The following is a 72,089-nucleotide window of genomic DNA, read 5'->3' on the forward strand; positions in this document are numbered from 1 at the left end:
TGTCTTCATTATCCCTTCATTAAACGCCAAGCTCCTTCATTATCGGCTCTGGGTAATCCAGAGGACATTCTGTGGCTAAAGAAGTCTGCAGAAAGAAGTCACCAGCAAGCGTAGGTGTTGGGTTTCAAGGCTGCGGGCGGTAGTTAGGGATTGATTGCTGGTACATTTGCTGATAATTTGGGTCTCAAGGCTACGGATGGCGGTCAGTGATTGGCTGCTGCTAAGGTTGCTGATAAGGTGGATCCTGGCCTTGCCAGTAGCCGTTTGCCTGAGTGGGAACTCAATACAAACTAATCTATATATAAATTCAGTGATAGTAATGCATATACATGAGCAGATTTAAGGCTTGACCACAGCACTATACTAGTTGCTTGGGAAAGTACAATACAGCAATGAACAGTGACAATTTTGGCCACTGGCATAGGGGTAGGGTTAAGTTTAAGATTAGGGCCAGGGTTAGGTTTGGGGTTAGGTTTAGGGCTAGGATTAAGGTGTTGATTAAGGTTAGCACTAGAACTAGAGTTAGGTATAGGGTTAGGGTTAGGTTAGGGTTAGCATTTGAGGTGGCTTAGGGTTATAGAAAGGGTTAGTTTTAAGGTTAGTGGTAGGCTCTGAGCCTAGGCCTAGGCCTAGGATTAGGGTCAGGTTTAGGCCATGGGCTAGGAGTAGGATTACGGTTAGGTTTAGGTATAGGGTTAGGCTTATTGTTAGGGCTATGTTTAAGGTTAGGTTTAGGCTTAGGTTTAGGGTTAGGGTCAGTGGTAGACTTAAACCTAGGCTTAGGGCCAGGTTTAGGATTAAGGTTAGGGTTAGGGTTAAGGTTAGGTCTATTGCTCTGGTAAATGTTAGAGATAGGGATACAATTAGGGTTAGGGTTGGGTTAGGGTTAGGGCTAAGGCTACGGTTAGGGATAGAGATATGGCTAGGAGTATTATAGATTTAGAGTAAGGAAAAGGGTTAGTGTTAGAGTAAAGTTTAAGGATATAGCTCAGGTAAGTGTTGGGGTTAGGGCTGAGCTAAGGTTTAGGGTTAGGGCTCTGGGTATTCATTCGTTCATTCATTCAATCGTATTTATAGAGTGCTTACTGTGTGCAGAGCACTGTACTAAGCACTTGGGAAGTACAAATCGGCAAAATATTGGCACAGTGTTCTAGACTGTGAGCCCACTGTTGGGTAGGGACCGTCTCTATATGTTGCCAACTTGTACTTCCCAAGCGCTTAGTACAGTGCTCTGCACACAGTAAGCGCTCAATAAATACGACTGAATGAATGAATGAATGAACATATAGAGATGGTTCATATGCAACTACGGGCTCACAGTCTAGAAGAGGGAGACAAACAACAAAACAAATCAAGTAGACAAGTGTCAATGCTATCAGAACAAATAGAATTACAGCTATATACACATCATTAATAAAATAAACATAGTACGTATGTACAAATAAAATAAATAGAGTAATAAATGTGTAGAAATATATACAAGTGTTGTGGGGAGGGGGAGGGGAGGGGGCAGGGGGAGAGGGGGCGATGGGGAGGGGAGAAGGAGGAGGGGAGGAAAAACGGGGGGCTCAGTCTGGGAAGGCCTCCTTGAGGAGGTGAGCCCTCAGTAGGGCTTTGAAGAGAGGAAGAGAGCTAGTTTGGCAGATGTGCAGAGGCCAGAGGAAGAACGAGGGCCAGGGATCGACAGAGGGACAGATGAGAAAGAGGCACAGTGAGAAGGATAGCGGCAGAGGAGTGGAGTGTGCGGTCTGGGCTGGAGAATGAGAGAAGGGAGTTGAGGTAGGAGGGGGAGAAGTGATGGAGAGCTTTGAAGCCGAGAGTGAGGAGTTTCTGCTTGATTCGAAGTTTGACAGGGAACCACTGGAGATTTTTGAGGAGAGGAGTGACATGTCCAGAGCCTTCCTGTACAAAGATAATCCGGGCAGCAGAGTGAAATATAGACTGAAGCGGGGAGAGACAGGAGGGTGGGAGATCAGAAAGGAGGCTGATGCAGTCATCCAGTCGGGATAGGATGAGAGACTGAACCAACAAGGTAGTGGTTTGGATGGAGAGGAAAGGGAGGATCTTGGCGATGTTTTGGAGGTGAGACCGGCAGGTTTTGGTGATGGAGTGGATGTGTGGGGTGAATGAGAGAGCGGAGTTAAGGATGACACCAAGGTCTGGGCATGTGAGACGGGAAGGATGGTAGTGCCGTCTACAGTGATGGGAAAGTCAGGGAGAGGACAGGGTTTGGGAGGGAAGATACAGAGCTCAGTCTTTGACATATTTAGTTTTAGATGGCGGGCAGACATCCAGATGGAGATGTTCTGAAGGCAGGAGGAGAGACGAGCCTGGAGGGAGGGAGAGAGAGCAGGGGTGGAGATGTAGGTTTTCGTATCATCAGTGTAGAGATGACAGTTGAAGCCGTGGGAGTGAATGAGTTCACAAAGGGAGTGAGTATAGATAGAGAACAGAAGGGGACCAAGTACTATCCGTTGAGGAACTCCTAAAGTAAGGGGATGGGAGGGGGGAGGAGGAGCCCGCGAATGAGACTGAGAATGAATGGCCGGAGAGATAAGAGGAGAACCAGGAGAGGATGGAGTCTGTGAAGCCAAGGTTGGATAGCGTGTTGATGAGAAGGGGGTGGTCCACAGTGTCGAAGGCAACTGAGAGGTCGATTTGGATTAGGATAGAGATAGCCATTGGATTTGGCAAGAAGGAGGTCACCAAGACCTTTGAGAGGGCAGTTTCGGTGGAGTGTAAGGGACAGAAGCCAGATTGCAGGCGGTCTAGGAGAGAGTTGGAGTTGTGGAACTCGATGCAGCGAGTGTAGACGACTCGTTCTAGGAGTTTGGAAAGGAAGGGTAGGAGGGAGATAGGGCGATAACTAGAAGAGGAAGTGGGGTCAAGAGAGGGCTCTTTTTGGATGGGGGAGACGTGGGCATGTTTGAAGGCAGAGGGGAAGGAACCAGTGGAGAGTGAGAGGTTGAAGATGGTTGTTAAAGAGGGGGGGAGGGAAGGGGCGAGAGTTTTCAAAATATGAGAGGTAATGGGGTCCGAGGCACAGGTGAATGCGGTGGCACTTAAGAGGAGGGAGGAGATCTCATCTGAAGATACTGCTGGGAAGGATGGGAGAGTAGCAGAGAGGGTTGAGAGCTGGGGGGATGGAATGGAGAGAAGTGACTTTGGGGAGCTCAGACCTGATGGTGTGAATTTTACTAAAGAAGTAGTAGGCCAGATCGTTTGTGGTGAAGGATGGAGGAGGGGGAGGAACAGGGGGCCTGAGGAAGGAGGAACAGCTGGCGGGGCTGATGGGCATGCTTGTCAATAAGGGAATAAAAACAGTTTTGCCTGGCAGAGAAGAAGGCAGAGTTAAGGCAGGAAAGGATAAACTTAAAGTGAAAAAGTTAGACTTGTTGTTTAGACTTTCGCCAGCAGCGTTCATCAGCTAGCACGTAACAGCGAAGGAGGTGGACAGTGGCAGTTATCCAAGGCTGCGAGTCAGTGGTACGAGAGCGGCGAAGGGAAAGTAGAGCGAGCGAGTTGAGTTGAGTAGAGAAGGTGGAGTTGAGAGCAGTAATCTGGTCGTCACGAGTGGGTTGAGAGGATAGGGAGGTGAAGTGGGGTGTGTTGCCCTGAGAGAAATGGATGGGGTCGAGAGAGCAGAGGTCTCTGTGGGGTATTAATACAGATTTACAGGGGGGAGGAGTGTAAGAGAGGAGGCAGGTGAGAAGGTATGATCAGAGAGTGGCATTTCAGAGTTGGTGAGGGTGGAAATAGTGCATCTGAAGGAGATGATTAGGTCGAGTGTGTGACCAGGTTGGTGAGTGGACGAGGTGGGTTGGAGCAGGAGGTTAGCAGCGTCAAGGAGAGATGGGGGGACGGCAGAGGAGTCACCGGGGACATCCATGTGGATGTTGAAGTCTAACATCCTAACCACAAACCTAGCCCTAGCCCTAACCCTTGCCCTATCACTGACCCTAATTTTAACCCTAATGCTAACCCTAACCCTATCACCTTAACCTTAAACCTAGCCCTAAGCCTAGCCTTAGACTTACCCCTAAACCTAACCCTATTCCTAGTCTTAAATGCTACCCCATCTGATACTCTATCCCTAACCTGAACTCTAACCTTAACCTTAGACAGAGGCCTAGTGATGGATTGACTATATGAGCTGAATGAGAAACCGTGTGGCATCTACAAAATGATGGGAAAGTCAGGGGGAGGATAAGGTTTGAGTGGAAAGATGATGTCTGTTTGAAGTGATGATGGGATAACCAAGTATAGATGTCTTGAAGGCAGGAGGAAATGTGAGACTGCAGAGAGGGAGAGAGATCAGAGCTGGAGATGTAGATTTGGGAATCATCCACATTGATGTGGAGGTTGAAGCCATGGGAGCTAACGAGTTCTCCAAGGAAATGGGTATAGATGAAAAACAGAAGAAGACCCAAAACGGCCCTTGAGGGACCCGCCCCCACCCCGCCACAACGATTAGGGGGTGGGAGGCAGAGAAGGCGCTCATGAAAGAGATTGAGAATGAGCAGCTAGAGAGCTAGGAGGAGAAACAGAAGAGGAAAGTGTCAGTGAAGCTGAGGTTGGATAATGTTTACAGAAGGCGAAGGTCTCCAGTGTTGAAAGTAGCTGAGAGGTCTAGGAGGATTAGGATGGAGTAAAAGTCAATGGATTTGGAAATAAGTACCTCACTGGTGACCTTTAAGAGGGCAATTTCTGTGGAGTGAAGGGAATGGAAGCTAAATTTGAGGGGGTTCAAGGAGAGAGAATTGGAGTAAAAGACCTTGAGATAGCAGATTTAAATCACTTTCTCAAGGGTTTTGAAGACAAATAGAAGAAAGAGTTGGAGCGATAATTGGATGGAGACGTGGGGTCAAGAGACTTTTTTTAGGATAGGTGAGACATGGGTACTTTTGAAGGCAGTGGCAAAGAAGCCACTGGAGAGTGAATAGTTGAGGTTGGCAGTTAGAGAGGGACAAGGGAGGGGGCAGGTGTTTTGAAAAGGTGTGAAGGGATTGAGTTGTATGCACAGGTGGAAGGGGTCGATTTTGAAAGAAGGCAGGAGACCTCATTTTGAAATGCTGACAGAAAAGATGGGAGAGTTGAAGAAGGGTCAGTAATGAGGAAGGACTGGGGAGGGGCAGGGAAGTTTTAGGGAGATCATGCCTGAAGGTTTCAGTTACCTCAATAAAGTAGGTGGCCAGGTCTTTGGGGGAGACAGGGAGCTGAGGGTTTGAAGAGGGAGTTAAACATCTGGAATAACTGGTGAGGGCAATGGGCATGGGTGTCAATAAGGATGAAGAAGCAATTTTGCCATTCATTCATTCTATCGCATTTATTGAGCTCTTACTGTGTGCAGAGCACTGTACTAAGCGCTTGGGAAGTACAAGTTGGCAACATATAGAGACGGTCCTTACCCAACAATGGGCTCACAGTCTAGACGGGGGAGACAGACAACAAAACCAAACATGTGGACAGATGTCAGAATCATAAGAATAAATGAATTATAGCTATGTGCACATCATGAACAAAATAAATAGAATAGTAAATATGTACAAGTAAAACAAAGTAGAGTGATAAATCTGTACAAACATATATACAGCTGCAGTGGGGAAGGAAGGAGGTAGGGCGGGGGGGGGGGGTGAGGAGGAAGAGAGGAAAAAGGGGGCTCAGTTTGGGAAGGCCTCCTGGAGGTGGTGAGCTCTCAGTAGGGCTCTGAGCTAGCTTGGAGGATGTGGGGGAAGAGGCCATTCCAGGCCAGCGGGAGGACGTGGGACGGGGGTCGACGGAGGGGCAGGCGAGAACGAGGTATATTCAGTAGGATAGCGGCAGAGGAGTAAAGGGTGCGGGGTGGGCTGTAGAAGGAGAGAAGGGAGGTGAGGTATCAGCGGGCGCGGTGATGGAAAGCCTTGAAGCCAAGAGTGACGAGTTTTTGTTTGATGCGTAGGTTGACAGGAAGCCACTGGAGATTTTTGAGGAGGGGAGTAACATGCCCAGAGCGTTTCTGCACAAAGATGATCCTGGCAGCAGCGTGAAGCATAGATTATAGTGGGGAGAGAGGATGGGAGATAGAGGAAGCTGATGCAGTAATCCAGTCAGAACAGGATGAGAGATTGAACCAGCAGGGTAGCGGTTTGGATGGAGAGGGAGGGGCTGATCTTGGCGATGTTGTGGAGGTGAGACCGGCAGTGTTTGGTGACGGATTGGATCTGAGGGGTGAACGAGAGAGCAGAGTCGAGGATGACACCAAGGTTGAGGGCTTGTGAGACGGGAAGGTTGGTAGTGCCGTCAATAGTGATGGGAAAGTCAGGGAGAGGGCAGGGTTTGGAAGGGAAGATAAGGAGTTCAGTCTTGTACATATTGAGTTTTAGATGTCGGGCAGACATCCAGATGGAGATGTTCTGAAGGCAGGAGCAGACCCGAGCGTGAAGGGAGAGAGAGAGAGCAGGGGCAGAAATGTACATTTGGGTATCATCAGCGTAGAGATGATAGTTGAAGCCGTGGGAGTGAATGAGGTCACCAAGGGAGTGAGTGTAGATAGGGAACAGAAAGGGACCAAGAACTGATCCTTGAGGAACCCCTACCGTAAGGGGATGGGAGAGGGAGGAGGAGCCCGCATAGGAAAGTGAGAATGAACGGCTGGAGAGATAAGAGGAGAACCAGGAGAGGACGGAGTCTGTGAAGCCAAGGAAGGATAGCGTGTTGAGGAGAAGGGGGTGGTCCACAGTTTCGAAGGCAGCTGAGAGGTCGAGGAGGATTAGAACAGAGTAGGAGCCGTTGGATTTGGCAAGACGAGATCATTGGTGACCTTTGAGAGGGCAGTTTCGGTGGAATGTAGGGGACGGAGGCCAGAATGGAGGGGGTCGAGGAGAAAGCAGACGTTGAGGAATTCAAGGCAGCGGGTGTAGACGACTCGTTCAAGGAGTTTGGAAAAGAATGGTAGGAGGGAGATAGGGTGATAACTAGACAGGGAGGTGGGGTCAAACAAGGGTTTTTTTCAGGAGGAGGAGACGTGGGCATGTTTGAAGGCAGAGGGGAAGGAACCAGTGGAGAGTGAGCAGTTGAAGATGGACGTTAAGGAGGGTAGGAGGGAAGTGGCGAGAGATTTTATAAGATGAGAGGGAATAGGGTCAGAAGCACAGGTGGCTGGAGTAGTACCTGAGAGGAGAGAGGAGATCTCATCTGAAGATACTGTTGGGGAGGATGAGGGAGTAGCGGAGAGGGTTGAGAGCAGGGGCGTTGGAGAAGGGGGAGGAGTGACTTTGGGGAGCTCAGACCTGATGGTATTAATTTTACTAATGAAGAAGGTGGCCAAATCGTTGGGAGTGAGGGATGGAGGAGGGGGAGGAACAGGGGGCCTGAGAAGGGAGTTAAATGACCGGAAGTGCTGATGGGGATGATGGGCATGGGTGTCAATAAGGGAGGAGAAATAGTTTTGCCTGGCAGAGGAGAGGGCAGACATAGGGCAGGGAAGAATAAACCTGAAGTGAACAAGGTTGTCTTGGTGTTTAGACTTTCGCCAGCAGCGTTTCAGCAGCTAGAGCATAAGAGCGAAAGAGGCGGACAGTGGCAGTGATTCAGGACTGTGGGTTAGTGGTACGAGAGCGGCGAAGGGAAAGGGGAGCGAGCTAGATGAGCTGAGTAGAGAAGGTAGAGTTGAGAGCATTAATCTGATCATCAAGATTGGGTAGAGAGGAAAGGGTGACGAGGTGGGGTGTGAGGCGCTCAGAAAGATGGATGGGGTTGAGCAAGTGGAGGTCTCTGTGAGGTAGTAATATAGATTCACGGGGGGAGGAATGTGAGTGAGGAGGCAGGTGAGAAGGTTATGATCAGAGAGGGGGATTTCAGAGTTGGTGAGGGTGGAGATAGTGCAGCGGTGGGAGATGATGAGGTCGAGGGTGTGACCAGGTTGGTGAGTGGCCGAGGTGAGGTGGAGCAGGAGATTAGCAGTGTGTAGGAGAGATAGAATGTGGGAGGCAGAGGAGTCAACAGGGACATCCATGTGGATGTTGAAGTCTCTGAGTATCAGAGTGGGCATGGAAAAGTAGAGAAGGAAGGTGCGAAAGGGGTCAAAATCGCAGAGGAAAGGGCAGAGTTAAAGCAGAGTGAAAGCAGAGTTAAAGACAATTGTGAAGTGGGTGAGGTCAGTCGAATATCTAGATTTCCACCAGCTGTGCTGTGCATCCTGTGCACAAGAACGGAGGAGGTCGATTATAGTAGTTATCCAGAACTGTGGGTTAGTGTTACAAGATAGATCGACGAAGGTATAGGGAAACTATTGAATTGAGTTGAGTAAAGAGGGTGGCATTGAGAGCATCATTTTCATCATCAAGGCAAGGTGGAAGGTAAAATGTAGCCTAGCTCGACACCTACTCCTAAACCTAATCTTAGCCCTAATGCTAGCTCTATCCATAACTGCAAACCTAACCTTAAACCTAGCCTTAGGTCTAGCCCTGACCTTAACCCAGCCTAAGTCCTTACCCTAACCCCAAGGTCTTATACTACCCTGAGCAATTAACCCTATCCTTGACCCTAAAGTTAACATTAACCATAGCACTAAGCCTAGCTCTAACCCTAAACCTAAACCTAGCCTGTACCCTAAACCTAATCATAGGCCTTACCTTAACCCTAGTCCTAAACATAACCCTAAACCTTCGGATTAACCCTAGTCCTAGTTCTAGCCTTAACCCTAAACACGACTCTTACCTAAACTTTAGTCATAACTCTAGCTGTAGCCAGAGCCCTAATCATAACCCTAAACCTAACACTAACACTAACCATAATACTACCTCTAACCCAACTCTAACAGTAAGCCAAACCCCAAACCTAATCCTAACCTTAACTCTAACCGTAACCCTAAAGCTATCCCTAAAACTAGCCCCAGATCTACCCCTATCTCTAACCATAACTGTATCACTAATCTTTACAGGAGTCCTAGCCCTACCACTAATCCTAACTATGAACCTATACCTAACCGTAACCCTAATCCCTAGCTAAACTCTAGCCTTATCCCTAACACAAGCCTTAAATATTTCCTTAACCTCAAACCTAACCCTAGCCTTAACCTTAGCCCTAACCTTAACCCTAAAACTTTCCGGAGCCATAAACTCTAGTTGTAACTGTGACCATAACCCTACCCCAATCCCTAAACCTAGCCCTAACAATAACCTTAATCCTAACCCTAAAGTAACCCCAAACCTAACCCTAACCCTAAGGACAGAGGGAGGGAGAAACGAAGGAAGGAAGGACAGGAAGGAAGAAAGGAGGGAAGGAAGGAAGGAAGGAAGGAAGGAAGGAAGGAAGGAAGGAAGGAAGGAAGGAAGGAAGGAAGGAAGGAAGGAAGGAAGGAAGGAAGGAAGGAAGGAAGGAAGGAGGGAAGGAAGGAAGGAAGGAGGGAAGGAAGGAAGGAAGGAAGGAGGGAAGGAAGGAGGGAAGGAAGGAAGGAGGGAGGGAAAGGAGGAAGGAGGGAAGGAGGGAAGGAGTGAAGAAGGGAAGGAAGGAAGGAAGGAAGGAAGGAAGGAAGGAAGGAAGGAAGGAAGGAAGGAAGGAAGGAAGGAGGGAAGGAAGGAGGGAAGGAAGGAAGGAAGGAAGGAAGGAAGGAGGGAAGGAAGGAAGGAAGGAAGGAAGGAAAGAAAGAACGAAGGAAGGAGGGAAGGAAGGAGGGAAGGAAGGAAGGAGGGAAGGAAGGAAGGAAGGAAGGAAGGAAGGAAGGAAGGAAGGAAGGAAGGAAATGAGTAAATTACAGAAAGATGTCATACAGGGTCAGCGACACACTCACAAGGTCACCTTGTCGAGGGCTGGTCAGAGCTCTATCTACTAGATCAAGCTGCTTTCCTTTCCCATCGCACTAGATCATATCACTTTACTTCTTGTTCCAAAAGCGTGTTTCTCTGGGGCGGGGGGTGCTTGACTTAGTCGGTCGGTCGGTCAATCGTGTTGATTGAATGCAATCTGCGTGTAGACCTCTGTCCTAAACTCTTGGGGCAGGACAACACAATAATATAACAGACACATTCCTTGGCCACATGGAGAATTCAGTGTCCAGGGAGTGAGAGACACCTATAGGAACAATTGGATTACTGGTATAGAAGGAAGTGCAAGGGGGCTGGGGTTGGTGGGAAGGGGCTCAGAGGACCTCAGCGTGGCCGCAGCTCCATGCAACGCGGCCATTTGCCAAGCTGAATATCAGCTTCAGGCAGCTTCTGCGCGCCTCCCTCGCATCGGCTGTGAGCCCTTTCGAGAGGCACGAGGGGACTGGTATTTTAATAGGCAGAGACGAAAGCTGTCCAAAGCGAGTGAAAGACTTTGGGCTTGGAGCCACTACTGAAACCCCTATTACAAGGTCTGGATGTCTAGGTGGTTACCTGGGCTGGGCTACATGGGAACCCGACGGTGCAAGGTGGGGAAACTTCAGGGCTTGGTCTTGTGGGAGCATCTTGGGAAGGGCCAAGGGTAGCTGCTTGGAACAGCTCAGAACGGGATTATGCCACTGAAAAGATGATGTAAAACCCCTCCCTTGTAAGAGGCCCGCCCTCCGTTGGTGGGGCCTCTCAGTGTTCTGAGCCATTGGTTGTGTGGTAAACTCTCCCAGGAAGGAATGGGATTAAAGATGCTTGATTTGGAGCAAGTTTGGAGTCTCGGTGTTCTCTTCGCTACACCTCATTTGGAGCTCCATCCAATGGGCGTGGGCCCTGCTGAGGGGAACCTTGGGGTATTAGTTCTTATGAGAAGCAGTGTGGTTCAGTGGAAAGGGCAAGGACTTGGGAGTCAGAGGTAATGGGTTCATATCGCCGGTCCGCCACTTGTCAGCTGTGTGACTTTGGGCAAGTCACTTAACTTCTCTGGGCATCAGTTCCCTCATCTGTAAAATAGCGCTCAAGACTGTGAGCCCCACGTGGGACAACTTGATCAACTTGTATCCGCCCCAGCGCTTAGAGCAGTGCTTTGCACATAGTAAGCGCTTAACAAATGCCATCATTATTATTACTATTATTCTTTAGGCGGAGGTGACCACTCTTCAATCAATCGTATTTATTGAGTTCTAATTTATTGGGGTTTATTGATTGTCTTAAGAACCAGTGTCAGAGTACGATTCTCAGAAGTCTTTGTGCCCCGGACTGCCTCGCCTCCCTCCTTCCCTCCCTCCCCTGACAACACGACCTGATTGGCTGGGTCCCGGTGCCTGGGCTGGTCCCAGTTTACCTGCACTATCGAAGTGATGTTGGTTCAGCCATCATTCATGGAAAATCGTGGGTGTGGGGACTGTCGGCACGGAGCAGAGGCAGGCTGTGTCACACATTGGGGCTCTCATCCTGTGGAAGAGAGTTCATTCTCAGGTTTCTAAGCATGGCAGCTGAGGCACACAGGTTCCAAAGTGTCTTTACCAAAGTGTCACACAGCGCAAAAGTACCGCCACCGGAACTTGGTTCCAGGTCTGCCATATCCCAGCCCTGCGCCCTTTCCAATTTGGTTCGCTGCTTCTCGAGGCGGGTGCGAGGTTGTTTCGACAGCGACGGAGCTCTGGGAATCCAGAGAAGCCGGCCGGGTCCAGATGAAGCCGGGAAGCTGCCCCCTTGTGGCAACTCTGGAGTATTACATCAGCCCTCAACCGATGTTTCATTCCTTTGGTACTTCGTCATCCTCTGTTACGTCCTTCTACTGGGAAAGTATATTATTTGTCCCTCCTCCCGTCTACATTGTCCAGTTCCTTGGTCCAGGGACAGTGTGTACTAGGGCCCTCCGACACCTCCAACTACACAGGTCCAAAACCGCCCTCCTTCTCTTCCAATTCGAACCCTGTCCCAGAACCTACTTCTTTATTGGTCTCTTTTTTTTTTCCTTCTACTGATATTTCTTTATAAATCCTGGCTATATACCAGGTACTATCCTCGCAGCTGAAGTAAATTCAAGTTATTCTGGTTGGACGCACTCCTGTCCCACATGGGACTTACAGTCTTCCCCATCTCGTTTTACGGATGAGGTAAGTGAGACCCCGAAAATTAGTTCATTTATTCCTTCCTTCATTCATTCAATAGAATTGATTGAGCGCTTACTGTATTCCGAGATCTTTCTTCAGGGCTGGCGAGAGTACCCTATAACAATAAACAGACACTATCCCTACCCACGGTGAGCTCACAGTCTAATAGGAGAGACAGACCTTAATATACACAAATAAATAAAGAAGGAAAGAAAAAAATGAAACAATCAGTCATTTACAGAGAGGCAACTTGCCCACAGGGTGACATATTCAAGACTGGGACTTAGAGATCTCGCCACCAGATCCAGCTGCTTTCCTTTCACATCACTGTAAATCATACGACTTTCCTTCCTGCCTTACATTTCTGAATTTTGGTGTTGTGTTTGACTCAGTCAATCGATCGATCGATCGAGGAATCATGTTGATTGATTGCGTTCTGTGCGTCAAGCACTGTACTCAGATTTGGCGGGACTACAACCCAACAAAGAGACACATTCACTGGACACAATGAGCTTTCAGTCTCCAGTGGGAATTGGGGAGTGGGGGACGACAGACACCAATAGTAAATAATTCTTTGCGGCTATAGACGGAAGGGCAGAGGGGCTGGGGGTTGCGGGGCAAAGATCAGCGCGGCCGCAGTGCTGCACAAAGCCGCCCTTTTCCAGGCTGAATATCGGCTACCCGAGCCTACTGCGAGCACCCCAACGGCTACAACACAGGGCCTGGGGCACGACGGAAATTGTGATTCGGTAGGCGTTGGTGATCGCTATCCAGGGAGACCATCTGAGTACGACTGCCAGAAGACTTTGGGCCACGAGCCTCCAAAGAACCCTCCTGAAAGGGTATGATTGACTAGGTCAGTGCCTGGTCTTGGCTCCAGGGGATCCGATGGGCAGCGCCGGGTACTAATGAGGGTTCGCTCCTGTGGGAGCTTCTTGGGGAGGGCCAAGGGCAACTGCATGGACTGGGGGGAACGGGCCTGTGCCAATTAATTGATTAATGTTGCCAACTTGTACTTCCCAAGCGCTTAGTACAGTGCTCTGCACACAGTAAGCGCTCAATAAATACGCTTGATGATGAATTAATTGATGTATAAAAACCCCTCCCGATTTAAAGGACCGCCCTTCAGTACATGGGGCTGCTCAGTGCGTTGGCGGTTGGTTGTTTGGTAAATTCTCCAGTGAGTGAATGGGAGGAAAGGAGCCAGATTTGGACCGAGTTTGGGGTTTCTGTGATCTCTGCGTTACACCTCACAGGGAGTGGTAGAAAACACTTAGGAAATACCATAATTACCATCAATCTCAATTGGAAAACATTCTAAACAACCGCTGCCGGCGCCTTCCTGCTGGTCCATAGCCTCGGGCCCCGACCCAGGACACGATGGGACTGGTAGTTCGTGAGGTGGAGGTGAACGCCAGTTAAGAGCCAGCATCCAGCATCAGACTACGACTCCCAGAAGGCATTGTTGCCCGATGCGCCACCCCACGCACCCTCCCAATGCGAAAGGCGGGATTGGCAAGGTGGCTGCCTGGGCTGGCTTCTGCCGCCTCCACTTTCTCACAATGCTGCTGGTTCAGCGATTACACTTGGCCACTCGCTGGTATGGGGGCCGTACGACCAGAGTAGAAGCAGCCTGCCTCCCACACTGGGGGTTCCCAGCCTACGGAAGAGGGTTAACAGATGGTTCATCCTCAGGGTTACAGGTGTGGCAGCTGAGGCACACGGATTACAAAGTGCCTTGGCTAAGGTCCCACAGCACAGAAGCGTCAAAACCCGGACTTGGTTCCAGGTCTGCCACGTCCCAACTCGCCTCGCTGCTTCTCAAGGGGGATGCGAGGTTATTTGGAAGGCAGAGGGGCTCTGGGAATCCAGAGGAGCCGGCCGGGGCCAGATGAAGCCGGGCAGCTACTCTCTTGTGGCAACTTTGGAGTATTATATCGGCGCTCGACTGATACTCCAGGTCTGGAGTGAGTTTCGGGTTTCTGTGTTTTCTACACTACACCTCACGGGCAGGGGCAGCAAGTACTTAACAAATCCCCTAGTTACTATCATTCTCCATCGGAAAACAGATTTAGCAACTGGCGTCTGCGTCTTCCGCTCTCCGGCCAATGGCTGCGGTCCCAGACGGAATGAGCCTTGGCGGTAGTAGTTCTTTAGGCGGAGGTGACCACCCTTAAGAGAGAGTGTCAGACTATGACTCCCAGAAGTCTTTATGTCCTGAGCCGCCACGCCACCCTCCCTCCTTTGGCCACATGGCCTGATTGGCTGGGTGCGGGTCCCTGGGCTGGCTCCAGTTTACTTGCATTATCGAAGTGGTGTTTGTTCAGCTATCATTCATGGACAATCGCGGGTGTGGGGACTGTCGGCATAGATCATTGGCAGCCTGCGTCACACATTGGAGATCGTAGCATGTGGGAGAGAGAGAACACTTAGTTCATTCTCAGGCTCACAGTTGTGGCAGCTGAGCCACACAGATTCCAAAGTGTCTTGACCAAAGTGTCATACAGCGCAAAAGTATCACCACTGGAACCTGGTCCCAGGTCTGCCACATCCCAGCCCTGTGCCCTTTCCAAATTGCTTCGCTGCTTCTTAAGGGTGATGCGAGGTTGTTTCGATAGTGACGGGGCTCTGGGAGTCCAGAAGAGCCGGCCGGGGCCAGATGAAGCCGGGCAGTTTCCCTCTTGTGGCAACTTTGGACTATTACATCAGCCCTCAACCGAAGCTTCAGTCCTTTTGTACTTATCCTCTATGACGTCCTTCTACTGGGAAAGTATAATTTTTGTCCCTCCTCCCGTCTACATTGTCCAGTTCCTTGGGCCAGGGATCATACGTACTAGGGCTCTCTGACAGCGCCAACTACACAGGTCCAAACCGTCCTCCTACTCGTCCAATTCGAAACCCGTCCCAACACCTGCTTTTTCATTGGTCTCTGCTTTTTCTTCTGATATTTTTTCTTAAGCTCTGGCTAGGTACCAGGTACCGTCCTCGGAGCTGGGGTAAATTCAAGCTATTCTGGTTGGGCACAATCCTGTCCTACATGGGACTCAAAGACTTCACCTTCCCGTTTTACAGATGAGTTCAGTGAGACCCCGAGAATACATTCATTCATTCCTTCCTTCCTTCATCCGTTCAATAACATTCATTAAGAGCTTACTGTATGCAAATCACTCTCCTCAGAGCTTGGGAGAGTGCACTATAACAATAAACAGGCACAATCCCTGCCCAAAGTGAGCTCACAGTCTAGAGGGGGAGACAGAAGTTAATATACTTCAGAAATAAAGAAGGAAAGAAAAATATTTAATCAGTCAGTCATTTACAAAGAGGGGACTTGCTCACAGGGTGACATAGTCAAGAACCAGAATTAGATCTCTCGCTACCAGATCCAGCTGCTTTCCTTTCACATAACTGTAAATCGTACGACTTTTCTTCCTGTCTAACAAGTCTGTATTTTGGTGTTGTGTTTAACTCAATCAATTGATCGATTGATCGAGGAATCGTGTTGATTGAGTGCATTCTGTGTATTGAGCACTGTACTCTGCTTTTGTGGGAGTACAACCAATCAGAGACACATTTCGGGCCACAACGAAATTTCAGTCTCCGAGGGAGACAGACAATAAAAGCAATCAATTCATTGTGGCTAACGACAGAATGGCTGGGGGCTTGTGGTTGTAAGGGGAGGCTCAGCGCGGCTGCTGCGCTGCACAAAGCAGCCCTTTTCCAGACTGAATATCGGCTACCCGATCCCCTACATCTGCCCAAGAAGGAAGATGGGTTCTAAAAATTCCCACCACCATTCGATACACTTCCTAAGGATTTATTTGAAAGGGCGGAGTGTTCTGCTGCCAGGTTAAAAGGGTTCAGGTCTCAAAGGGGACATAAGCCCTTACTCCGGCTGCTATGATATTTCCGTTTGCTCTTGGAATCTGCTGGTAGTTCGCACGAACGGGGGCTAGAAGCGGTACCGGAGGCAAATAAGCAGGTGGGGTAGGACCTGAGGTACCTATCAGGTCCTCTGAGTGGGACTGCGGATCCAGGGCTGGAAGCAACACAGCCTTTTCTCCTGCAGGTGACGATGTTGCTGCTTCAGTCTGAGAGGACTGATCCTTACTCATTTTAGCCTAAGAATACCAATAGCACATTTCATCGGACCGGGAACATGATAAAACCTCCCGGAGTTTGCGAAGAGTTTGAGGATCAAAAGACCCCCCCACAGGCCAGAAATAATAACCCTGTTGGTTCCGGAAGTTAATCTAGGCCTTGTGACATCCTACAAGTTGTCTTTTAGACATTCCTTTAGTTATGGGAAGTTGACCCTCGTCCCATGATTGGAGAATTTTAGTAAAACACGAGTCGGTTTTAGAGTGACTCGAGCCCATGGTTCCAGCAACCGGAACCCTCTTTCTGCTTAACCCGGAAGGAACCCCTAGGACGTCTCCTAAGCCCCTCAGAACGTCTTCAGAGGTCGACAACCCGCTTATCCCTTAACCCAAGGGGCGCACCTCCCTCCCGCAGCCAATTAGGGAGGGGAAATCCGCTAACCCAGAACCTCACCGGGCGCTATAAATGAACAACTCAAAAGGAGAGAAGGGGAGACCAGGACCCTAAAAGCGTATCCTTACTTACAGAGTTCGTCGACAAGGAGTGTCTACGATTCTCACCAACGGAGGTAGTTTCTATCCAGATCACAGCACTCGAGTCCCTTTGTGGTCGCCAAAAGAAGTTACTGTTATCGACAAATAGGGTACAAAATAGGTTAACCGGTGTAAATCGTCCACAGGGTTCGAGAACCCAAGGTGGTGACGCAGATAGGAAAAATGACTCGGAGACATGAGTACAGATAGAGCAGGAAAGGAGGAAGGTTTACTACTTTCCCGTTCACCTACCGAGAGAGGTACGAGTGGCAAGCAGCCCCGATCCCATTGCCACTGTGTCTTTTATTGAGTTACAGCAACGCGGGGGTGAGCAATGGGAACTTCAGGGAGTCAATTAGGACCGATACGATGTTATAAATTATCATTAGTCTCTGTTCTCACTGTCCTGTACAGGATGTTGTTATCTGCCCTCCGAGCTTGGATAGATAGATGTTACTTGTTACTGGCCTTGAAGACATCCTGTTGCTGAGCCTTGCAGAAAGTACAAAAAGGAGTTGCTCTCGGCCTGCACAAAATGAAGTCAGTCATGCCAAGTCTGCTGGAGGACAACAGTACCCCCTACCGAAGGTGAACGCTCAATAGAAGGCTACCCAAATCAGGAAAAGGGAAGGAAAGACCACCCTTCTCTATCTCCAAGCAATGGTACTGCAAGCCCCCCCGCGGGGCCGAGGATAGTGGCGGCAGCAAAGGGAAGCCCTAGAGGTGAAACTAAAGGAAAATGACATGAAATGCCTCTTATTGCAGACAGCGGCTGAGGTAAAAATGCAGCAGGCAACCTTTTAGAGTGGAAATTGGTACCCCGGGTAGCTAAGGAGTTAGAAGGGTGGAGGAAACTCCCCACTACTGAACAGGAATTTAAGCGGGTAATGTAATCGGGGCTGAGTGGGGAAAATTCCTCTGAGGAGGGGGAGGAAGATCCCGATCCCATACCAGAACTGAAACCACCCCCTTCTCTGCGGGATTGGGAGGTGTCCCCAGGGAACCCCAAGAGGCAGCCCAAGCCCCTCTACCCTTTTATCAAGGAAGAGAATCCTCAGGGAAAGGTCACCACCCAGAATACAAGCTTCACAGCCACTGAGCTCAGGCAGCTCTCTCTCTCTCTCGAGAGAGAGAGAGAGAGAGAGAAAGAGAGAGAGAGAGAGAGTTTTCCCGGGACCCTAGGGAACGGTGATAGGCTGGCTGGCCAGGGCATGGAAGGGATCAGCCGCCCAGGTGGACATCAGTCCAAATGAAAGCAGCCGCCTAGATTTGGGCCCAGGGGTGAATGTGACCCACATTCACACTCAAGGTGTGACCCTCGCGGTACAGTGGGTTCGAACAGTCCCCCGGAATGAAAAGGGAAGGGCTGGCACCCTCCGGTGGAATGACTCGGCTGCATTAAATCACCCTCCATACCTTTGGTCCGCAAACCTTGAGGGCTCCGCCTCCCATCACCCCTGGCCAAGGACTGGGCCCTATCCTCTGCCCCAACCCATGGATCCACATTCCCAGGTTCCGTGGCCAGCTGGGGAAGGACATTGGTCCCTGTGGTCAAGGGAGGGACGATGCTGAAGGGCACGTCAACCCACCATCACACGTCCTGAAGGGACGCAGGGAATGTTAAGGTCAAGTGAGTACGTGTGGCTAGGGCCAAGGGGTTTGTAGGTATGTGACCCTGGGCACCGGCCATCCCAACGTCAAAATGCTACCTCTGGCGTAACTTCTCTGGCCAGAGGGGGCGTGGCGTAAAGATAGGTGTTCCTCACCTCCATGCCGACCAAATTAGGTATGGTGGATGAAAGGGGAGGAGATTGAGCAAGCAGTGGACGGAAGCCGGGACGGCCCAAGCCACAGGTAATAAATACCCGTCGCCTCAGACCTTCTGGGCCGAAGACCAAGACGTGCAGCAGCTGCAGCAGCGTCCCACTGTGTCTTTCTCTGGCCTGAAGGCCAGACGCACGCTCTGCAACCAGGACTAACCCACTGAGAAAAGGGCCGCGGGACCGCGGCGTGTCTCGCCGAAAGTTCGTGAGTGGGAGCCAGGTACCCCGCTGAGGAAGGGAAGCACAAGTGGATCCTTCCCGTGTAGGCAGAGCACATTGTGAGACCTAGCCGCCTCACCACGCATGCGGGCAATGCATGAGTGAATTCCTCCCAAGTGGAGCACACGTGGGCGAGAGCTAGCCGCCCCACCACGCACGGGCAAATAAGTGGATTCCTCCCGTGTGGTAAAGCACGTGACGAGAACTAGCCCCCTCACCCACGTGCGACTAACGTATGAGGGTTTCCTCCCTTTAGGGAAGCTTTCATATTACTAATTAATCACATTCCTCCTGAAAGGGAAGTTCAATTCATTGCGCCTAAACAATTAAATAATTCAATTCACCTCGCAGAATAAATTTTATATAAAACTCAAGCTTTCTGTCCCCGGCATCTCTCTCTCTCTTACTCGCCGCACAGATTCCCGAGTGAACCCATCCCCAGGTGACTGGTGACAGCGACCCATGACCACTTTGCCTGTAGATAAAACCTTGGCTGTGTTTTATACCTTGGTAACCTCCCTGCTGAACCTCCTAATCTACACTCTGAGAAATGCAGAGGTGAAAAATGCCATGAGGAAACTATGGAGAAGAAAAGTGTGAAGCCAGAAGACAAATGGTCCAAAATGAAACTGAAATGAGAGAAGCTGCTGTCTTTAATTGTGTATTCCCTTTCGTTATTTAGAAACCTCTCCAGATTTTAGGTGCTTCTTTTCCATCTTCTTCCAGAAGTGTGTAGTGTGTGTTTTAAGCTTTCTACAGGGAATAATAATAATAATTCTGATATTTTTAAATTCTTACTGTGTGCCAGGCACTATACTTAGCGCTGGGGTGGATACAAGCAAATTGGGTTGAACGCACACTCTGTCCCACGTGGGGCTCACAGTCTTAATCCCCATTTTACAATTGAGGAAACTGAGGCACAGGAAGTGAAGTGACTTGCCTAAGGTCACACATCCGATGAGTGGCAGAGCCGGGATTAGAACCCACTACCTTCTGACTCCCAGGCCCGTGCTCGATCCACTATGCCATGCTACTTCTCAACCCACCTGCTGCTAGAGTCTGGGATCTGGTTTCTGGATGAACACTACTATCTACTCTAATTTCCCCCAAAAAACAAAAACCCTACCCAAAGTCCCACAAACAGTAGCATTATTCATAGTGTCTTTGTCCTAGCGTTCAATTATACCATTTATGTCTGGCTGTAATCGGTGGAGGGTATCTTTGCCCAGAAGGATAATATAATAAAAATGCCAGAGATGGTGCACAGAGAGGATGTTCATGCCTTTTTTATGGTATTTGCTAAGTATTTACTATGTGCCACGCACTTTTGCAAGCACTGGGGTAGATACAAGGTAATCGTGTTGTCCTACATGGGGCTCACAGTCTGAACCCCCATTTTACGGATGAGGTAACTGAGGCACGGAGATGTTAAGTGACTTATCCAAGGTCACACAGCAGGCAAGTGGTGGAGCCAGCATTAGAACCCACATCCTCTGACTCCCAAGCCCGTGCTCTTTCCACTAAGCCACCTTACCTCAGGATAATTTCAATTGGAGTCTTCTGCTGTTCACCAAGTCCAAGTGGGACTTGCAGAGGGTGCAATGGGTTGGAGAGGTCTAAAAAAGAGCAGTTTAGGCTGTTAGCATATTGAGGGTCAATCATGCTATTTGCAAAATTGCACCCAGTTTCACAGAGGACACCTGCTGAGAGCATTGTTGAATTCTTCAGTTTCTCTGAATATCTCTCCCACTGAAGGAAGCTTTGAAATGACAAATCAAAGTACTCCAACTGCAAAGAGAGAAGGAACATACAAACAAGAATGATAGAAAATTGGAGTGAACTCATCACTGTTCAACTCCTATCTGCCTCTCACCATTTAAACTCAGTACCAAGCTCCAAAGTGAATGCCCCTTTTGGACTTTTCTGATGCTTCTGGAACTCTAACCAGGTCTATTTTCTCTCAAAGGAAGATCTTCTGGCTCTATGACCTACCTACTATCTCACAATAGGGGTTAATGAATGGGGAGAGGGAGTGGACCAAAGTGTGGATGGATCAGAAACTGAGGAGCATCAGTTAATAAAAAGGTTTATTGAGCACTTACTAGGTGTGAAGCACTGTATTAAGCTATGGAGAAAGTATAATACAAGAGTTGGTAGATGTGATGCCTGCTCTTAAGGAGCTTATACCTACAGAAGCAAGGCCTGCTAGTGGTAGACCAGACTATCATCATCATCATCAATCGTATTTATTGAGCGCTTACTATGTGCAGAGCACTGTACTAAGCGCTTGGGAAGTACAAATTGGCAACATATAGAGACAGTCACTACCCAACAGTGGGCTCACAGTCTAAAAGGGGGAGGACTATCCTCTTTTTAGCAATCAATCAATGGTATTTATTGTTTACTGTGTGCAGAGAGCTGGACTAAGTAATTCGGTGTGAAAAAGGGAGAGACGCAGCATGGCCTAATGGAAACACCACGGGTCTGGGATTCAGAGGACCTGAGTTCTAATCTCATCTCTGCCACTTGCCTGTTGTGTGACCTTGGGCAAGTCACTTAACTTCATGCGCTTCAGTTCCCTCATCTGCAAAATGGGGGTTCACTGCCTGTTCTCCCTCCTACTTAGACTGTGAGGCCCATGTAAGACGCGATCAGTGCTTAGTACAGTGCCTTGGCACACAGTAAACACTTAAAAAATACCAGAATTGTTATTATTATCATGTATCTGCACTAGTATTTAGCACAGTGCTTGATGCATACTAAGCACTTAACAATTGCCACCATTATAATTATTATTACAACAGAGTTGGTAGACACATTCCCTGCCCCCAGGTAACTTACATACCTCAATGATGTTTGAGGAAGGCTCATCTGAATGGCAATTGACTAAACGAGGGACACTATTTTCATGGACAAAGTGTGCAAGAGAAAGTCTCTCTTAATATCACACTCATGGATGCAGCCTCAACAGTGGTAGGACAATCGTGGACTGAAAGGCATGGAAAGGTGAGATCATCTTAGAAAAAGGAAGAGTATGGGAAGTATTCCCTCTATTTCATCCAAACGATCTTGTCTGGGTTCGGCAGTAAAATTGTATGTAACAGTCTAAATTCTTACATGGATTGGTCTTCTGAGCTCCTAAATCTGTTTATTGTGACTGCGGCATTCCAAAATGTTCTCCTGGATTGGATTTACTATGTCTCAAATCATCAAACTCGTCTCATCTCTGTGTCTCCACGTTCCTACCCTATGCATCGGTCGATAAAACATTTATGAGGTTGGCACCCACTCACAATCCCTCTTCATCCCTTCCCAATAGGGAAAAAAGCTTGGTCAGTCAGTCAATCAGTTGCAGTTTTTGAGCGCTTACTGTGTAAGAGCACTGAACTAAACACTTGAGAAAGTACAGATGGGAACAGTGCTTGGCACATAGTAAGCACTTAACAAATATCATCATTATTATTATATAATGAACATGTTCCCTGCACACAGCGAGCTTACAGCCTAGAGGGACTGGTCCCCATGTTATCATCTAAGGTGCTGAATAAATATTCTTGAATAATCAAATCCTTTGTCAGCTAGACTCAGTCCTTACTCACTTGTAACTAGAAGTGACATCCTGTGATAATATGATAACAGGAAGTGGTACGACATATTTGAAAGAGCACAGATCTAGGAGTCAGAGGACCTGGGTTTTAATTCAGGCTCGCCACTTGTCTGCTGGGTGACCTTGGGAAAGTCACTTCACTTCTCTGCACCTCAGGTAACTCAGTTGTAAAATGGGGATTCAATACCTGTTCTCCCTCCCACGTAGACTGTGGCCTGTGGGAAGAGTGCCCTATCTGTGAATTCACCCCTTCCCTCCGCCTGAGCAACCCACAGCAAGGGCACAAAATTGCTACATTACAAGGTTGCAGAACGGGAACTGTCCCATTCAGAGAGACATCCTGGGAATACTGGGAGGGCTAAGTTGTACGAGAGGGTCTTCGTATATAAGAGGCATTGCTGCTAATTTTAGTTGTTATGTGTGTAGACCGAGCCCTGCAGAGACTGCCCTACTGATAAGGACTCGGAACCCTTTCTTCGTTTGCTTGCTGTGCTATAGCTATGTGAGTACACCCAATAAAGAGGCAGAACTGATCACTCTGGCTCGATGCCTGGTCTTTGGCTCGCGATAACCAGGAGTCGAAAGAGCGTTTTGCGGGACTCCTACAAACGGCAAATCAGACCACAGAAAAAGCAGGCTAGAAGGGGGTCATCTTGGAGTGCAGGCTAGCAAAGCTGAAGGGGCGACTGATGGGCCGTCCCAGGGTACGGGCAGTTATAAATGGGCACCAACTGGGACCCGGACGCCTGGCACCCAGACGAAGAATGGGGTGATGAGGAAATGATAGACATCACAGAAGAAGAAGACACTGAGGGAAGGGTACGACGCCTTATCACTCAGGAAACTAAAACTATCTTGAGCCCTGAAGGGATAGGGAACCCCTAACCCAGAGACCACATCACTGTATGGAATTATACCCCGGCGGAATTGATGGAGGTCCACAAGCAATCCTCAAGCAGTCCACAAGCCTCGGGAAACGTTGCTGTCCTGGATGGCCCGATGCTGGGATCAGGGAGGTGACGGGATTATGTTAAGATCACAGGAATAATAATAATGATGATGATGGTATTTGTTAAGCGCTTACTATGTGCGAAGCACTGTTCTAAGCACTGGGGAATACAAGGTGATTAGGTTGTCCCACGTGGGGCTCACAGTCTTAATACCCATTTTACAGATGAGGTAACTGAGGCACAGAGAAATTAAGTGACTTGCCCAAAGTCAAACAGTAGACAAGCGGGAGAGCCGGGATTAGAACCCATGACCTCTGACTCCCTAGCAACCCATGACCTCTGACTCCCAAGCCCGTACTCTTTCCACTGAGCCATGAGGAAGTAGCTAAACTAGCTGGAGTAGCAGCTAACCCCCACGTCAGGCAGCAGTTGAAGGTGGATCAGGCCAACAAGGGTAACCATTCCCTGATTGACTGGGTAGTGGCCAACACCTGGGCGACTCCGGTCAAGCTACCCGCTGAACGAGAAGATTGGGTGGATAAAGAAGGGGCATGCATGTTATTGAGAAGGTTGGGATGAGACAGCAAATATATGCCACGGGAGATTATAGCCCCAGTGCAGGACCCTTGAATTCCGGAATGCACAGTAAACACCTCCAGTCGGTGCCCCCGCAAACATGCAGGGAGTGTGCTGCCCCTAGTTGAGGAAAAGATGGGCAAGCCTGTCATAGATCGTATACAGGATTTGGAGAATCTGAAGGGGCTGATTGCAAAGACTAGGAGGATTTCAGGGGTGGCCCCGACAAAACCCGTCACTCCGGAAGGAGCAATACAGAAGGGATCCTGATGCCAAATGTGGAGGGATTTAATAGCGGCCGGGACCAAACAAGAAAAGATAGATAAGCAGCCAAACACCGTGCTGTTCACCCTGTGGAAAAAATTACCTAAGGATCAGAGGTACACCACAGGGGAAGGCAAACCCACAGCTGAAGCACCCAAAACTGTCAACGGACGCAAAAAAGGAGGCCCATTCACTCAGTCCCGTGTGGTGTCTTCTCCACCGCTGAACCCGGACCTGAACGAATGGAGAGACCAGCCATACGGAAGTGGCCAAGGTCCCTCCCTTCAGGTCAGGTCAATCGGAGGGGATCGGAGGCCATACGTTACTCTGACCATTTACTGGGGTCCTTTGAATATTCAGTCCACCCTCGCTTTTGTGGACAAGGGTGCAGAAGTCACCCTTATACATGGGGACCCTAGCAAATTCACGGGATCTCGGATGTGGATAGAAGGATTTTGGGGGCTATCTCTCCGCCATGAGACCCACCCTCCGATTGGGTGTGGGCTGGATGGCCCCCGCTACCAACAGGTACACATCACGACAGTACCCTAGTGTGTATTGGTGGTTGTGATATTTGAGGAACCGGGACCCCTCCCTCAATCACCTCAGTACCAATTTGCGAGAACTGGCCTGTGGAGAATGGGGAGGGAACGCTGTCAACTGACACATGGTACGCTGAGGAGTCGGCCAAAGGGAACCCAAGTACGGATACCACCCTCTGGGAAGAAGGGGTCTGTCAGTCCAGCCAATGGTCTGAACTCAGGGCGGTATGGATGCTCCTATCCACGCACCCTGATGTAGATCAATCAATCAATCAATCAATCAATCGTATTTATTGAGCGCTTACTGTGTGCAGAGCACTGTACTAAGCGCTTGGGAAATACAAGTTGGCAACAAATAGAGACGGTCCCTACCCAACAGTGGGCTCACAGTCTAGAAGGGGGAGACAGAGAACAAAACAAAACATATTAACAAAATAAAATAAATAGAATAGATATGTACAAGTAAAATGAATAAATAAATAAATAGAGTAACAAATACGTACAAACATATATACATATATACAGGTGCTGAGGGGAAGGGAAGGAGGCAAGGTGTGGGGGATGGAGAGAGGGAGGATGGGGAGAGGAAGGAGGGGGCTCAGTCTGGGAAGGCCTCCTGGAGGAGGTGAGCTCTCAATAGGGCCTTGAAGGGAGGAAGAGAGCTAGCTTGACGGATGGGCGGAGGGAGGGCATTCCAGGCCAGGGGGAGGACGTGGGCCAGGGGTCGATGGCGGGACAGACAAGAACGAGGCACGGTGAGAAGATTAGTGGCAGAGGAGCGGAGAGTGCGGGGTGGGCTGCAGAAGGAGAGAAGGAAGGTGAGGTAAGACGGGGCGAGGTGATGGAGAGCCTTGAAGCCCAGGGTGAGGAAGTTCTGCCTGATGCGCAGATTGATTAGTAGCCACTGGAGATTTTTGAGGAGGGGAGTAACATGCCCAGAGCGTTTCTGGACAAAGATAATCCGGGCAGCAGCATGAAGTATGGATTGAAGTGGAGAGAGACACGAGGATGGAAGATTAGAGAGAGGGCTGATGTAGTAGTCCAGACGGGATAGGATGAGAGCTTGAACGAGCAGGGTAGCAGTATGGATGGAGAGGAAAGGGCGGATCTTGGCAATGTTGTGGAGCTGAGACCGGCAGGTTTTGGTGACGGCTTGGATGTGAGGGGTGAATGAGAGAGCGGAGTCGAGGAGGACACCAAGGTTGCGGGCTTGTGAGACGGGAAGGATGGTAGTGCCGTCAACAGAGATGGGAAAGTGAGGGAGAGGGCAGGGTTTGGGAGGGAAGACAAGGAGTTCAGTCTTGGACATGTTGTCCTTTAGGTGGCGGGCAGAAATCCAGATGGAGATGTCCTGACGGCAGGAGGAGATGCGAGCCTGGAGAGAGGGGGAGAGAGCAGGGGCAGAGATGTAGATCTGGGTGTCATCAGCGTAGAGATGATAGTTGAAGCCGTGGGAGCGAATGAGGTCACCAAAGGAGTGAGTGTAGATCGAGAACAGAAGGGGACCAAGCACAGAAAGGGGATGGGAGAGGGAGGAGGAGCCTGTAAAAGAGACTGAGAATGAACGACCGGAAAGATAAGAGGAGAGCCAGGAGAGGACAGAGTCTGTGAAGGCAAGGTCGGATAGCGTGTTGAGGAGAAGGGGGTGGTCCACAGTGTCGAAGGCAGCTGAGAGGTCGAGGAGGATTAGGATAGAGTATGAGCCGTTGGAGTTGGCAAGCAGGAGGTCATTGGTGACCTTTGAGATGGCAGTTTCCGTGGAATGTAGGGGACGGAAGCCAGACTGGAGGGGGTCGAGGAGAGAGAGAGTTGGTGTTGAGGAATTCGAGGCAGCGCCTGAAGACGACTCGTTCAAGGAGTTTGGAAAGGAATGGTAGGGGGGAGATGGGGCGATAACTAGAAGGTGAGCTCGGGTCAAGAGATTTTTTTTTAGGATGGAAGATACATGGGCATATTTGAAGGCGGAGGGGAAGGAACCAGTGGAGAGTGAGTGGTTTAAGATAGAAGTTAAGGAGGGGAGAAGGGACGGAGAGAGATATTTCATGAGATGAGAAGGAATGGGGTCAGAAGCACAGGTGGTCGGAGTAGCACTTGAGAGGAGGTAGGAGAGCTCCTCTGAAGATACTGCTGGGAAGGATGGGAGAGTAGCAGAGAGTGCTGAGAGCCGGGGGGTTTGAGAAGTCGGGGGAGTGACTTTGGGGAGGTCAGACCTGATGGATTTAATTTTATTAATGAAGTAGGAGGCCAGATCGTTGTGGGTGAGGAAAGGAGGAGGGGGAGGAACCGGGGGCCTGAAAAGGGAGTTGAATATACGGAAGAGCTGACGGGGATGATGGGCATGGGTGTCAATAAGGGAGGAGAAATAGTTTTGTCTGGCAGAGGAGAGGGCTGAGTTAAAGCAGGAAAGGATAAACTTGAAGTGAACGAGGTTGGCATGGTGTTTATACTTTCGCCAGCAGCGTTCGGCAGCTCGAGCATAAGAGCGAAGGATGCGGACAGTGGCAGTGATTCAGGGCTGTGGGTTAGTGGTACGAGAGCGGCGGAGGAAAACGGGAGCGAGTGAGTCTAGCTGAGTACACAAGGTAGAGTTGAGAGCAGTAATCTGATCATCTGTTCAGGGGATCATCTGATGCCCTGGCAAACGACTCATGGGTTGTATACAGCAGCCTAGCCCCATGGTTGGGGGCTGTGGGAAGCCAAGGAGTGGATGGTAGCACGGGGTGAGTAATGGGAAAAGAGATGTGGCATGACATCGTCCAAATATTCAGGGCCCGGGAGGCCCCCCTCACCATGTACCGTGTGCCAGCTCACCGGGGGACCCCCGGGAATGAGGAGGCAGACGCGCTCATGCAGTTGCGGGAGGCACGGCCCACTAACGCCATCCAGGGGGTACATGAGGCACTAGCTCAAGCGGGGTGGATGCCACGTTTCGAGCCTGCTGGGGACCAGAGTGGGAAGGAACCTGCAGGGAGGTACGCAAATTCTTGCAAGATTGTACGCATTTTACGCCAAATAATTTGTGACCATATGGCCAACATAGGGCCCCTGCTCCTAAACCAGGGAAAGAGATACTCACTCACCGCAGTGGATTCTATTACGGGAGTGGCGTTTGCCTAGCCGGTGGAATTAGCCATGCAGGTTGCTACTATACAAGGGCTTCAGGTGAAGGGGACTGGATATGGCTTGTGAGCCTACATAGATTGTGATCAGGGGACCCACTTTACGGGGTATGAGGTCAAGGAGTGGGCCACGCAATACGACATTCTGTGGCTCTTACCCGACTGGAAGGTGACAACACCACTCCAGCACCACTGACCAGCAGAACCGACGTGTGTTGGGATGCTGCCCCCAGAGGACGATGGTTGCCTGCCACTGTAATCGCAGCTGGAGAATACAACGGGATGTGGGAGACTGTGATGTACTTAAAACCACTGCGCAGGTGCCCTACAACACGATGGATACTTCTTATGATTGGAGTGTGAAAGTCACGATGTCAAAGACAAATGTCACCATTGTCACCGTGGAGGGAACCATGTCGTGGCAGATCACCAATGACACGGTCAATCAATCAATCAATTAATCAATCGCATTTATTGAGAGCTTACTGTGTGCAGAGCACTGTACTAAGCGCTTGGGAAGTACAAGTCGGCAACACATAGAGAAAGTCCCGACCCAACAGCGGGCTCAAAGTCTAGAAGGGGGAGACAGAGAACAAAACCAAACATACTAACAAAATAAAATAAATAGAATAGATATGTACAAGTAAAATAAATAAATAAATAAATAGAGTAATAAATATGTACAAACATATATACATATATACAGGTGCTGTGGGGAAGGGAAGGAGGTAAGATGAGGGGATGGAGAGGGGGACGAGGGGGAGAGGAAGGAAGGGGTTCAGTCTGGGAAGGCCTCCTGGAGGAGGTGAGCTCTCAGTAGGGCCTTGAAGGAAGGAAGAGACCTAGCTTGGCGGATGGGCAGAGGGAGGGCATTCCAGGCCCGGGGGATGACGTGGGCCGGGGGTCGATGGCGGGACAGGCGAGAACGAGGTACAGTGAGGAGATTAGCGGCAGAGGAGTGGAGGGTGCGGGGTGGGCTGTAGAAGGAGAGAAGGGAGGTGAGGTAGGAGGGGGCGAGATGATGGAGAGCCTTGAAGCCCAGGGTGAGGAGGTTCTGCCTGATGCGCAGATTGATTGGTAGCCACTGGAGATTTTTGAGGAGGGGAGTAACATGCCTAGAGCGTTTCTGGACAAAGACAATCCGGGCAGCAGTATGAAGTATGGATTGAAGTGGGGAGAGACACGAGGATGGGAGATCAGAGAAAAGGCTGATGCAGTAGTCCAGACGGGATAGGATGAGAGCTTGAATGAGAAGGGTAGCGGTATGGATGGAGAGGAAAGGGCGGATCTTGGCAATGTTGCGGAGCTGAGACCGGCAGGTTTTGGTGACGGCTTGGATTTGAGGGGTGAATGAGAGAGCGGAGTCAAGGAGGACACCAAGGTTGCGGGCCTGTGAGACGGGAAGGATGGTAGTGCCGTCAACAGAGATGGGAAAGTCAGGGAGAGGGCAGGGTTTGGGAGGGAAGACAAGGAGTTCAGTCTTGGACGTGTTGACCTTTAGGTGGCAGGCAGACATCCAGATGGAGATGTCCTGACAGCAGGAGGAGATGCGAGCCTGGAGAGAGGGGAAGAGAGCAGCGGCAGAGATGTAGATCTGGGTGTCATCAGCGTAGAGATGATAGTTGAAGCCGTGGGAGCGAATGAGGTCACCAAGGGAGTGCGTGTAGATCGAGAACAGAAGGGGACCAAGCACTGAACTTTGGGGAACCCCCACAGTAAAGAGATGGGAGAGGGAGGAGGAGCCTGTAAAAGAGACTGAGAATGAACGACCGGAAAGATAAGAGGAGAGCCAGGAGAGGACAGAGTCTGTGAAGGCAAGGTCGGATAGCGTGTTGAGGAGAAGGGGGTGGTCCACAGTGTCGAAGGCAGCTGAGAGGTCGAGGAGGATTAGGATAGAGTATGAGCCGTTGGATTTGGCAAGCAGGAGGTCATTGGTGACCTTTGAGATGGCAGTTTCCGTGGAATGTAGGGGACGGAAGCCAGACTGGAGGGGGTCGAGCAGAGAGCCGGTGTTGAGGAATTCGAGGAAGCGCCTGAAGACGACTCGTTCAAGGAGTTTGGAAAGGAATGGTAGGGGGGAGATGGGGCGATAACTAAAAGGTGAGGTGTGGTCAAGAGAGGTTTTTTTAGGATGGGCGAGACATGGGCATGTTTGAAGGCAGAGGGGAAGGAATCAGTGGAGAGTGAGCGGTTGAAGATGTAAGTTAAGGTGGGGAGAAGGGACGGAGCGAGAGATTTCATGAGACAAGAGGGAATGGGGTCGCAAGCACAGGTGGCCGGAGTAGCACGTGAGAGGAGGGAGGAGAGCTCCTCTGAGGATACTGCTGGGAAGGATGGGAGAGTAGCAGAGAGTGTTGAGAGCCGGGGGGTTGGAGAAGGGGGGGGGGGTGACTTTGGGGAGATCGGACCTGATGGATTTAATTTTATTAATGAAGTAGGAGGCCAGATAGTTTGGGGTGAGGGAAGGAGGAGGGTGAGGAACCGGGGACCTGAGAAGGGAGTTGTATGTACAGAAGAGCTGACGGGGATGATGGGCATGGATGTCAATAAGGGAGGAGTAATAGTTTTGTCTGGCAGAGGAGAGGGCTGAGTTAAGGCAGGCAAGATAAACTTGAAGTGAACGAGGTTGGCATGGTGTTTAGACTTTCGCCATCAGCGTTCGACAGCTCGAGCATAAGAGCGAAGGAGGCAGACAGTGGCAGTGATCCAGGTCTGTGGGTTAGTGGTACGAGAGCGGCGAAAGGAAAGCAGAGCGAGTGAGTCAAGCTGGGTAGAAAGGGCAGAGTTGAGAGCAGTAATCTGATGATCAAGGTTGGGTAGAGAGGGAAGGGAGGCGAGGTGGGTAGTGAGGCGCTCAGAAAAATGGATGGGGTCAAGAGAGCGGAGATCTCTGTCAGGGAGTAATATGGATTTACTGGGGAAAGGAGTGTGAGTGAGGAGGCAGGTGAGAAGATTATGATCAGAGAGAGGGATTTCAGAGTAGGTGAGGGTGGACACAGTGCAGCGGTAGGAGATGATGAGGTCGAGGGTATGACCAGGTTGGTCAGTCGGCGAGGTGGGGTGGAGCAAGAGGTTGGCAGCGTCAAGGAGAGATAGAAGGCGGGCGGCAGAGGAGTCATCAGAGATATCCATGTGGATGTTGAAGTCTCCGAGGATCAGAGTGGGCATGGAAAAGGAGAGAAGGAAGGTGAGGAAGGGGTCAAAATCTTTAAAGATGTTGGAGGTGGGGCCGGGGGGGGCGGTAGATGACGGCTACAAGAATCTGGAGGGGGTGGTAGAGGCGAATAATGTGGGCTTCAAAGGAAGGGAAGGAAAGGGAAGGGGGAGGAGGGATAGTGCGAAAGCGACATTGGGGGGCGAGAAGGAAACCGACACCTCCTCCTTTTCCGGTGAGTCTGGGGGAGTGGGAGAAGAAGAGGCCTCCGCTGGAGAGAGCAGCAGAAGAGACCGTGTCGTCTGGAGACAGCCATGTTTCAGTTAGGGCGAGGAGGAGTAGAGAGCTGGAAAGGAATAGGTCCAGGATGAAAGGGATCTTCCTTAAAACGGAGCGGGAGTTCCAGAGGCCACACTTAGCAGCACCTGTCGAGAGAGGGGAGGGAGGGGGAAGGGTGCGAGGGGTGGGGAGGGTTTGGGATTGGGATGAGTTGGCGGGGGCCTGGGCGGGGAGAGTGGGAAGAGGGGTGGCGATGGGAAAGGAGAACTGGGATGGGGTGGGGGCGGTGAGAAGGGGAGAGAGGGGGCTGGGAGGGAGGAGTGGAGGACTGGCGCTGGTACAGGGGGATCCTTGGTAGGAGGTGAGGGGGAGTGGTCTTGGTGTGTGAGAGGGAGGGAAAAAGCTGGGTGGGAGAGGGAAAGGGGAAGGTGAGGAATGGGAATGGCAGTTGGGAGCGAGGGAATTGAAAGTTCATAGTGAGGTCAGCAGGGCGAGTGACAGTACAGCGGGAGGTTAACAATTTAGATGCAGAAGCAATAAAACAGTAGCAATGATATAAGTAGGCGATGGCATCACAGGGTGTAGTTAAACAATTAATATGCTATGACAATAATAAAATTGGCAGATGATGATGTCACAGAGAGCAGATACAAACTATTATGTGCTGGAGTAGGGTGGGCCTGTTAAGGGGGGTCAGGGAGCAGAGATACCTGGGGAGAGGAGCTAACAGCCAACTAGCATGGGAGGGCTGAGTAGGTGCGAATGAGGTTGTCGTTAATGTAACTTGGTGTTAACAAGGGCCTTTTTCCCAGGGGAGGAGGGGGAGAGTCAGTCAGGACCGGACCGGGAAGGGGGGGATGGGGGGCACTTTAAGGAAGGTCGCTTAAGTGGTGGGGGGGTGGAAGCAGAGGGCGTCTATGGGGGCGCTCTGAGGATGGGATCCTTCCGGGAGCAGCAAGGCCGCGCGGTGTGATGGCGGGCGGGCGGGCCTCTCGGGAACGGAGTCCCGGGCGTCTATGCTGGCGCTCAGAGGAGAGGATCCTTCCGGGAGCAGGAAGGCCACGCGGTGTGATGGCGGGCGGGCGGGCCTCGAGCGAACGGACAACAACTGTGGTACTTGTTAAGCACTTACTATGTGCCAGGCACTGTTCACAGAGTGAGTTCGCGGAGGAAGTCGCTCTCTTAGTTGTCTTTCATACTCATACCATCAGACCACATTTCATCTCGTCTGTATGCCATTGTGTCTCTTCAAGAATCAATTTTTAAATCTTCAAGGAGCTCCTGTCGGTCTGTCTGGCTGGCTGTCGGTGTCCGCGGCGCGGGACTGGGGCCATCGGCTGCCCCCGGACGGCCCCGACAGCCGGCAGACACCGGTCACCCGCCGACGGCCCGATAACCTTTGCAGTGACATGTTGTAACAAATCCCAACAGTGGTAATGGAAATGGACTGGATATTCTAACTTGTTTATATTACAGTGTCAACCAGTGTAGGTATTAAAACTCTCGGGAGAGTACAGTAGAATCCCTGCCTTCAAGGAGAGTGCAGTCTACTTCTAATCCAACAGGAGTGTGTTTCTGCCAACTTGTACTTCCCAAGCGCTTAGTACAGTGCTCTGCACACAGTACGAGCTCAATAAATACGATTGAATTGAAATACAAAATGAAAGCCAGATCCCGCAGCTAATTCTCAGAGGAATTTTGCAGGACACCGGGGAAAGAATGGTACTGTCAGCTGGAACTCTGAAAACGTGTGTGGGGGTCCTTACAGGGGAGCTGGCCCGCTGGGCATGAAACATCACCTGGTGGGATGCCGGCATCCAGACTCAGTTAGCACTGTTACTATATCTCACCACCCAAATGGAAAAAGTAAGCCGAGCACAGTGGCCCCCCAGCCTGGCTCGTCTGTATCCAGCCTTTGTTGTATGGTCGGCCATTCAGGTACTATTCGGCAGGTGCACCACCCATTACTGTAAACTGCGGGTATGCCACCCGGTGGGCAACCCGCCACTGTGAGCCACAGCCCTAGGGGGATTAGGGATTGTGCAGGATGGCAAGCGGGTGGTCCTCTGGGAGAGAAGTTGGGATGGTGGAATGAGTCCAGGAATCAGTGGGAGCCTTTTTCCCCTTCTGGATGTACCCAAGTAAAGAGGGACTGATTCTGCTCATATGACCCCAGGGAAAGTGAGAGCATACCGAACAGTTGGCTGATTTCCATCACCAGGGTGGAGGAGGCAGACTACTGGTATTTGGGTAATGGGAAATTATGTTGGATGTGCGGGGAACATATAAACATAACCATGATCACTTAATTATAATATTAATGCTGCCTGTGCTAATTAAATGCTTGTTTGTAGTGATATGTCTTTAGTAAGGTTGAGCGTTGTTAATCATATCGACCTGTCCAGATGGGAGCGGCATGGACAGCATACCCTCCTCTGGGACGTTCCAACGGATCTAGTGGATTCAGTAGCTTGGCCGGAGCAAGTGGAGGAGACCACAAAAGTGCTACGACAAACCCTGGCAGATGCACAACAAAATTCGAATCGCACCGCACTCCACCTAACCAAAGCCGGAATTCAGATAGAAACACTGAACCAAAAGATGGTGACATACGGCGGGTGGGTCTCATGGCTGTGGAGCTGCGGGAGTGTAGGAGCGGGATATTGGTCCCAGTGGATCGTGCTAGGGTGCATCGTGCTCTGTGCAGCTTTGGTTCTAGGATGTTGTTACTTGCGCAGGCCCTCCACCAAAACTATCGTGGTCCCCATCTCCAGATTGCTTTAGGCGCAGGTGGAGGTGAAGGGGTGGAGTGTGGGAAGACTGCCCTATCTGTGAATTCACCCCCTCCCTCCGCCTGAACAACCCACAGCAAGGACACAGAACTGCTACACTACAAGGTTGCGGAACTGTCCCAAAAAGATATACATCCTGGGAATATGGGGAGACCCTGGGCTCTAATCTCTGATTTCACATCCTCGTGTCTCTCCGCACTTCAATCCATACTTCATGCTGCTTCCCGGATTGTCTTTGTCCAGAAACGCTCTGGGCATGTTACTCCCCTCCTCAGAAATCTCCAGTGGCTACCAATCAATCTGCGCATCAGGCAGAAACTCCTCAACCTCGGCTTCAAGGCTCTCCATCACCTCGTCCCCTCCTACCTCACCTCCCTTCTCTCCTTCTACAGCCCACCCCGCACCCTCCGCTCCTCTGCCGCTAATCTCCTCACCGTGCCTCGTTCTCGCCTGTCCCGCCATCGACCCCCGGCCCACGACATTCCCTGGGCCTGGAATGCCCTCCCTCTGCCCATCCGCCAAGCTAACTCTCTTCCTCCCCTCAAGGCCCTACTGAGAGCTCATCTCCTCCAGGAGGCCTTCCCAGACTGAGCCCCTTCCTTCCTCTCTCCCTCGTCCCCCTACCCATCCCCCTCATCTTACCTCCTTCGCTTCCCCACAGCACCTGTATATATGTATATATGTTTGTACATATTTACTACTCTATTTATTTATTCATTTATTTTACTTGTACATATCTATTCTATTTATTTTATTTTGTTAGTATGTTTGGTTTTGTTCTCTGTCTCCCCCTTTTAGACTGTGAGCCCACTGTTGGTTAGGGACGGTCTCTATATGTTGTCAACTTGTACTTCCCATGCGCTGAGTACAGTGCTCTGCACATAGTAAGCGCTCAATAAATACGATTGATTGATTGATTGATTGATTTAAGGATGCCACTATTGAGATTTTTACTGGGCTACATAAGTGTGACTAACAATTCCTTCCACACTGTGGGCATATAAAGATGCTCCCTTCCCCCTTTTTGGATATTTGATAAGTGCTTACTATGAGTCAGGCACTGTTCTTAGCACTGGGGTAGATACAAGATGGTCAGGTTGGAGACAGTCCGTGTTCTAAATGGGACCCACAGCTTCAATTCCCATTTTACAGGAGAGGTAACTGAGGCACAGAGGAGTCAAGTAACTTGCCCAAGGTCACGCAACAGACAAGTAGCAGAGCTTGGATTAGAAAACAGTTCTTCTGACTCCCTGGCCCTTTGCTACACCATTGCATTTGTCATTCCCAGTTTTAACCAGTGAATCAATGCCGTATATGGAGCACTTACTATGTGCAAAGCACTGAATTAAACACTTAAATAATAATAGCAACTGTGGCATTTGTTGAGCATTTACTATGTGCCAAACACTGTTCTAAGCACTGGCATAGATACAAGGTAATCAGGTTGCCCGACGAGGGGTTCACAGTCTTAATCCCCATTTTACAGATGAGGTAATTGAGGCACAGAGAAGTTAAGTGGCTTGCCCAAGATCACACAGCAGGCAAATGGCATAGCCCGGATGTCCTCTGACTCCCAAGTCCATTCTCTTTCCATTAAGCCACGCTGCCGGGAAAATACAACATAATAGACTTCGTAGAAATGATGTTGGAACACAAGGACTTTATTTGTAACTGCTGAATGCCAGGCTGATCTGTCAGCTTCTGCTGTCTCTCCGATGATAGACACTATGCCACATCATTTGGGGTTTTGTTTCACTTGATCTTGAAAGCATTTCTGCTTCTGACCAATCGATTAATTCAATCAATCAATCAATCAGTTGTATTTATTGAGCGCTTACTATGTGCAGAGCACTGTACTAAGCGCTTGGGAAGTACAAATTGGCAACACATAGAGACAGTCCCTACCCAACAGTGGGCTCACAGTCTAAAAGGGGGAGACAGAGAACAAAACCAAACATACCAACAAAATAAAATAAATAGGATAGAAATGTACAAGTAAAATAAATAAATAAATAAATAAATAGAGTAATAAATATGTACAACCATATATACATATATACAGGTGCTGTGGGGAAGGGAAGGAGGTAAGATGGGGGGATGGAGAGGGGGACGAGGGGGAGAGGAAGGAAGGGGGCTCAGTCTGGGAAGGCCTCCTGGAGGAGGTGAGCTCTCAGCAGGGCCTTGAAGGGAGGAAGAGAGCTAGCTTGGCGGAGGGGCAGAGGGAGGGCATTCCAGGCCCGGGGGATGACGTGGGCCGGGGGTCGACGGCGGGACAGGCGAGAACGAGGTACAGTGAGGAGATTAGCGGTGGAGGAGCGGAGGGTGCGGGCTGGGCAGTAGAAGGAGAGAAGGGAGGTGAGGTAGGAGGGGGCGAGGTGATGGAGAGCCTTGAAGCCCAGGGTGAGGAGTTTCTGCCTGATGCGCAGATTGATTGGTAGCCACTGGAGATTTTTGAGGAGGGGAGTGATATGCCCAGAGCGTTTCTGGACAAAGATAATCCGGGCAGCAGCATGAAGTATGGATTGAAGTGGAGAGAGACACGAGGATGGGAGATCAGAGAGAAGGCGGTGCAGTAGTCCAGACGGGATAGGATGAGAGCTTGAATGAGCAGGGTAGCAGTTTGGATGGAGAGGAAAGGGCGGATCTTGGCAATGTTGCGGAGCTGAGACCGGCAGGTTTTGGTGACGGCTTGGATGTGAGAGGTGAATGAGAGAGCGGAGTCGAGGACGACACCAAGGTTGTGGGCTTGTGAGACGGGAAGGATGGTAGTGCCGTCAACAGAGATGGGAAAGTCAGGGAGAGGACAAGGTTTGGGAGGGAAGACAAGGAGCTCAGTCTTCGACATGTTGAGCTTTAGGTGGCGGGCGGACATCCAGATAGAGATGTCCTGAAGGCAGGAGGAGATGCGAGCCTGGAGGGAGGGGGAGAGAGCAGGGGCAGAGATGTAGATCTGGGTGTCATCAGCGTAGAGATGATAGTTGAAGCCGTGGGAGCGAATGAAGTCACCAAGGGAGTGAGTGTAGATCGAGAACAGAAGGGGACCAAGCACTGAACCTTGGGGAACCCCCACAGTAAGAGGATGGGAGGGGGAGGAGGAGCCTGCAAAAGAGACTGAGAAAGAACGACCGGAGAGATAAGAGGAGAACCAGGAGAGTACAGAGTCTGTGAAGCCAAGGTCAGATAGCGTGTTGAGGAGAAGGGGGTGGTCCACAGTGTCAAAGGCAGCTGAGAGGTCGAGGAGGATTAGGACAGAATATGAGCCGTTGGATTTGGCAAGCAGGTTAATTGATTCTATTGCCCACCCTGCTTATGGTTACCTTATTTCAGCTCACCCAAGAGCAGCTGTTTGGGTTTCTTGGGTCATCCATTTTCCTACAACGCCCCACCAAGTGAAACAAACAAAGGGACCAGAGTCACTTTGTCCAATCAATCACTTAGTGGCATTTATCGAGCGTTAACATAAAGAAGAATGTAGTAAGTGCTTGGGAGTGTGATACTTTGATGCCGATGGATTGCCAGTTTTCCAAGGCCACGTTATTTGTGACCCTCTCTAGTCATTGCATTCTAAGTATTGTTTATAGGCAGGGTTTTTGGAACTTCTCTAGAAGTCAGATGTGGCATCTGTTCGTTATGGTATTTATTAAGCATGTACTATGTGTCTAATGCTGTTCTAAGCATTGGGGTAGATAGACATTTATCAGATTAGACACAGTCTCTGTCCCACATGGGATTCACAGCCAAAGTACTTGGGAGAACAGGCATTGAATACCTATTTATAGTTGAGGGAACTGACGCACAGAAAAGTTAAGTGCTTTGACCAAGGTCACACAACAAGCAAGGGGCAGGGGTGGGATTAGAGCTCAGATCCTCTGATTCCCAGCCCCATGTTTTTTCCAGTAGACCATGCGGTTTCTCTCTCTTGTGCAATATAATTACTCCATTATAATTGCTCCATCTATCTTCAGATTCATTTGGATCTGGATGTCATGTAGGCTGCCACTCTCTAAAAGGAAGCCTTAATGGTCTTGATTCTGTTTTCTACTTCTTTTTCTATTTTTGCATCATTTAAGGATGTGAAGAATTGAGGGTAGGTATTTAGGTCGGTGTCACTGTTGGATATTCTTTTTTTGTGTATAGGGTGGCAAATAACCTTGATTTTCAAATTAATTGCTAGTCCACAGCAATTTGCTGACAGGTGGTTCCCTAGAGATGTGGTCCCTAGAAAGAGCTCAAGCCTGAGAATCAGAGGACCTGAGTTATAATCTTTGCGCTGCCATATGTCTGCTGTGTGACCCTAGGTAAGCCACTTAACTTCTCTATGCCTCAGTGGCCTCATCTACAAATGTAATGTCTGTCTCCCCTTAAAAACTGTAAGGTCCTCATGGGCGGGGATCATGTATACCCATTCTGCTGTACTGTCATTTTCTAGGTTCTTCATTCAGTGTTCTGCACACAGTAAGCATTCAGTAAATACTATTGATTGATCTCAGAACCTTTTCCGACCCATTATTCAGTAGAGCTATAGGTAGAGAAGCAGAGTGTTTCAGTGGAAAGAGCACGGGCTTTGGAGTCAGAGGTCATGGGTTCAAATCCAGGCCCTGCCAATTGTCAGCTGTGTGACTTTGGGAAAGACACTTAACTTCTCTGAGCCTCAGTTCCCTCATCTGTAAAATGGGGATTAAAATTGTGAGTCCTACGTGGGACAACCTGATCACCTTGTATTTCTCCAGCGCTTAGAACAGTGCTTTGCACATAGTAAGTGCTTAACAAATGCCACACTATTATTGTTATTAAAGCACCCTCTCAGGATCGCATCTGGGGAATTTCCAGTACTCTACTAATCTCGACTATGGGACGGAGAGTCAAACAGAGGCCTATCCATTCCATTCCTAGCTTGGGCAGTGGCTAGGAGTGGAAAGCAATCTGCTACATATCAAAACTCACCTGTGTTGGGAAGCAGCGGCAGGGGAGAGAGTTGAGAGTGGAGAATCATTTACTGAGAGGAAGATGCAATGGTAGACCACTTCTGTATTTTTACCAAGAAAGCTCTCTGGATATGTTACCAGAACGATTGCAGATGGAGGTGGGGCAATCTGGGAGAGAGGTGTCCATGGAGTCTCTTTGGGTTGGAGACAACTCAACATCCACAAGACAATAGGGTAAAACCACCCCCAAATTAAAAAGAATCTCTCATTGAATTAGAATGTATGATACCAGTGGGCAGGGAAGGCATGGCTTCTTTACATTTTCCAATTCCAAACACTTAGTACAATGAACTGCGTTTAGTGGAGTGCACTCAGTTGGTGTTCAATGAATACTTTGTCAGAGTAGTTCTCGCAGTGTCCATTATTATTGTTATTAAGTGCTTACTACAAGACAGCTATTGTAGTAAGTGCTGGGGTAGACACAAGCTACTCAGCTAGGACATGGTCCCTGTATCACATGGAGTTCACAGCCTAAGTAGGAGGGAGAAGAGATATTTCACCCCCAATTTACAGATGAGGCAACAGAGACTTTAAGTGATTTGCTCAAGGTCACACAACAAACCACTGGCAGAGCCGCGATTAGAATCCACTTCCTCTGACTTCCAGGCCTATGCTCTTTCCTTTAGACCAGGCTCCCCCTCATCGTTTAGTGACACTCCTTCCCTTTATTCTCTATGCTTGCATTAGGAAAGGCTATACATGAACGACAGGTAATCAGGGGATGGTGGTAAAACAGCATCTAAAACTAGAAGGTATCCAAATGATCAAAGAAATGATGTTCATTTGGCCTCTGACCTAAAATCGATAAAAATAATCGACCAAGTTTCCCTTGATCAGTACAGTGTGTGTTCTCCAAAATAGCGGGTAAGAACATTCTGCAGCTGATTTCCTCATTTATATTAATGACACTTTTCCTAAGTTGCCACTTATTCAAGGGCAAAAGTCACTGTTTTGCTCAGTGACTTTCTAATGGCATTTATCATCTCTGCATTTCTCAATGTGTAGATGAAGGGATTTAGCATGGGGCTTATCATAGTATAAAATACTGCAACAGCCTTGTTAATGGATGAGGTAGTTGTGTGCTGCATATATTCAAAGATGCATGGAATAAAGAAGAAGATGACAACAGTGAAGTGGGAGGCACAGGTGAAGAGAGCTTTGAGTCTACCCACGGCACTGTGGGTCTTCAGGGAGTTCAAGATGAAGGCATAGAAAATCATCAACAGGCTAAAGATTAACACGCACATGCTACCACTGTTAGCAGTAACCAGCATGCTCAAGGTGTGAGTATCAGAACAGGTCAGTTTCAGCAAGGGTATAAATCGCACATAAAGTTGTCGATGACACTGGGGCCACAGAATGGTAAATTTGCCATGAAGAGATTTTGAATTGTGGCATGAAAGAAGCCTCCGGCCCAGGCCAAGGCCATCAGTGAGCTACAGAGATGTCTGCTCATGATAGTAGTGTAGTTCAATGGCTTACATATCGCCATGTAACGGTCATAGGCCATCACCGTGAGGAGAATGCTTTCAACCCCGACAATAAAATGCTCTCCAAAGACTTGGGTCATACAGCATTTGAAGTAGGTGCTTTTCTTCTCAGAGAGGGAGTCAGTGATCAGTTTAGGTGTGTTGACTGAGGAATAGCAGGCATCAATGAACGACAAGTGAGCCAGAAAGAAATACATGGAGGAATCCAGAGTCTGACTGAAAACTACGGTTACCACAATGATTAGATTTCCCACTATGGTGACTATGTAGATGATTAAAAACACAACAGAGATAATTTTCTGCATCTTTAGGTCCTGCGTGAGTCCCAGTAGAATGGATTCTGTCACATTGTTTTCATTCTCCATCAACGCGCGGTAGGCAATCAGTACACAAGTGAGAGCTGCCGATTTGGTAAAGACAACGATGATTTTTGTTAGGTTTGTCTTGAGATGATTAAACGATGATCTTTATCGTTTATGAAGATAAAGGAGCTCAAAACACTTTCATTCATTCATTCATTCAATATAATTTATTGAGCGCTTACTGTGTGCAGAGCATTGTACAAAGCGCTTGGAAAGTACAATTCAGCAATAGAGACAATCCTTGCGCACATCAGGCTTACAGTCTAGAAGAGGGGAGACAGACATCAAAACAAGTAAACAGGTATCAATATGAACAAACAGAATTAAAGAGATGTACACAACAAAAGAAGTAAACAAGCATCAGTATAAATGAATAGAATTATAGATGTACATATATACATATATAGATAAGTGCTAAATCATGGGATTTAGAGTGGGAGCCCATCCATTTTTATCCTGCCTTCTTCTCTGAACCAAAGCAGTAAGGAGGGGATGCCTGGGTCTCTTTCCTACCAGAAACGTGCAATTTGGAGCTGAATGCTGATGGAAAATAACCCACTCCAGCTTCAAGCCTTGCTGTTCCTGCTAGGACTTGCTGATATCCTTCAACAACTAGACGGGGCAGCTAGGAAGCAACCAAAATCAGGGTCTTCCTGGACGAATTGTGAAATACAGTCAACGGGACAGCATACAGTAGCCTTCACATCGGCGTCCTGTCCATAGATAACAAACTTCCCAATTGTCTGTTCTCTTAACTGCCAGTTAATTAATGCCTTTATAGCTCCAGAAATGGACCCAAGACTAATATTTCCCAGATCTCTAAAAAGAGTCATAAAGATTTAGCTTGAGTTGCAAATCCAACACCAACCAGATAGGAAACCTGCATGACTTAATAATAATGATAATGATGGCAATAATAATAGTTATGTGCCACACACGGTGCTAAGCCCTGGCATAGATACAGGATAATTAAACAGGACACAGTCTGTATTTCAGATGGGTCTCATAGTCTAAGGGGAAAGGAGAACAGCAGACATGAGAAGCAATGTGACCTATTGGATAGAACATGGGCTTTGGAGTTAGAAGGACCTAGGTTTTAATCCCAGTTCTGCCACTTGTCTCCTGAGTGAACTTGGGCAAGTCACTGCACTGCTTTGTGCCTCAGTTTCCTCATCTGTAAAATGGAGATTAAGGGCTGTGAGGCTCGGGTAGAACAAGAACTGTGTCCAACCGAATTAGCTTGCAAATACTCCAGCACTCAGTACAGTGTTGGCACAGAGTAAGCATTTAGTAAATACCATAAAATACATAGCAAAGTCAGAATTAGAAAACAGCAAAGTCAGAATTAGAACACAGATCTCCTGACTCCCAGTCTCTTTCAATTAAGTCACATTGTTTCTCATTACTCTTCTCCTAGGGGTTCACTAAATCCCCCAACCCCAGGATGTGGGTAGAACCACTGAAACATGAAGGTGCTAGGTTCAAAACAACTGAAAGGAAATACTTCTTCATGCTGCAATTGGTAAGTACCTGGTGAGCAAAGGAAGTTGTGCAGGCACAGAGTTTTGGGAGCTTTTAGAAGGATTTGAACTAATTTGTGGACAAGTCATTCAAAAGTGGTTGCACTAGAGGGAAAGGTATGGTTATATGGGGAAAATAAATGAATGTTACAAAGTTCCTGAGCATTAGGATCAGATGAGGTAACTGAGGCATAGAGAAGCTACGGGGCTTGCCCAAAGTCATACAGCATACAAGTGGTGGAGTGTTCTGACTCCCAGGCCCATGTTCTAGCCAATACACCATGACGGCAGTGGACAGTGGACTCACTCGCTCCCCTTTCCCTTCGCCGCTCTCGCACCACTAACCCACAGCCCTGGATCACTGCCACTGTCCGCCTCCTTCGCTCTTATGCTCGAGCTGCAGAACGCTGCTGGCGAAAGTCTAAACACCATGCCAACCTCGTTCACTTCAAGTTTATCCTTTCCTGCCTTAACTCAGCCCTCTCTTCTGCCAGACAAAACTATTTCTCCTCCCTTATTGACACCCATGCCCATCAACCCCGCCAGCTCTTCCGTACATTCAACTCCCTTCTCAGGACCCCGGTTCCTCCCCCTCCTCCTTCCCTCACCCCCAACGATCTGGCCTCCTACTTCATTAACAAAATTAAATCCATCAGGTCCGACCTCCCCAAAGTCTCTTCCCCCCTTTCTCCAACCCCCCGGCTCTCAGCACTCTCTGCTACTCCCCCATCCTTCCCAGCGGTATCCTCAGAGGAACTCTCCTCCCTCCTCTCAAGTGCTACTCCGGCCACCTGTGCTTCTGACCCCATTCCCTCTCATCTTATGAAATCTCTCGCTCCATCCCTTCTTCCCTCCTTAACTTCCATCTTCAACCACTCACTCTCCACTGGTTCCTTCCCCTCTGCCTTCAAATATGCCCATGTCTCTCCCATCCTAAAAAAACCCTCTCTTGACCCCACCTCACCTTCTAGTTATCGTCCCATATCCCTCCTACCATTCCTTTCCAAACTCCTTGAACGAGTTTTCTACACGTGCTGCCTAGAATTCCTCAACAACAACTCTCTCCTCGACCCCTCCAGTCTGGCTTCCGTCCCCTTCATTCCACGGAAACTGCCCTCTCAAAGGTCACCAATGACCTCCTGCTTGCCAAATCCAACGGCTCATATTCTGTCCTAATCCTCCTCGACCTCTCAGCTGCCTTTGACACTGTGGACCACCCCCTTCTCATCAACACGCTATCTGACCTTGGCTTCACAGACTCCGTCCTCTCCTGGTTCTCCTCTTATCTCTCCGGTCGTTCTTTCTCAGTCTCTTTTGCAGGCTCCTCCTCCCCCTCCCATCCTCTTACTGTGGGGGTTCCCCAAGGTTCAGTGCTTGTTCCCCTTCTGTTCTCAATCTACACTCACTCCCTTGGTGACCTCATTCGCTCCCACGGCTTCAACTATCATCTGTACGCTGATGACACCCAGATCTACATCTCTGCCCCTGCTCTCTCCCCCTCCCTCCAGGCTCGCATCTCCTCCTGCCTTCAGGACATCTCCATCTGGATGTCCGCCCGCCACCTAAAGCTCAACATGTCGAAGACTGAGCTCCTTGTCTTCCCTCCCAAACCTTGTCCTCTCCCTGACTTTCCCATCTCTGTTGATGGCACTACCATCCTTCCCGTCTCACAAGCCCGCAACCTTGGTGTCATCCTCGACTCCGCTCTCTCATTCACCTCTCACATCCAAGCCGTCACCAAAACCTGCCGGTCTCAGCTCCGCAACATTGCCAAGATCCGCCCTTTCCTCTCCATCCAAACTGCTACCCTGCTCATTCAAGCTCTCATCCTATCCCGTCTGGACTACTGCACCAGCCTTCTCTCTGATCTCCCATCCTCGTGTCTCTCTCCACTTCAATCCATACTTCATGCTGCTGCCCGGATTATCTTTGTCCAGAAACGCTCTGGGCATATTACTCCCCTCCTCAAAAACCTCCAATGGCTACCAATCAATCTGCACATCAGGCAGAAACTCCTCATCCCGGGCTTCAAGGCTCTCCATCACCTCGCCCCCTCCTACCTCACCTCCCTTCTCTCCTTCTACTGCCCAGCCCGCACCCTCCGCTCCTCCACCGCTAATCTCCTCACTGTACCTCGTTCTCGCCTGTCCCGCCATCGACCCCCGGCCCACGTCATCCTCCGGGCCTGGAATGCCCTCCCTCTGCCCCTCCGCCAAGCTAGCTCTCTTCCTCCCTTCAAGGCCCTGCTGAGAGCTCACCTCCTCCAGGAGGTCTTCCCAGACTGAGCCCCTTTCTTCCTCTCCCCCTCGTCCCCCTCTCCATCCCCCCATCTTACCTCCTTCCCTTCCCCACAGCACCTGTATATATGTATATATGGTTGTACATATTTATTACTCTATTTATTTATTTATTTATTTTACTTGTACATTTCTATCCTATTTATTTTATTTTGTTGGTATGTTTGGCTTTGTTCTCTGTCTCCCCCTTTTAGACTGTGAGCCCACTGTTGGGTAGGGACTGTCTCTATGTGTTGCCAATTTGTACTTCCCAAGCGCTTAGTACAGTGCTCTGCACATAGTAAGCGCTCAATAAATACGATTGATTGATTGATTGACAGGGAGAAAGGGTTGGTGAACCGGGGATTTCTAAGGAAGTGAGAGGAACCCTCCCAAAACCTCACACAGCCACTGAACGCACACACAAACAGGGAAGCAAAGGGAGAGATAGTCATAAATGGAGTCACAGAAGGATTCATAAAGGTAAAAACAGAATCTCAGATGGCCAGAGATGGTGTCAGAGCCAAAGAGTCATAAAGTACCAGAATTCAAAGACATGGAGAGAAGTTCAGAAAGAACAGAGAAAACAGTATAAATAGAATATATTTTACAAAGCTTTTGCAGTTTTGAAGACCAGTAAAGCTAAAAGTCCAGTAAAAGTTTTTATATTATCAATAATCTAGCTTTAGCTTCAGGTTCATAAATTCACTTTCTGAGGCTGATCGATTTCACCAGTATGAGGAAAAACCATCAGACAAGAAATTCTTAAAATCTTCCCTAGCCGGAGTCGCTCCAGGTACTGGTATTCTATACAAGACTCTTTCACCTCTCCTCTCTCAGCTATGCATGTTTCATAAAGCTCTGTTATGAGTCCCCTCTGCATCTACGCCCATTCTCTCTTGGTGCTTACCCACGTTCATAGTTTCAGCTACCACCTCCATATGGAAAACTCCACAGAGCACATATGTATGTATCTGTAATCATATATTTATTTATATGCAATTATTCATATTAATATCCATCTCCCCCTCTAAACTGTGAGCTTATTGTGGGCAGGGACTATTTCTGCTTTTATATTGTACTCTCCCAAGTGATTAGTACTGTGCTTTGCACTCAGTAAGTGCTCAATAAATACAAGTGAATGAATGAATGAACTCCTAAATTGACTTCTTTAGCCCTACCCCTCATGCTTAACCTGCAGTCCCACATCTCTCTTGCCTCCAAGACATCTCAACTTGAACATCCCACTGGCCCCTTGATCACCATCATCATCAATGGCATTAAGTGAGCACTTACTATGCATCGAGTATTGTACTAAGGGCTTGGAAGAATACAATTCAACATTTGGCAGACATGTTCCCTGCCCACAGTGAGCTTACACACTAGAGGGGGAGACAGACATTAGTATAAATAAATAATTTATAATATATAATTTAAAGGTATGTACAGAAGTGTCATGTCTTTATTTCCTGTTTTCCAGGTGCTAAGTACAGTCTTTACTCCCTGTGGGTACTCAGTAAATATTACTACCACTCCTTCTTCTCCCCTTTATCCTACTCCCCTCTTCCTCCCCTCCTCCTATTACTATTACTAGAGAAGCAGAGTGACTTAGTGGAAAACACATGGGCTTGGGAGTCAGAGGATGTAGGTTCTAATCCCGGCTCTGCTACTTATCAGCTGTGTGACTTTGAGCAAGTCACTTAACTTCTCTGGGTCTCAGTTACCTCGTCTGTAAAATGGAGATTAAAACTGTGAGCCCCACGTGGGACAATCTGATTACCTTGTGTCTACCCCAGCACTCAGAACAGTGCTTGGCACATAGTAAGTGCTTAGGAAATACCATTATAATAATTATTATTATTATGATGATTGTTATCATTATTATTATTATCATTATTACTGTTTTAGGTGATCTGAGAAGACAGTGACCAGAAAAGGTAGAATGATTTTATTTTCTTGAAGAACTGCCTCCAACAGTAAAAGATTCTGGTGCTCATACCAGCGATGAGGTTTGAGCCCACAAAGAAATGGGAACCAGAAATGGTATAGCAAACCTTTCGATTATGTGCCAGACATCCTGCTAAACAATCAATCAACCAATCAATCATATTTATTGAGCATTTACTGTGGGCATAGCATTGTACTAAGCACTTGGGAGAGTGTAATTTAACAGAATTGATAGTTATGTTTTCTGCTTATACTGAGAATATAGTTAAGAGGAGGAGAAAGACGTTTATATAAATAAATTAAGGATATGTACTTAAATGCTGTGGGGCTGAGGGAGGGGTGAATAAAGGGTGCAAATCCAAGTGCAGAAGGGATGCAGGAAGGAGTGGGAGAAGAGGAAATCAGGGCTTTTTTGGGCAAGGCCTTTTGGAGATGTGCCTTCAAAAAGACTTGATTTGGGGGAATGAGAGTTTGTGTAACCAATCTGCAGCCACCTTATCACTGAAAAATAACTCAAGTAGGAAAGTTTTGATGTAAATGAATGTCAGATCTTGATAGCCTAATGTGACTAACTCTCACAATCAGAGTTGGATTGGTGTGAGATTTCAACAAGAAGAATGAATTCTATCTCTTTGTTTTTACTTATATACTTTCACCCAACTTTCAATATCACCTCTTGGTTAATGGATCATTTTACCAAACTGGATTGATCCTTAAATCACTTCAGTCCTGTGTTCAAATATTGGTTTCCAAACATTCTCTTATCAGTGTGTATCAGTGAATATCAATGTACACCTCTCACCTACAGGATTTCCATCCAAAGTATTATTTTCACAGTTCAAGGAGACACCACAAGGTTTCTTTGAAATTTTTTGATCGAGGATGAATTTCTAGACAATAGTATTACTTAGTAATATTGAGAAGTAGTGTTTTCTAGTGGATAAAGCACAGGCCTGGGAGTCAGAAGGACCTGAGTTTTAATCTGAGCCCTGCCCCTTCTCTTCTGTTGTGACCTTGGGCAAGTCGCTTAACTTTTCTGGGTCTCAATTACCCCACCTGTAAAGTGGGCATTAAGATTGTGAGTTCCATGTGGGACATGGGTTGTGTCCATCCTGATTAGCTTGTATCTACCCTAGCCCTTAGAACAGTGCGTGGTGCATAATAAACGCGTACCAAATACCATAAAAACGATATAAACAAAATTTAGGTGAACATGTGACTATCCACAATCAGATGTTTTGTGATGCCCCACACCCGTAAGGCCTTTACAATGAGACTATAAAAATTTGCGCAGAGTCAAGGCATTATCTGTAAAATTGGTAAGCATATTTTTGAGAATCAGGAACATTGCCAAAATATCAGAGAAAATAGTAAAAACGTATCCTTTTTAGTTAAATGGCTTCAGATGAGAGAAAAAAAGAAATTTAGGAATAAACTGTAAAAGCCAATGAGGTGGGAATCCTTACCTTGAGTTGCTGTTGTGGATCTTGATGCTCTTTGGTGAATTTAGGGTTTTACCATCCCAGCTCTTAGATCTTCACATGATAAAGCTGCTTTAGAGAGGAAGGACACAGTGCACTTTTGGGGTAGATAGGTTGGATATGTGACCACTAAACAAGTAAATTATTTAGGTAAAACTTCTCAGGGTAATCAAGCTCAGCTGGCAGCTGGCCTACCACGTTCAGTTCACAAAGATCGTGTGATCGTGTGCTGTGGCAGACGGCTGAAAACTTAATGCCTGGAGGACAGCTCACTGACCTCCCTCTTTGCAAATCTGTAGCTGCAGAAAATAAGAAAGACCGCTAGAAGGAGACCCTTTTATTAATGCCTCTCTATCCCTCCTTCCAGTCTATAACTTCACAGGTTTCACTTTGAGCTGCAGACAGACATTTAAAGGAGATCCCATACAAGTTCAAAGCTCTATTATAGTGTTTAGGATTCTCTCTCCTTCTCTCAGAGGAGTTACTTTTTTTTTCTTGAAGCATGTGGCAATGCAGTTAAGCCCTGGGCTATTTGGGAGATTATCTGTGTCTCTGCCTAATCAATACCTTTAATTTAGGAGCTGCCCTGGGGCCAGTGATGCTGAGTCAGGTTCTCCAGATGTGTGCGCAAGATTTATGGGTGTGCCAAAATGCACACACATGTCTGTAGGCCATTCACCTGAACTAGATAGGTAGCAGCCCCTGAACCTTGGAGAAGCAGTGTGGTATAGTGGATAGAACATGGGCATGTGAGTCAAGAGGTCATAGGGTCTAATTCTGGCCGTGCCACCTGTCTGCTATGGGCCTTGGGCAAGTCACTTCAATTCTCTGGGTCTCAGTTACTTCATCTGGAAAATGGGGATTGAGACTGTGAACCAGATTCATTCATTCATTCATTCAATCGCATTTATCGAGCGCTTAATGTGTGCATAGCACTGTTCTACGCACTTGGGAAGTACAAGTCGGTAACACATAGAGACGGTCCCTACCCAACAACGGGCCATGTGGGGCAGGGACGGTGCCCATCCCTATTGGCTTGTATTGCCCCCGGCACTTGTTACAGTGCCTGGCACCTAGTAACGGTTTAAGTAATACTGTTATTATTATTATTATTATTATTATTATTATTACCCCGAGTGAAACAGCGATACGGAGAGCTGGGGGAATTTCTGGGTGCATGGATTGGGCTGTTGCCTACAGTTCTCCCTGCCTTTCAATCAATCAGTCAATGGTATTCATTCATTCAATCGTATTTATTGAGCACTTACTTTGTGCAAAGCACTGTACTAAGTGCATATTTATAGATCACTTACTGTACACAGAGCACTGTGCCAAGCAATACAATAAAAGGAGGAGGTGTCGGTTTCCTTCTCGTTCCCCAGTGGCACTTTCGCATTATCCCTCCTCCCCATTCCCTTTCCTTCCCCTCCTTTGAAGCCCATATTAATCACCTCTACCACCCCCTATAGATTCTTGTAGCCGTCATCCACCGCCCCGCCGGCCCCACCTCCAATTTCTTTAACGATTTTGACCCCTTTCTCACCTTCCCTCTCTTCTTTTCCTTGCCCACTCTGATCTTTGGAGACTTCAACATCCACATGGATGTGACTGGTGACTCCTCTGCCGCCCGCTTTCTATCTCTCCTTGATGCTGCCTACCTCCTGCTCCACCCCAATTCGCCCAGTCACCAACTTGGTCACACCATCGACCTCATCATCTCCTACCGCTGCATTATCTCCTCCCTCACCAACTCTGAAATCCCTCTCTCTGATCATAACATTCTCACCTGCCTCCTCATTCGCACTCCTCTCCCCTGTTAATCTATATTACTCTCAGAGACCTCCACTCTCTCGACCACATCCATTTCTCAGTGGATCACACCCCACCTCGCCTCCCTATCCTCTCTACCCAATCTTGATGATCAGATTACTGCTCTCAACCCCACCCTCTCTACTCAACTCAACTCGCTCGCTCCCCTTTCCCTCCACCGCTCTCATACCACTAACCCACAGTCTTGGATCACTCCCGCTGTCCGCCGCTTTTGCTCTTATGCTCGAGCTGCTGAACACTGCTGGCGAAAGTCTAAACACCAAGCCAAACTTTTTCACTTCAAATTTATCCTTTCCTGCCTTAACAATGCCCTCTCCTCTGCCAGTCAAAACTATTTCCCCTCCCTTGTTGACACTCATGCCCATCATCCCCGTCAGCTCTTCCGTACATTTAACTCCCTTCTCAGGCCCCCATACAACCCCCCCTCCTTCCCTCACCCCCAACTATCTGGCCTCCTACTTCAAGAATAAAATTAAATCTATCAGGTCTGAGCTCCCCAAAGTCACTCCTCCCCCTTCTCCAACGCCCCCCTTGCTCTCAACTCTCTCCGCTACTATCCCATCCTCCCCAGAAGTATCTTCAAATGAGATCTCCTCCCTCCTCTCAAGTGCTACCCCATCCACCTGCGCATCAGACCCCATTCCCTCTCATCTTATGAAATCTCTCGCCCCTTCCTTCCTCCCCTCCTTAACGTCCAACTTCAACCAGTCACTCTCCTCTGCTTTCTTCCCCTCTGCCTTCAAACACGCCCACGTCTCCCCCATCCTAAAAGAACCCCTCTGTTGACCTCACCTCCCATTCTAGTTATCGCCCTATCTCCCTTCCTTTCAAAACGTCTTGAGCGAGTCTTCTACAACCGCTGCCTTGAATTCCTCAACGCCAACTCTCTCCTTGACCCCCTCAATTTTGGCTTCCGTCCCCTACACTCCATCGAAACTGCCCTCTCAAAGATCACCATTGACCTCTTCTTTCCAAATCCAACGGCTCCTACTTTATCCTAATCCTCCTCGACCTCTCAGCTGCCTTCGACACTGTGGACCATACCCTTCTCCTCGACACGCTATCCAACCTTGGCTTCACAGATTCTGTCTTCTGGTTCTCCTCTTATTTCTCTGGTCGTTCGTTCTCAGTCTCCTTTGCGGGCTCCTCCTCGGGTCACTTCTTTGTTCCCTTCTGTTCTCTATCTACACTCACTGGGTGAACTCACTCGCTCCCACGGCTTCAACTATCATCTCTACGCTGATGACACCCAAATCTACATCTCTGTCCCTGTTCTCTCTCCCTCTCTCCAGGCTCGTAGCTCCTCCTGCCTTCAGGACATCTCCATCTGGATTTCTGCCCACCATCTAAAACTCAATATGTCCATGACTGAACTCCTTATCTTCCCTCCCAACCCCTGCCCTCTGCCTGACTTTCCCATCACTGTAGACAGCAGTACCATCCTTCCCATTTCACAAGCCCACAACCTTGGTGTCAGAAACTCCTCACCCTTGGCTTCAAGGCTTTCCATCACCTCGCCCCCTCCTACCTCACCTCCCTTCTCTCCTTCTACAGCCCAGACCGCACCCTCCGCTCCTCTGCCGATAATCTCCTCACCGTGCCTCGTTCATGCCTGTCCCGCCGTCGAACCCCGGACGACTTCATCCCCCAGGCCTGGAATGCCCTCCTTCCCAACATCCGCCAAGCTAGCTCTCCTCCTCCCTCAAGGCCCAACTGAGAGCTCACCTCCTCCAGGAGGCCTTCCCATACTGAGCCCCTTCCTTCCTCTCCCCCTCCTCCCCCTCTCCAACCCCCCCGCCTTACCTCCTTCCCCTCCCCACAGCACCTGTATATATGTATATATGTTTGTATGTATTTATTACTCTATTTATTTTATTTGTACATATTTATTCCATTTATTTTATTTTGTTAATATGTTTTGTTTTGTTCTCTATCTCCCCCTTCTAGACTGTGAGCCCACTGTTGGGTAGGGACCGTTTCTATATGTTGCCAACTTGTACTTCCCAAGCGCTTAGTACAGTGCTCTGCACACAGTAAGTACTCAATAAATACGATTGAATGAATGAATCCTCGATTCCGCTCTCTCGTTCACCCCACACATCCAACCTGTCACCAAAACCTGCCGGTCTCACCTCCACAACATCGCCAAGATCCTCCCTTTCCTCTCCATCCAAACCGCTACCTTGCTGGTTCAATCTCTTATCCTATCCCGACTGGATTACTGCATCAGCCTCCTCTCTGATCTCCCATCGTCCTGTCTCTCCCCACTTCAGTCTATATTTCACTCTGCTGCCCGGAACATCTTCGTGCAGAAACGCTCTGGGCATGTTACTGCCCTCCTCAAAAATCTCCAGTGGCTGCCTGTCAACCAACGAATCAAGCAAAAACTCCTCACTCTCACCTTCAAGGCTCTCCAACACCTCTCCCGCTCTTACCTTACTTCCATTCCCTCTTTCTACAGCCTATCCTGCACCCTCTCCTCCTCTGCCGTTAACCCCCTCACTGTACCTCGTTCTCGCCTGTCCCGCTGTCGACCCCCGGCCCACGTCCTTCCTCTGGCCTGGAATGCCCTCCCTCCACACATCCGCCAAGCTAGCTCTCTTCTTCCCTTCAAAGCCCTACTGAGAGCTCAACTTCTCCAGGAGGCCTTCCCAGACTGAGCCCCCATTTTCCTCTCCTCATCCCGATCTCCCCCGCCCTACCTCCTTCCCCTCCCCATAGCACTTGTAAATTTGCACGGATTTATTACTCTATTTAGTCTATTTGTACATATTTACTATTTCATTTATTTTGGTAACGATGTGCATATAGCTTTATTTCTATTTGTTCTGACAATTTTGACCCCTGTCTACATGTTTTGTTTTGTTGTCTATCTCCCACTTCTAGACTTTGAGCCCGGTGCTGGGTAAGGATCATCTATATATGTTGCCTATTTGTACATCCCAAGTGCTTAGTAGAGGGCTCTGCACACAGTAAGCGCACAATAAATACAATTGAATGAATGAATGAATACAATTTAATAAAATACATGATACAATGCAATAACATTGATGTAAACTATCTCATACCTACAATGAACTTACAGTCTTCTGAAGTGGAGTAAAAGGTCATCAGTCTCCCCCTGCACCCTTCATATTTTCAGTCTGAATGGCTGGATTGTCGTTAGGTCCTCTCTATAAAATCTTCATCTTCTAACCTGGGCTTCTCATAAAGTTCTCCCTGAGTCTACAAGGCCTAGCTCTTGTCAGATTAAACTTCCTCAAGGCACCACTATGACCAAATCCCTTTCTGCCTCACTCTCCCTCTGTTCTCTGTCCCACTATCCCTCTGTTATGTAAGAAGACAATTTTGTTCTACCTGTTCTGGTCACTGTCTCCTCAGACGCCTTCTGCCCTTGTAGTAGCAAGAGCAGTTAGACTCTTAGCTCCACGTGGAACACGAACTGTGTCTGAACCGCTTAACTTGTATCCATTCCAGCGTTTTTTGTCAGTCATTGATTTACATAGTTACTATCTAGGAAGAGCCTTGAAATAGTCATGAAATATGCGATGTAACAATTGTCACAGAAATGCAAATTTTCAACTGTATGGTGTTTCCAGTGACAGTGTATGGATCCGAAAGCTGGACAGTGAAAAAACAGGATAGGAAAAAAGATCAATTCTTTTGAAATGTGTGTTGAAGAAGGCTTTTGTGAATGCCGTGGACTGCCCAAAAAAACAAACAAATGGATTTTGGAGCAAATTGAAAAAAAAGTGGTATTTGGAAGGCCAAATGACTTGACTTAGATTAGCATATTTTGGACACAAAATCATGAGGACTAATTCTCTAGAGAAGACAGTAATGCTACGAAAATTCCATGGAAAACGTGGAAGAGGTAGACTGGCAGCTAGATGGATAGAGACCATACCAACAGTTATGGAAGAAGCATTAGGAGGGTTGTGGATTATGGGAGAGGACAGGACGTTCTGGAGAAAGTATAACCATGGAGTCACTATGACACAAAAATTACTCGACGGAAATAAATAATAATAATAAATGTGTCCTACAGCGTTTTGCATATAGTAACCCTTTAACAAAAACCATAATTAGTAGTAGTAATTGCAAGCGGTAGTAAGAGTAGTAGTATTTGTTGAGCGCCCACTGGGTCTGATGCACTATACAGCCCAAACTAGAGCCCACGCCCAGAATTGTGACCTCATCCTACACCTGAGGGAGGAAAACCTAGAAGGTACGTCAGTATCTCTCCCTGCCCACCACTCATTCTACACACATTCCATTCAACTAGCCGCCCCCCCGCCCCAACCTGCCTGGATGGCACCATTTCCCACAAGGAAATCACGGTCTTAATCCCCATTTAACGAATGAGATAACTGAGGCACAGAGCATTGGCTTGCCCAGGGTCCCACAAGAAAGAAATGGCAGAGCTGAAATTAGAACCCAGATCCTCTGGCGCCCAAGCCTGTGCTCAATCCACTAGGCTATGCTGTTTCTGAGCCATTCCAAGTCTGCAAAAAGATTGGCTGATGATACCAGCCTGTGCCATTAGTTCTTCCCAGAGTTTCACGGTGTCGGTTGGGGTAATTAATTCTCACCCGACTCTCAATTATGTAGACTACTCTGTCATATAGGATGAGACTTTGCACCAGGAGAGGCATTTTCCATTTTTGAGCAAGACTGTGAAGTATGACGGGAAGCCTCAGTGCCTTGGTCATTACCTCCAGATAGAGCCACAGTGTCCCTCTGAAGTGCTTCTAGGCCTGATTAATCAAATGCGTAATAGCTTCACGGGTCTTCTTCTGTGATGGCACTTGGAACCAATACATTCTCTATCAGGTAATAGCTTGTGTCCCCGAGAGAAAGGTAAACACTGCCAAATTTGTCCCATTCCCTGTTCTTCTCTCGCCATCACAAGCACCTCTGTCTTTTCCTTTTCTCTCTTTTTTTGTAAATGATATTTGTTAAGTGCTTACTATTTTCCAGGCACTGTAGTAAGCGCTGAGGTGGATACAAAATAATCAAGTTGGACACAGTCCCTGTCCCTCATGGGGTTTAAAGCCTTAATCCCCATTTTACAGATGAGGGAACTGAGGCACAGAGAAGTGAAGTGATTTGCCCAAGGTCACACAGCAGATAAGTGGAGGAGCTGGGATAAGAACCTGGATCATCATCCTGGATTTGGAGGTTGAAGCCATGGGAACTAACGAGTTTTCCAAGGGAATGGGTATAGATGGAAAATAGAAGAGGACTCAAAACTGCACCTTGAGGGACCCCCCCAACGATTAGGGGGTGGGAGGCAGAGAAGGAGCTCATGAAAAAGGTTGAGAATGAGAGCTAGGAGAAGAACCAGAAGAGGACAGTGTTAGTGAAGCTGAGGTGGGATAATGTTTACAGAAGGCGAAGGTCTCTAGTACTGAAAGTAGCTCAGAGGTCGAGGAGGACTAGGATGGAGTAAAGATCATTGGATCTGGAAAGAAGGACCTCACTGGTGACCTTTGAGTGAGCAATTTCTGTGGAGTGAAGGGAATGGAAGTTAGATTGGAGAGGGTTCAAGGAGAGAGAATTGGAGAAGAGGAACTTGAGATAGCAGATCTAAACCACTTTCTCAAGGGTTTTGGAGACGAATAGAAGGAAAGAGTTGGGGAGATATTTGGAGGGAGCCGTGAGGTCAAGAGACTTTTTTTAGGATGGGTAAGAAGGGGTACTTTTGAAGGCAGTGGCAAAGAAGCCACTGGAGAGTGAACAGTTGAGGTTGACGGTTAGGGAGGGAGAAAGGGAGGGGGCAAGTGTTTTGAAGGGGTGTGAAGGGATGGGGTTATATGCGCTGGTGCAGGGTGTCGATTTTGAAAGAATGGAGGAGACCTTTTGAGATGCTGTCGGAAAAGATGGGAGAGTTGAAGAAGGGTCAGGACTGGGGAAGGACTGGGAACGGGCAGGGAAGATTTTAGGGAGCTCATGCCTGATGGCTTCAGTTATCTCATTAAAGTAGTTGGCCAGGTCTTTGGGGGCGAGGGTTGGGGGAGACGGGGAGCTGAGGGTTTGAGGAGGGAGTTAAACATCTGGAATAACTGGTGAGGGCAATGGGCATGAGTATCAATAAGGATGAAGAAGCAATTTTGCCAGGAGGAGGCGAGGGCAGAGTTAAAGCACAGAGGGACATATATAAAGTGGGTGAGCTCAGTCGAATATCTAGATTTCCACCAGCTGTGCAGCTTGTGCACAATAATGGAGGAGGTGGATGATTCATTCAATCGTATTTATAGAGTGCTTACTGTGTGCAGATCACTATACTAAGCGCTTGGGAAGTACAAGTCGGCAACACATAGAGACTGTCCCTACTCAACAACTGGCTTACAGTCTAGAAGGGGGAGACAGACAACAAAACAAAACATGTAGACAAGATTATGGAAGTTATCCAGGACTGTGGGTTTGTGTTACAAGATAGATCGGCAAAGGCATAGGGAAGCTATTGAGCTGAGTTGAGTAGAGAGGGTGGTATTGAGAGCATCATTTTCATCATCAAGGCAAGGTAGAAGGTAAAAGGTAGCCTAGCTCGACACTTATCCCTAAACCTAACCCTAACCCTAATGCTAGCTCTATCCATAACCCTAAACCTAACCTTAACCCTAGCCTTAGGTCTATCCCTGACCCTAAACCTAGCCTGAGTTCTTACCCTTACCCCAAGGTCTTATACTACCCTAGCAATTAACCCTATCCCTAACCCTAAGCATTAACCATAGCCCTAGGCCTAGCTCTAACCCTAAACCTAATCCTAGCCTGTGTCCTAAGCCTAACCCTAGGCCTTACCGTAACCCTTGTCATAAACCTAACACTAGCCTTCGGACTAGCCCTAGTCCTAGTTCTAGCCTTAACCTTAAACTCAACTCTTACCTTAACTTTAGCCATAACTCTAGCTGTAGCCAGAGCCCTAATCATAACCCTAAACCTAACACTAATACTAACCATTATACTAACTCTAACCCAACTCTAACACTAAGCCAAATCCCAAACTTAACCCTAACCTTAACTCTAACCTTACTCCTAAAGCTAGCCCTAAAACTAGCCCCAGGCCTACCCGTACCTCTAACCCTAACTGTATCAGTAACCTTTACAGGAGTCCGAGCCCTACCACTAATCCTATCAACCTATACCTAACCCTAACCCTAATCCCTACCTGAGCACTAGCCCTATCCCTAACACAAGACTTAAAGATTTCCTTAACCTCAAACCTAACCCTAGCCCTAAACCTAACCCTAACCTTAACCCTAAAACTTTCCGGAGCCATAAACTCTAACTGTAACTGTAACCCTAACCCTAACCCAACCCCTAACCCTAACCCTAACAAAAACCTTAACCCCAACCCTAAAGTAACCCCAACCCTATACCTAATCCTAACCCTATACCTAACCCTAACCCTAACAATAACCTTAACCCTAACTCTAAATTAAGCCTAACCCTCACTAACCCTAACCCTAGCCCTAACTCTCATCCTAACCCTAGCCTAGCCCAGCCCTAAACCTAACCCAACCCCTTATCTTAACCCTAACCTGTCCATAACGTTTTTAACTCTAGCTGCAGCCCTAGCCCTAGCACTAACCCAAACCCTAGCCCTAACAATAAAGCAACCACACCTAATGTTAATTCCATCCCTAATCCTAATCCAAGTGCTAGGACAAACCCGAACCCTAGCCCTAATCCTAACCCTAACCCTAATACTAACAATAACTCTAGGCCTACCCTTAAGCCTAATGCTAACCCTAGAGCTACCCTTAATACTAATCCTAAACCAAACCCTAACCCTCTTAGTTCTAGGTTTAGCCCTAGTGTTCAACTTAATCCTAACCCTAAATCTATCCCTAACCCTAGCCCTAATACTAGCACTAACCTTAAACCCCAAGCCTAGCCTTGACCTTAACCTAACCCTCTCCCTGAACTTTACCAAAAACCCAGATCCTACCCTAACCTTATAACCCTAACACTAACCTTATAACCCTAACCTTAAACCTAAACGTAACATTAAAACTAACCGTGTGCCTAGGTCTATCCCTAGCCATAACTCTAAACTCAACCATAACCCTAACCCTGGCTGAAACCTAACCAAAGGTCTAATGCTAACCCTGACCCTAAACTTAATCATAGAACTTGGGTAAACCCATCCCTTAACCCTAACCACAACCTTAACCCTATAACCCTAAACCTAACCTTAACCCTAATTCTAGTCCTAGCCCTAGCTCTAACCCTAACTCTAACCCTATCAATAACCTGGACCATAACCTTAACATAATTCCAGACACAACCCTAACCCTAACCTTAACACTAGCCCTAACCCCAACCCTAACCCTAAACTTAGCTATAAATCTAACTCAAAGTGTAATGCTAATCATAACCATAACACTTCCCGAAATATTAGGTCTAGCTCAACCCTAACTCAATACTTAGCACTAACCTTAACCCTAACCCTAATCCTAATCTTAATCCTAATCCTACCCTTATCCCTAACCTTAACCTTAGGCCTAGCCATTGCTTTAACCCTAACCTTATCCCATCCCTAACCCTCAATTTAACCCCAACTCTAACTCAATTTCTACCCTTACCTTAACCCTAATGCCAACCTTAGCCCCAAATCTTACCCTAAATCTAAACCTAACCCTAGCCTTAATGATTGATTGACTGACTGATTAACCCTAACCCTAACTCTAAACAAAACCCTAACTACAACCCAATCCTAACCCAACCGTAAACCTAGTCTATGCCCTAACCCTAACCCTAATTCTAACCCCAAATGTAATCCTCAACCTACATCTAGCCCTAGCCCTAGCCCCAACCCCAAGTCTAACCCTTACCCTAACCCTAACCTTAACACTAACTTTAAACTTAAACCTAATTGCCCAGAGATAGGAAAGCATGTGTAGGGCCCATGTACAAGGACTCTTCCAACCCTGATAATGTCATTAAACTGGTTAATCTCCCAGGTCAACAAAGTGTCCTAATCCTAACCCGAGCCCCCTCTTGCCTCTTCCCCTCCTCCCCCTCTCCATCCCCGCCTTACCTCCTTCCCTTCCCCACAGCACCTGTATATATTTATATATGCTTGTACACATTTATTACTCTATTTATTTATTTATTTTACTTGTACATATTTATTCTACTTATTTTATTTTGTTAATATGTTTTGTTTTTTTCTCTATCTCCCCCTTCTAGACTGTGAGCCCACTGTTGGGTAGGGACTGTCTCTACATGTTGCCAACTTGTACTTCTCAAGCGCTTAGTACAGTGCTATGCACACAGTAAGCGCTCAATAAATACGCTTGAATGAATGAATAAACAAGCACTATCCCTAACTCTAATCTTACCCTTAACCCTAACCTTCATTTTAGCCGTATCCCCAATTTAAACCATAAACATAACCCTAACTCCAACCCTAACCATTATTGTAACCCTAAAACTAACACTAACCCTAATCCCAGCCCTAGTCCTATGAACAACCTTCTTCTAACCCTAACCCTAAACCTAACCCAATCCCTATCCCTAACCCTATCTTAAATCTAGCCCTAGACCTAACCACAACCCTAAACCTAATCCTAATCCTAACCCTTGACCTAGCCTTAACCTTAACCATTACCCTGACCCTTGCCCTACTCATAGTTCAAATGCTAACCCTAATCCTAAAATTAACCCTAGGTGAGGACCTCACCCAGGCTTAACCCTATAGCAAATCTTAACCCTAACCTCAACGCTAGCCTGATCCCCAACCCAAGACTTCACCCTAACCTTAAACCTAACCTAACCCTAACTTTAACCCTCACTGTAACCCTAAAACTAACACTGAACCTAACCCTACCCCTAACTTCCTGGAATAACATAAACAGGTCTGGAGGCTACTGAGTTTGGACTCTTCCAATCCTGACAGTGTCTTTCCTAAGCAGCAAATTGTTCTAAATCTAATCCTAGCTCTAACCTTAATCCTAACTCTAATCCTAATTTAAGACCTAACACTAGCACTATCCTTAACCTGAGACTTAACCCTAACCCAAAACCAAATCCTAGTCCCAGCCCTATCCCTAACCCTACACCCAACCCAAACCCAAGGCCTAAACCTATCTCTAAGCCTAACCCTAAATCTATACCTACACTTAATCCTAAACCTACCTCTAACTCTAGATTTAACCCCAATCCTAACTTTCCCCATAATCGTAACACTAGCTCTAACCCTACACCTAATCCAAACCCTAGCCCTAGCTATACAATTAACCTTAATCCTATGTCTAACCCTTACCCTAAACCTAAACCTAACTTTAACCCAAAAGTAATAATGATCCTAACCCTAACCCTGAACCTAGCCTTTGACTTAACCTAAACTTTCACCTAACCATTTCCCTACTAATAGCACTAACATTAACTCTCATGTTAACCCTAGGCCCAGGCCTAGTCCTAGATCCAACCCTAATCCAAACCCTAACTCTCACCCTAATGCAAACCTTAGCCCAATAGAAACACTCACCCTAACCCTAAACCTAGCCCTAATCCTAACCCTCACCCTTACTCTAACCCTTGTCTTACCGATGATGCTAACCCTAAACCTAACACTAACCCAATGCTAATCCTCATCCAAAACCTAACTGTAACTCAAACTTTAGTTCTAGCCCTAACCCTAACCGTAACACTAACCCTATCCTTAATCTCGACCCTAACCTATCTCTAGCTCTAACCTTAATCCCCATGCTAACCCTAAAACTAACACTATCCCTAACTCACCAGGACTGCAGAAGCACAGCATGGGGCTCCTGTGGTTGGATCCTTTCATCCCCGAGAATGTCATTCAACTTATAATTTTCCCCGGGCAACAAATTGTCCTAAACCTACTCCTAACCCTAATCCTAATCCTAAACGCTGGGGTAGATTCAAACTAACCTTGTTGGACACAGTCCTGTCCCATATGGACTCAGCGTTCACCTTCCCTTTAACCATGAGCTAACCGAGGCCCTCTGAAATCATTCATTTATTCGTTCATTCGTTCATTCATTCATTCATTCAATCTTATTGATGGAGCGCTTACTGCATGTAAAGCACTATCCTCACAATTTAGGATAGTAAACTATAACAATAAATAGATACATTCCCTACCCAGAGTCACAGTGTATTCACAGTGGATTCACAGTCTAGAAGGGGAGACAAAGGTTAATATACAGAAATAGATGAAGAAGGAAAGAAAAAACGTAATCAGTAGATTACAGAAAGGTGACTTTTCTGCAGGGTTACCTAGTGAACTGTACTAAATTCTTGGGGGAACTATAACTGAGCAACATAACGGAACACATTTCCTGGCCACAAGGATATTTCAGTCGGTAGTGAAAGAGAGAGAGAAAAGGAGAGAGAGAGAGAGGGAAAGAAGGAAAGAAGGAAAGAAGGAAAGAAAGAAAGAAAGAAAGAAAGAAAGAAAGAAAGAAAGAAAGAAAGAAAGAAAGAAAGAAAGGAAGGAAGGAAGAAAGGAAGGAAGAAAAGAAAGGAAGGAAGAAAGAAGGAAGGAAAGAAGGAAGGAAGGAAGGAAGGAAGGAAAAGGAAGGAAGGAAGGAAGGAAGGAAGGATGGAAGGAAGGAAGGAAGGGAGGAAGGAAGGGAGGGAGGAAGGAGGGAGGGAGGAAGGAAGGGAGGGAGGAAGGAGGGAGGGAACGAGGGAAGGAGGGAGGGAGGGAAGGAGGGAGGGAGGGAAGGAGGGAGGGAGGGAAGGAGGGAAGGAAGAAAAGAAGAAAGGAAGAAAGAAAGAAAGAAAGAAAGAAATCAATCAATCAATCAATCGTATTTATTGAGCGCTTATTGTGTGCAGAGCACTGTACTAAGCGCTTGGGAAGTACAAGTTGGCAACATATAGAGACAGTCCCTACCCAACAGTGGGCTCACAGTCTAAAACCGGGAGACAGAGAACAAAACCAAACATACTAACAAAATGAAATAGAATAGATATGTACAAGCAAAATAAATAGAGTAATAAATATGTACCAACATATATACATATATACAGGTGCTGTGGGGAAGGGAAGGAGGTAAGATGAGGGGGATGGAGGGGGGACGAGGGGGAGAGGAAGGAAGGGGCTCAGTCTGGGAAGGCCTCCTGGAGGAGGTGAGCTCTCAGTAGGGCCTTGAAGGGAGGAAGAGAGCTAGTTTGGCGGATGTGCAGAGGGAGGACATTCCAGGCCCGGGGGATGACGTGGGCCGGAGGTCGATGGCGGCACAGGCGAGAACGAGGCACGTTGAGGAGATTAGCGGCAGAGGAGTGGAGGGTACTGGGTGGGCTGTAGAAGGAGAGAAGGGAGGTGAGGTAGGAGGGGGCGAGGTGATGGAGAGCCTTGAAGCCGAGGGTGAGGAGTTTCTGTCTGATGCGCAGATTGATTGGTAGCTACTGGAGATTTTTGAGGAAGGGAGTAACATGCCCAGAGCGTTTCTGGACAAAGACAATCCGGGCAGCAGCATGAAGTATGGATTGAAGTGGGGAGAGACACGAGGATGGGAGATCAGAGAGAAGGCTGGTGCAGTAGTATAGTATACAGTAGTATTGGCTGGTATAGAAGAAAGAAAGAAAGAAAGAAAGAAAGAAAGAAAGAAAGAAAGAAAGAAAGAAAGAAGGAAAGAAAGAAAGAAAGAAAGAGAGAGAGAAAGAAAGAAAGAAAGAAAGAAAGAAAGAGAGAAAGAAAGAAAGAAAGAAAGGGAGAAAGAAAGAAAGGGAGAAAGGGAGAAAGGGAGAAAGGGAGAAAGGGAGAAATAAAGGGAGAAAGGGAGAAAGGGAGAAGGAAGGACAGAAAGAAAGGGAGAAGGAAGGAAAGAAAGAAAGGGAGAAGGAAGGAAAGAAACGAATAAATTACAGGTAAGTGACATGCAGTGACATACTCACAGGGTCACCTTGTTGAGGGCTGGTCTTAGAGCTCTATCCACTAGATCAAGTTGCTTTCCTTTCCCATCACCCTACATCATACCACTTTTCTTCCTGTCCCAAAAGCGTGATTCTTTGGCGATGTGTTTGACTAAATCAGTCAGTCGGTCGCTCAGTCATGTTGATTGAGTACATTCTATGTGTAGACCTCTGTCCTAAGCTGTTGGGGCAGGACAACACAGCAATATAATAGACACATTCCCTGGCCATAAGGAGCTTTCAGTGTCCAGGGAGAGAGGTATAGCAGGTATACTGGTATTACTGGTATAGCAGAAGTCCTGGGGGGCTGGGGTTGGTGGGGAGGGGCTCGACGGACCTCAGCGTAGCCGGAGCTCTGTGCATCGCGGCCATTTGCCAAGCTGAATATCAGCTTCAGGCAGCTTCTGCGCTCCTTCCCAGCATCGGCTGTGAGCCCTATCGAGAGGCACGAGGGGACTGGTATTTTCGGTAGGCGGAGAGAAAGTTGTCCAAGGCGAGCGAATGATTTTGGGCTTCGAGCCACTACTGAAATCCCTATTACAATGTCTGGATGTCTGGGTGGTTACCTGGGCTGGGCCATATGCGAAGCCGACGGAGCGAGGTGGAGAGAGTAATTAGGGTTTGGTCCTGTGGTAGGATCTTGGGGAAGGCCAAGGGCAGCTGCTTGGAACAGCTCAAAACGGGATTATGACACTGAAAGGGTGATGTAAGACCCCGTCCGTGTAAAAGGCCTTCCCTCCGTTCGTGGGGCCGCTCAGTGGTCTCACCGTTGGTTGCGTGGTAAACTCTCCTAGGAGGGAATGGGATTGTCTGATTTGGAGCAAGTTTGGAGTCTCTGGGTTTTCTTCACTACACTTTGCTACACCTCATTTGGAGCTCTGTCCAATAGCCGCGGGCCCCGCTGAGAAGAACCTTGGGGTAGTATTTTTACGAAAAGCAGCATTGCTCAGTGGAAAGAGCACGGGCCTGAGAGTCAGAGGTCGTGTGTTCAAATTCCCGCTCTGCCACTCATCAGCTGTTTGACATTGGACAAGTCACTTACTTCTCTGTGCCTGACTTCCCTTATCTGTAAAATAGCGATTAAGACTGTGAGCCCCACGTGGGACAACTTGATCACCTTGTATCCTCCCCAGCGCTTAGAACAGTGTTTTGCACATAGGTAGCGCTTAATAAATCTCATCATTATTATTATTATTCCTTAGGCGGAGGTGACCACTCTTAAGAACCAGCGTCAGAGTACGATTCTCAGAAGCCTTTGTGCCCCGGACTGCCATGCCTCCCTCCCTCCCCTGGCCACACGGCCCGATTGGCTGGGTGCCGGTGCCTGAGCTAGTCCTAGTTTACCCGCATTATCGAAGTGGTGTTGGTTCAGCCATCATTCATGGACAATCGCGGGTGTGGGGACTATCGGCACAGAGCAGAGCCAGCCTGCGTCACACATCGGGGCTCGCAGCCTATGGAAGAGAGTTAACACTTAGTTGATTCTCAGGTTCCCAGGCGTAGCAGCTGAGGTGCACAGGTTCCAAAGTGTCTTGACCAAAGTGTCACACAGCACAAAAGTATCGCCATCGGAACTTGGTTCTAGGTCTGCCACATCCCAGCCCTGCGCCCTTTCCAAATTGGTTCACTGCTTCTCGAGGGAGATGCGAGGTTGTTTCGATGGCGACGGGGCTCTGGGAATCCAGAGAAGCCGGCCGGGGCCAGATGAAGCCGGGCAGCTGCCCTCTTGTGGTAACTCTGGAGTATTACATCAGCCCTCAACCGATGCTTCAGTGCTTTAGTACTTCGTCATCCTCTATGACGTCCTTCTACTGGGAAAGTATATTTTTTGTCCCTTCTCCCATCTACATTGTCCAGTTCCTTGGGCCAGGGACAATATGTACTAGGGCCCTCCGACACCTCCAACTACACAGGTCCAAAACTGTCCTCCTTCTCTTCCAATTCGAATCCTGTCCCAGAACCTACTTCTTTATTGCTCTCTGTTTTTTCTTCTACTGATATTTCTTCAGCCCTGGCTAGGTGCCAGGTACTGTACTTGGAGCTGGGTTAAATTTAAGTTATTCTGGTTTGACACATTCCTGTCCCACATAGGACAGTCTTCCCCTTCCCGTTTTACAGATGAGGTAAATGAGAACCGGAAAATTCTTTCATTTATTCCTTCCTTCCTTCTTTCTTTCATTCATTCAATAGCATTGACTGAGCTCCTACTGTTTTCCAAGCACTTTCCTCAGAGCTGGGGAGAATACCCTATAACAATAAACAGACACTATCCCTACCCACAGTGAGCTCACAGTCTAGAGGGAGAGACAGACCTTAATATACAGAAATAAATGAATAAGGAAAGAAAAAATGAAACAATCAGTCATTTACAGAGAGACGACTTGCCCACAGGGTGACATAGTCAAGAGCCAGAATTAGAGATCTCGCCGAAAGATCCGGCTGCTTTCCTTTCGCATCACTGTAAATCGTACGACTTTTCTTCCTGTCTCACACGTCTGTATTTTGGTGTTGTGTTTGACTCAATCAATCGATCGAGGAATCGTGTTGACTGAGTGCGTTATGTGCGTCGAGCACTGTACTCAGATTTGGCGGGACTACAACCCAACAAAGAGACACATTCACTGGACACAATGAGCTTTCAGTCTCCGGCGGTGGTGGTGGTGGTGGGGGGACGACGCAAAAGACACCAATAGTAAATAATTCATTGTGGCTATAGACAGAAGGGCAGGGGGCCTGGGGGTTGCGGGGCAAAGCTCAGCGCGGTCGCAGTGCTGCACAAAGGCGCCCTTTTTCAGGCTGAATATCGGCTACCCGAGCCTGCTGCGAGCCGCCCAATGGCTACGACACAGGCCGTGGGGCACGACGGAGATTGCGATTCGGTAGGCGGAGGCGATTGCTCTCCAGAGAGACCATTTGACTACGACTGCCAGAGGTCTTCGAGCCTCGAGCCTCCAAAGAACCCTCCCGAAAGGGTCTGATGGACTGGATCAGTGCCTGGCCTGGGATCCATGGGGATCCAATGGACAGCGCCGGGTAATAATGAGGATTCGCTCCCATAGGAGCATCTTGGGGAGACCCAAAGGCAGCTGCCTGGACCAGGCGAGAGCGGGATTATGCCAATGAATGGATGTATAAAAATCCCTACCGATTTAAGGGACCGCTCAGTGCCTTGGCCGTTTGTTGTGTGGTAAATTCTCTGGTGAGTGAATGGGAGGAAAGGAGCCAGATTTGGACCGAGTTTGAGCTCTCTGTGTTCTCTGCGCTACACCTCACTGGGAGTGGTAGCCAGTAGTGAGAAAATGCCATAATTACTATCAATCTCAATCGGAAAACGTTCTAAACAACCGCTGCTGGCACCTTCTGGCTGGCCCATGGCCTCGGGCCCCAATCCGGGACACGATGGGACTGGTAGTTCTTGAGGCGGAGGTGAATGCCAATCAAGAGCCAGCATCAGACTGCGACTCCGAGAAGGCTGTGTGGCCTGATGCGCCACTCCACAGTCCCTCCCATCGCGAACCGGCGGGATTGGCAGGGTGGGTGCATGGGCTGGCTTCTGTCGCCTCCACTTTCTCGCAGTACTGTTAGTTCAGCGATTACACTTGGCCAATCACTGGTGTGGGGGACGTACGACCAGAGCAGAAGCAGTCTGCCTCCCACATTGGGGGTTCCCAGCCTGCGGAAGAGTGTCAACAGATGGTTCATCCTCAGGGTTACAGGTGTGGCAGCTGAGGCACACAGATTCCAAAGTGCGTTGGCCAAGGTCCCGCAGCACAGAAGCGTCAAAACCGAGACTTGGTTCCAGGTCTGCCACATCCCAAATCGCTTCGCAGCTTCTCTAGGGGGGGAGAGAGGTTTTTTGGAAGGCGGCGGGGCTGTGGAAATCCAGAGGAGCCGGCCGGGACCACACGAAGCCGGGAAGCTTCCCTCTTGTGGGAATTCTGGAGTGTTACATCGGCGCTCAACTGATGCTCCCGGTTTGGAGCGAGTTTTGGATTTCTGTGTTATCTACACTACACCTCACGGGCAGGGGTAGCAAGTACTTAACAAATCCCCTAATTACTATCATTCTCTATCGGAAAACAGACTGAACAACCGGCGTCCGCGCCTTCCGCGCTCCGGCCAATGGCCGTGGGCCCCGTCGGAATGAGCCTTGGTGGTGGTAGTCCTTTAGGTAGAGGTGACCACCCTTAAGAGAGAGCGTCAGACTACGACACCCAGAAGTCTTTATGTCCCGAGCCGTTACACCGTGTTCCTTCCCCTGGACACATGGCCCGATTGGCTGGGTGCAGGTCCTTGGGCTGACCCCAGTTTACCCGCTTTATCGAAGTGGTGTTTGTTCAGCCGTCATTCATGGACAATCGCTGGTGTGGGGTATGTCGGCATAGAGCAGAGGCAGCCTGCGTCACACATCGGAGCTCTCAGCATGTGGAAGAGAGAGAACACTTAGTTCATTCAGGGAACACTTAGTTCATTCTCAGGTTCACAGGTGTGGCAGCTGAGGCACACAGATTCCAAAGTGTCTGACCAAAGCGTCACACAGCACAAAAGTATCGCCACTGGGAGCTGGTCCCAGGTCTGCCTCATCCCAGCCCTGCACCCTTTCCTAATTGCTTTGCTGCTTCCTCTCCCACATGGGACTCACAGACTTCACCTTCCCATTTTATTCATTCATTCATTCAATCGTATTTATTGAGCGCTTACTGTGTGCAGAGCACTGTACTAAGAGCTTGGGAAGTACAAGTTGGCAACATATAGAGACGGTCCCTACCCAACAGCGGGCTCACAGTCTAGAAGCTGTGACATAACTTCTCTGGCCGGAGAGGGCGTGGTGGAAAGATAGGTGTCCCTCACCTCAGTAAAGACCAAATAAGGTATGTGGATGAAAGGGGCGGATATTGAGCAGGAGAGGACGGAAGCCGGGACGGCCTAAATCACAGGTAATAAATACCTGTAGCCTCTGACCTTCTGGGCAGGAGACCGAGACGTGCAGCAGTAGCAGCAGCAGCAGGTGCTGCTGTAGCAGCGGCCCAACGTGTTCTTCTCTGCCCAGTACGCCAGTTGCCCGCTCTGCAACCTGGATCAACCCACCGAGGAAAGGGCTGCGGGACGGGTGAGTGTCTCGCCGAACGTTGATGGGTGGGAGCCAGGTGCTCCACTATGGGCGGGGAAAGCATAAGTGAATACCTCCCCAAGTGGGAGTGCAGGTGGCGAGGGCCAGCCGCCTCACCACGTGTGGGTAACGCATAAGTGGATTGTTCCTGTGTGGGAAAACACGAGGCGAGAGCTATTCGCCTCACCACGTGCGGGTAACATATAAGTGTATTCCTCCCATTAGGGAAGCTCTAATATTACTAATTCATCACATTCCTCCCGAAAGGGACGTTCAATTCACTGCTCCTAAACTATTACATAATTCAATTCGCCTCGCGGAACAAATGTTATATAAAACTCAGGCTTTCCGTCCCGGGCATCTCTCTCTTGCCTCGCGATTCCCGAACGAACCCGTCCCCGGGTGACGGGTGACATAAATGGCGACGGGGATGGGATCAGCGACAGGGGACAGAGAGCCAAGAAGGCTGTTTGAATTCCTTGTGGATCGGGGATGGATCCACAGCCTCTGGGTAGAGGGCCACTGGTAGGATACAGCTTATATGGTGTGGTTGGCAGACGGCTACCCAAATCGGGAAAAGGGAAGGAAAGACCGTCCTCCTCGGTCTCCTAGCAATGGCGCTGCAACCCGTCCCCGGGGCCGATGATGATGGTGGCGGCAGGAAAGGGAAGCCCTGGAGGTGAAACTAAAGGAACGTGACATCACATGCCCCTTATTGCAGAGAGTGGCTGAGATAAAAATGCAGTAGGCGATCCTTTTAGAGTGGAAATTGGCACCCCGGTTGGCTAGGGAGTTAGAAGAGTGGAGGAAACTCCCCATTGCTGAACAGGAACTTAAGCGGGTAACATACTCGGGGCTGGATGGGGAAAATTCCTCTGAGGAAGGGGAGGGAAATACCCATCCCTTACCAGAACTGAAACGGCCCCCTTCCCCGCGAGATTGGGAGGTGCCCCACGGAACCCCGAGAGGCAGCCCAAGCCCCTCTACCCTATTATCAAGGAAGAGAATCCTCAGGGAAAGGTCACTACCCAGAATACAAGCTTCACAGCCACTGAGCTCAGACAGCACTTTAGAGAGTTTTCCCGGGACCCCGGGGAACCGGTGATAGGCTGGCTGGCCAGGGTATGGAAGGAAGCAGCCGTCCAGGTGTACATCAGCCCAAATGAAAGCAGCTGCCTAGATTTGGGCCCAGGGGTGGATGTGACCCACACTCACACTCAAGGTCGTGCCCTCTGGACCGTAGCAGTACATTGGGTTCGAACACTCCCCCGGCACCCTCCGGTGGAACGACTCAGCTGCATTATAAACCAGTGTCATCTGGTGCTTGGAACTGAACAAATCCTGGATGATAGGGAGTAAACCCAGGAAGGCCCCTGCTCCCTCACCTCCCAAGAGGGCCGATTTTGCAATAGTAATGGGTACACCCCCAGGGCCAGAGCGCGGGCTGGCCCACCATTTGAGGGATAGGGCGACTGGGGCACAAACCTGGAGCACTTTGTCCGATGTGGTCAACAGTGGCTGGTCCCCATTTCAGTCCTCTGAGCTGCCGATTACCCGGCGTGTAGCAGCAATGAATGGGAAAGGCCTGGGGTTATAGGATGACAAGGCCAGTTCCAACGAATACTAAAGGGAAACCTACCGACCCCCACAGCGGGTCATTCATTCAGTCATTCAATCGTATTTATTGAGTGCTTACTGTGTGCTGAGCACTGTACTAAGCGCTTGGGAAGTACAAGTTGGCAACATATAGAGACGGTCCCTACCCAACAGCGGGCTCACAGTCTAGAAGGGAGAGACAGACAACAAAACAAAACATATTAACAAAGTAAAATAAATAGAATAAATATGTACAAGTAAAATAAATAGAGTAATAAATATGTATATACATATATAAAGGTGCTGTGAGGAGGGGAAGCAGGTAAGGTGGGTGGGATGGGGAAGGGGAGGAGGGCGAGAGGAAAGAGGGAACTCAGTCTGGGAAGGCCTCCTGGGTCCGTTCAGGAAGACTGGGCACAGGAGAACGGGTGGTCATATAGCGGGTGTTGAAGGAGTGGGTTTTCCTGGATGGGCTGCCCACCCATATCCTGAAACTGCTCGCTCAGGAAGGTAGACCAACGGCCCCACCCACCACGGAGCAGGGAAACTAGAAGGGGGATCCGGCAGGCCTGGCCAATGGACGGCAGCCGCGGGCCTCCTACAGCCCGGGTGCTCCCCATATATGACCATCCTAGTAAATGATCGTCAGGAAGTCTCCTTCCCGGTAGACGCCGGGACCCAGATATCTATGATGAGGAAGGATGCTTGGCTAGGGGGCCAAGCATCAATTATAGGAAATGTTGCCATAATTGGGGTCACCGGGAAACGGGGGACCCTCCCCATCCCCCGATCACGCAGCTACGTGCAAGAAACTTGCAAGTAAAGGCATGGGGGTAGGAAACCTAACCAATTTTCCATCAGGGTAGCGCTATCATTTTGGAAGATCAAAAGGGAACTCCTTTGAGAGAAGGCACCCCCTTCCAGCAAAGGGTTGCCTCCCTCTCAAGTGAATGGTTGTCCTCCTCAATCTAAGGCACCTCCCCCTAGAAACCACAATAGCCGTAAATGGGAGTAAATTTGCCATTGTTCTTCCAGCCTAGGAACAACTGTAGGTGTGGTGATTTAACCATTATTTCTATAATTTTACTAACTTAAATTTCGCTAAATTGGTAAAACAGGTAGAAGCAAATCAAATACGAAGTGTCATCTTGATATATTTGGAATGATAATTGAATCCGACTGGGCACAGCTATGCAGCTAGTCGCAATGAGAGCTGCCCACTAACTCTGGTAGAGGCTTGGAGATCCTCCAAGACCTAGACCCTTCTCTCTTGCAGACACCACGCCTGGAAGAGGGGGAATGACGACACATCACTCTATGAAACTACTTGGCCTGCTCGTCATCTAACCTGCTAAATATTATTAGGAAAAAGCTATTATTTCAAATTTTATCAGTTGTATTTGGCTGTATGATGCTCCTGGGTACTTCTGTACCTCACAATTTTATGGTCAGGATTGCCTGACCTCCGGACAGGTCGAGCAAAGGAATCATCACGGAACTCCTTCCCGAGGAGTCCATCTTCAGTCTTAGCCATAATGTGACAGCATAAGGGAAGGGAACCTGTTTTTAACGGACAACCTTCTTCAACATGACTGGTACCCCTCGCCCCTTCATTCTGGTGATTCTGGACAATTGGACACGATGATCTCTAGCAATGTACCATGCAGCTCACGAGGAGTCCACAGCACTAGAGGAGTTTGGGACTGGTTCCATGGACTCTTTAAACTGGGGGGAGCTCACTGTTCCATGAGTTGCTGCTAGTTTTGCTCCTGGCGGTAAGCTTAGTGGGAGGATGCCGGGTACTAAGTTGCTGTTGATCCGGCCCTATCCACACAGGTGCGATGAACTCTACAGCCACTCCCAGCTTCCGTCTCTGTGCTCTATCTTAAGACCTTTGTAGCCCACCAGTCACACTCCCTACCTTTGTTCCGCACAGCTTGAGGGCTCCACCTCCCATCACACCTGGCCAAGGGATGGGCCTTGTCCTCTGCCCCAACACATGGATCTACTTTCCTGGCTTCCGTGGCCAGCCAAGAGAGGACATTGATCTTTGTGGTCAGGGGAAGGACGATTCAGGAAGGCACGTCACCCCACCACCACGCGCCTCGGAAGGGACGCAGGGAAGGTTGGGGTCATGTGGCTAGGGCCAAGGCGACCCTGGGCAATGGCCATTCCAAGGTCAAAATGCTACCTCTGGCGTAACTTCTCTGGCCAGAGGGGGCGTGGCGGAAAGATAAGTGTTCCTCACCTCCTTGCCGACCAAATTAGGTATGGGGGATGAAAGGGGATGAGATTGAGCAAGCAGTGGACGGAAGCCGGGACGGCCCAAGCCACAGGTAATAAATACCCGTCGCCTCAGACCTTCTGGGCAGAAGACCTAGACGTACAGCAGCAGCAGATGCAGCAGCGTCCCAACGTGTCTTTCTCTGCCCAGAAGGCCAGACGCCCGCCCTGCAACCAGGAGTAACCCACTGAGAAAAGGGCCGCGGGACCGGGGAGTGTCTCGCGGAACGTTCGAGAGGGAGCCAGGTTCCCCCTGCTGACGGGTAACATAAGTGTCTTCCTCCCGTGTAAGGAGAGCACGTGGTGAGAGCTAGGCTTCTCACCACGCACCTGGGCAAAGTATGAGTGAATTCCTCCCGAGTGGGGCACACGTGGGCGAGAGCTA

The 72,089-nt window shown here is 48.6% G+C and overlaps 1 pseudogene; it reads right to left on the reverse strand.

Moving 5' to 3' along the window:
* Nucleotides 1-33,708: 33,708 nt before the first annotated feature.
* Nucleotides 33,709-40,764, reverse strand: LOC119924017 (annotated as a pseudogene).
* Between the last annotated feature and the right edge of the window lie 31,325 nt (nucleotides 40,765-72,089).

Source organism: Tachyglossus aculeatus, unplaced genomic scaffold (genome assembly GCF_015852505.1).
Source record: "Tachyglossus aculeatus isolate mTacAcu1 unplaced genomic scaffold, mTacAcu1.pri scaffold_78_arrow_ctg1, whole genome shotgun sequence".
Classification (NCBI taxonomy): domain Eukaryota; kingdom Metazoa; phylum Chordata; class Mammalia; order Monotremata; family Tachyglossidae; genus Tachyglossus; species Tachyglossus aculeatus.